Here is a 72,089-nt window from a genome sequence, read left to right as displayed (position 1 = left end):
CTAGAGTAAAATAAATATAAAGTCTCTCATTTTATTACAGAACTAAAATTACCATATTAAATACATGTTAAATGTTTTCCTTTGTTTTCAGGTAAATATAAGCCTCTTGTAAATTGGGGAAGTATGTGAAGCTTTCATCTAATTTCCCATCTTACCCTCTTCTGCACTCACCTGTGTCCCCAGCTCTGCCCATCCCCACAACATATAACATGCACAGTCAGCCAGTGTGTCCAGTGCTTTTCCAGCTTCTCCTTTTTTGACTAAATCAAAAACTGTTCTCAGAGATAAAATGTTCTTAACTCTTTTAAATCAAAATGGGATCTTGTCATTTCCATTCTTATATCCGAAATTTCTCCAAAAAGATCCATGTCTTCAAATACAAATGACCTTTCCTCAAACTTGAGGAATGCATCTACTATTATTAATTGATCTGGAAGTCTGAACGTTTTCCTTTAGCCTAGTTTGTATTGATGGTGGAGCAGTCAATAACTTCTATTATCTTTGCCTTTTCTGGAAATGGAAATTGCTGGCTTCCTCTTTCTGAAACCTCACACTTGGAGAAATTACTTATGCACCTATTGTGCTCGCTCTTAAATCAAATCCTTCTCTTAAACAAACAAACAAATAAGCAATCAGAAACAAACAAAAAAACTTTAGGATCCATCAGATATTTCAAAATTTTTTTGTTCGGGTTCTTACTCTAGGACTCTCTGCAGGTCACATTTTTAGCTGAGAGATAGATCCTACACATTCATCCTTTATACTGATGAGTGCTCTGTGAGATATTAATGAAAGTTTTTAGAAAATGATGTTTGCAGCCTCTCACACAGTGCAATGCAGGGGATAGCACTTCACTTAAAGATAGTGGCTTTTATGCCTCACACTTGTCTAACGCCTTTCTTTTGATGTACTTGTAGCAATATACAGGTTTCCATTTTAACAAGCTGAATATCTCTAGGAGCCAGGCAGGAACAGGTATTAAAGATCAATACTTCTCTGACAGAAAGAATTTCAAATTTTCAAGAAGATAGTCATTCAGTAAATCTTTACATGATTATACGTTTTTAGATGAATAGATGTGTCTAGAGAATGTGTGACAGTTGCAGAGAGTTAGCTAACTCGTTTTCTGTAGATTTTTCCCCATAAACTTTTAAAAAACATTTTTTGCCCTTAAATCTCAACTCTTTGTGTTAAGTTCATTTGAAGGCTTTTACATTTTGTGTGTTTTTTTGGTGACTCAGGACTCAAAGTGGACTTGGCAGCATAATAATAACTCGTCTGTGGGCATGAACTGTCCAGTAATAAATGGCCACTTAGTGTGTACAAGGTTACAGTCCTGTCCCTGAGACTTTGTGGAGGATGGTTCTCCATGTCAGGAATAAAGGTGGTTTGTTCTGAAAATGAATTACTGTCATGTCTGTGGACTTTAGGTGGTCTGTTATTATTAAAGACCAGATTCCTTTTTAATGTTCTGAAAGCTCAAAAGTCGATCTCTCTGGGGCTTTTGAATGCAAGGACTTTATGTTTCCAAGTGACTAGAGCCCTGATTCTGGGAAGTAGCTTTGATTAGTAAGTTTTTATGATTTTTAGCAAAACAAACAAACAATATCCTAGTTTCAGTGTGTTTTCTAATGTTGCAGTTATTTCTTTTAAAGCATTTTTCCACCTGGTAAAACTGATATATTAAATATTAAACCAGTAACTTTAGATGTATTATTGTGAAAGCATTCTGGATCATTCTAAAATCGGCGAGGCTGATTATCAAACTATCTGGCATGTAGAACTTCTTTTATCGCTGCCCCCACCAATTCATACATCTTTGCCAATTTTGGAAGCTGAAAGATTTTATAATTTTCTTCTTACCCCCAAATCCTTTTTGAACAGCATTCTAGGATGTCATAGGTTATTGATGCCATAGACATTTATTGAGCACCTGTGAGAGTTGTGTGTAAGGAGGGACTATGTCTTGTATTTAAAAGGGTAAGACTTAAAAGGTTATATTTTCTATAACATTTATACTTTAATAGAACCAGAGACCTAATTTGTTTTAAGTCAAAGCAGTGATGTTTAAATTGCTACATTTTAGGCATGGAGAAGAGTGTTTTATGTGACAAGGAGATTTTTTGCTGATGACTCAGAAATCATGCCAATGGTGGGGTAGAGGATGTTGGAAACAAGTCTATAAATGTTCTAGGGCAGCATTAGGATACACTCTTGTGAGGTCAGCCCAGGGAAGGCACAACACACATATCCACATTCTTTTTTGGCTACTCATCCTCAGAAAAATGCCTGCATTTTGGTATTGTTGATAATTATATATTCTCCTCCATATGGTTTAAGCTCCAGACCATCTTTTTAGTCATCACTGAAAGGTATTGGATAAAGAATAACAAATCTTAAATTTCATTTGAACTTTCATTAGAACAAAGGTTTTATAGAAGTTATTTTCTTACTTTCCAATTTATTCACATGTTCAGCATTCACTGAATTTGTAATATGGGTCAGGTATCAGGCAGTGCTCTATGCCTTTGGGATATAAGGTAAAGAAGGTAAGGCCCATGCCCTTTGGCACAGACTTTCTACAGGAAGAGTTAGACAATAAAGAAGTATTTAAGTATATGTAACTTTTGCAATAGAACAGGTACTACAAGGAAAATAAATCCAGTTTATTTTATAATTAAGCACATGTCTATTAAGTATACAGTATTGTAGGCTCTGTTCCATACTGAAAAGCTAATAAGCCTTTGAAAATTTTTTTGTCTAGTGTATGTACTAGAACTTAGTAGGCATCCAATTACTGTCTTACAAAATACATTTTTACTTGAGTTTGCAAGAAAGGAAGAACAATTATTTTGCCTTTTTGATTGAAGGATTGCTTCCTTCACCAAATACTAAGCAATGTGTATTCATTTATTAAGTTATTCATTTAATCAACATCAGTGACTCAATATTGAGAAGTGGTCAGCTGTCTCAAATGCTACTGAGAGAGCCAGAAATCGGAAAGTATCCAATAGGTATGATGGCTTAGGAGCTCATTGTGATCCCTGCAAGAACAAAATAGTGGTGTTTGAAGACAAGAAACCATGTTGGAATAAAACATGTTTTGAGTGATAATGAGATATCATTATACATCCATCAGACTGATAAAAGTGCAAAAGTAAGACAAAATCAAATATTGAAGAAGATGTAGAAACACTAGAGTTCTCCTACACCGATATTAGGAGTATAAATTAGTACAAAAGGTTCAGACTATCTAATATAGTTCAAGCTATGTATACATTTAAAATCCAAGTATTCCACTATAGATATGAACCCTACAAGTCTTGTAAACATGTACACAGGGAAACATTTACAAAAATATAAATTGAAGAATTATTAGTATAAAATGGTAATAAATATATCTCAAAATATTCTATTTAGCAAAAAAAGGTAAATTCTGGGATTATATAAATTATATAGAGTTTTAAAATGATACAGAAGAGATGTAGGCATAGTCAAAGGGTAAAAATAGGCATAATATTCATCTCAGGATGATTCTTACAAGAGGGAAGAAAGAGGAAAGGAACATAGGAAAACAAGAGATTTCATTGTATCTGAAATATTTCATTTCTGAAAATGGAAGGAAGGAAGAAAGGAGTTGGGGAAAGAAAGACGAGAAAAGAAAGGAAGAAGAAAAAATGAAATGTTAAGATGTGTTGAAACTAGATAGTTGGGTATGTGAGTTGTCTATATATATATCTCTATGTCATTCTATGTATTCATTATCCTCTTACATATTTTATAACAAAAAATATATGTATCTTACATATAAAGGTATGTAATATATAATAGATTTATTGTATACATATGTTTTAAAACCCAGAATATGAGAAGAAATGTAGTCTGTTCCATGAAGAAATGCCATTTTCAGGTATGGCTGTTTCAGATAATGTAAAGATGTAGATCAGACAATTAGAGGAAAGAGTTAGGGTAGGTGGCATGCAAGTGATGATGTTTTCTGAGAATTCAGTTATTGTAATCCCTTGAGACAGAGATATCCACAAAATACATTTGGTACCAAAACCACCTGAGAAAATGAGTGAAAGGCAAACCAAAGCAAAACAAAAAAACAAAATACACACGGGGTTAGGACTGTTTTGTTTTTTCCTAACATAATCTTGGATATTAGAATTAAAGGAAAGGATAGAGAGTGCTTTTAGACAATTAATAGACACAGTCACAGACAATAGAATCTGTCATCTTTAGTGCATTTCTGGTCACTATTACAGGACCATTCAGTGTAACCTTGACTATCTTTGTCCTTATTTCTCCTATCCTAAGAGGTAGACATACCAGGTAAAGTTCAATTTAAGTAAAAACTGAAAGAACCTCTGTAAATGTCATATATGTAACACTTTTTTCATGGCTAGAATTTGAACATGAAACAATACATGTACAGATACTAAGCAAGATTATGTGGTTGATAGTCTGTCGGTATTATAATTATTAAAGGTAGACTTTGAGCTATTTTGATAGGTTTTGATCAATTTATTTGATCATAATTTCTTACTTCTCTAAGCTCAATTGAATCTTCAGGAAAATCTGTTCTCAAAGTACTCATAGCAGAAAATAATGAAAATCTATTAGTCTTGAAAAGTCACTTGCCTAAAAGATAATCCACATTATTTTAGAACCCATCTCATATACTGAAATTATTAATTTCAGATTAAGTAGGGATAATGGTAACATGTAACTAGTATAATTTATTGAAAGCTATGCTAAGTGCATTGCCTATATTATCTTACCCAATTCTTATAAACCTACGAGAAATATACAATTGTTCCAGTTCACAGAGAAGACAAAAAAGATATGAGCACAATGTCATGATAGTGCAGCTAGTAAGACTCAGAGGTGGAATGTGAACATGTCTTCCTGAGGCTAAGCCCAAAGACTTGACGCTATTCTACTCTCCTTTTTATCCTTTGAAGCAAGGTGAATAAAGGATAACTATCCAAAGTCTACTTATATGACGAATTTCTAGAAACTATTTTAACTGACCACTGCAGCAATCAGAGGTGAAATTACAGATACTGCTAGAAAGTTATGCTAAAATTGTGTGATAACTTAGAGAAAATGAGATTAGTACATTATCTTTCATTAAAAATTTCTCCCTCACTCTACTTTCTTCTTTACAATTGATTTTGATGTTGTTTTCTAAGTATCCCTCATCCTGTAATCATTGACCAAAAGCAGTACTGTTCTGACTGAATTTCTGATAAGAAAATGGTAATATCCGCCAAATTAAGGAGCAGCAGCCGTGAAGACAGTTTCCCAACTGGACATGGTTAAGGGCCAGTTCTCTTAGACATGTAAAAACCGTAAACAAAACTTAGAGACAATGTCTTGTTTTTTTTTTTTTTTCTCTCCCAGTGTCTCTCTGACACTAAATTGGTGGTCCATTAAGTGATTATTTCTTTCCAACTACTATAATTTGATAATGCAGGCATAGTCATGTGTCACTAAAAGAAATCTGATGGTACATATGCTTAGCTTTCTTGTCAAACTATTGCAAGATTTCCTTAGGGCTTAATTTCTTCATAAAACTAACATGTAATGCAAGCTATGCTGTTCAGATCCTGGCATGTAGAATCTGTGTTGAGAAGACTGATGAGAAGACAGAAAAGTTAGAGAAAAGCATGACAGAAGGTCTTAGCAGCTGTATTTAGATTCATATTTTATACACAAACTACTCAGAATATCCAAAGAACAAACTTAATCTAGCAAGAAACATTATAGCTATGCCCAGATACTTCATATCCGGGAACCCGGAGAAAGAAGACAGTGTTGTTCTGTGACTGCAAAAATGAGATCAAGAGTTTGAGCTACTAATAACAAACCTCTCCTAAGTGGATTCCATATGTCAGTCATTATAACTCAGTCATGGCTGAGGGCAATTAATCTCTTAAAAAGAGTGAGTAGTGTACAGTTCTTTATACCCCAAAACAGATGTATGATCTATTCTTTATAACAGTAGTAGCAGTCAGAGTGGTCATAGTATTAGTAATAATAATAATAATAATAATAATAATAATAATAATAAATAGTATTCGCTTTTAAGTGGAAAGCAAATGTGTCAAGTACAAAAATATTATCTTTAATAACTATAATCTTCTGGGATTACACAGGAATACTCAAAATGTATGACTCTACAGCCTGGGGATTTACTATTGATTATGCTGTTTAATCTTCTGTGGCCCATTTTCTGTGGAATACTTTATCTGTGCCTAAACTTTAGGCCCCAGGGTGTTGTAAATGTTGTGAAGGGAGTACTTTATTCGATTTGGGGAAAATAGAAACCATTGCTCTTCTTGTGATTTGTAAGCATTAATTTTTACTGCTTACTTGGGAGAGTGACTTGGTTTTTGGTTTAATTATATCTATTTTATTGGCTGCCACTATGTGGAAACATGTTTTCTGGTTAAAGATATCTGTATAGTGAGTAAACCTTTTTAGAAAATGTATTCCATGGGCTCCCGGTGCATGGAGCCTGCTTCTCCCTCTGCCTGTGTCTCTGCCTCTCTCTCTCTCTGACTATCATAAAATAAAAATAAAATTAAAAAAAAAAGAAAATGTATTCCATGACACTGTTCTGAACTTGAACAAATATCTGGGTCCATAAATTGGCCCAGTAAGATAACAATAAAGGACAATGAAGTGGCAACAGTATGGGAACGAAAAAAGCCTCTGCCTAAATAAAAATAACATTTTGGTGTAAACTTCATAATTGTTTAGCAATTACATATAAAGTTCTATTTTTGCTTGATGATTTGTTTTCTAAGCAGATTATTGTTGCATTGTGAACAATGTTTGTGTTCCCTAAAATTCATACGATATGGTATTTGAAGAAAGAGTCTCTAGAAGGTAATTAGGGTTACATGAGTTGATGAGGGTAGAGATCTCAAGAAAGAATTAGTGCCCTTATAAGAAAATACACCAGAGGCTCCTGGGTGGCTTAGTCCATTAAGCATCTGCCTAGGATCATGGGAGCCAGCACCTTATGGAGCTTCCCTGCTCTGCAGGGAGCCTGCGTCTCCCTCTCCCTCTTCTTGCCACTCTCTCTGCTGATGCTCTCTCTCTCTGTGTGTCAAATAAATAAATAAAATCTTAAAAAAGAGAAACCAGAGAGTATATCTCATGGGCATGCACAAAGGGCATGTCAGCATAGGAAGAATGTGGCCATCTGTAAGGGTGAGAGGTCTCTCACCAGAACCTAACCATGCTGGCACCTGATCTAAAATGTCCAATCTCTAGAAATGAGACAAAATGAAGTTCTGTTTTTTTAAGCCACCCAGTCTATTTTGTTATGGCAGCCGAGCAGACTAAGGTATGTTCATAAGTGAATAAAATGAATTAACTAAAAATCGTATATTTAAATTTGTGGTTAGCAGATAATCAACTGAGTTCATTTACTGGTGAATGCTCAGAGTATATCTGTTGCCATTGAACCCTTCATCCTTCCGCCCATCGCACTGTTTCTGAAGTTTCTGTTTTCTGAAATACTTTTTTCCCCCCAGATCCCAGAGCTTTTAGCATAGAATAGGCTCATAAATTTAAGTACCCTTCATACTTCGGTAATTCAGATGTGCTTTCTTAGATTCAAAATTAAACGATTATGGAATCAGAGGAAATATTCACTTTGTAGCTGCCATCAGCTATTTGCCTTGGTGAGGGAATATTATATAAAGTATATCTGAGTGTTGAGTACTCACCATGAAAATAAGAACTACAGATGCATGCTTATGACTTTGAATATATGCCTCTGAGCTTCTGCTCATGGATTCTGAAAACATATTTTAATGAAATAAAGGATAACATCACAGCCCAGACTCAGTAAGAAATCTTAGCTACTGAATAAATTTGATGACTTATTTTTAAGAAGAAAAAAATGAGATGCTATTGCCAAAGTTGAAGAATGCCCATTCAAATAACCAGGCATGGGCAGAAAAATTTATAGGAATAATCATGGAAGGTGGTGATGGTTTCCTTTAAAACATTAAGAAGTTGCTTCTGAAGGTGTGTGTCTGATGTGAGTGTACCCTTATTAACAATATTCCAAAAAGCAATTATGTTGAGGTTCTTAGCCTGACCCTAGTTACTTTATCATATTAGAATTTGTAGGCATTTTAAGAAATGATTAACATAGTAATGTATTTTGGACTGTACTCAAAGTGAAGAATCAAAATTATCCACTAGCAAATATGAACCATAGTTTCTATCAAGAACCACAAAACAACTTAATGTTAATAATATTAATGGGCACTGCAACATGTATTTTAATGAGAAGTATAAATAGTACAGGTATTGGAATAAAACTGATTTTAAACCTAGTCTAATCAATGGTAAGAAAAAAGGCAACATAATTTATTTAAGCAAAGAGAAACTGATCTAACATACAATCAATATGCTGAAATTGTGAAAATTAATAGAACATGTTGAAAAGTAATACTTGGATCACTGTTAATACAGCAATAACTTTAATAAAATATCTGAAGCTAATGACATTATCAGTAGCAATTGATGTAGTTGTTGAATCATTTTATTTTTATTAAATTTTATTTTATAAAGGACAAAGAATATATCTCACTGGAGTTTTTATTTTCATCGAATCCATTTCTTTTGGCATAGAGGACTCTGTGTTGCTTTTTGAAACAATATTAACAAATGAATAAATCATTTAATAATAATTTATGGTAAGTAATCAACTGAATTTTAGATGACTCCTTAACAAATAAATGTGAAATTAAAATTGATGAATGGTCACAATGGGAAATGTTTACCTTATTTGTGAAATCTTATAAAGGACAGGACATGATGGGTATATTTGGAATTACTATGTTAATCATGCAGTGAAAGTTGACAGTAAGTCAAAAGAATAATACAGTGTATTAGCAGTGCAGCCTGCAGCCAAATCCATAAGATTTCCCCTAGAAGTAGGTAATCTATTCATGACAATTGTAAATGGATAGTAATCGTTACTAACCACATGAACATTCATCAAGGGAAAAATCAGTTCCTGTAGTTATGGCTTTTCAGTTATTTGCATACTAGACTTACAGGAAATAAAGGTTCCAGATGAAAGAAACATGTTCAGTTGGATTTAATGTATTTCCTTAAACTTGGTTATTCATAGTGAGCTATTCTTTAAGATTTTGTCCAAGCATAATTTAGGTAACTCACACAATAAATTTTGTGTCATTGCATAGAGATCAGAAACTTGGCATCATAGATTTCAATTATAGTAATTCCTTTCTCTAGTAGTCAATTCTAAAGAGTTTTATTTAATGTCATCTGTAGTTATATGTTTGGATTAAGACAAAATTGACCCTTTATTTTTTTATGCTTAATGATCGTACCTTTTTTCTGATATATATATATATATATATATATATATATATATATATATATACATATATATATATATATACACACACACACACATCAGCAATATACATCTGATATATATATATATATATTGCTATATATATAGCAATAAATTATTTTGGCTGTTCTGGGACAAGAGAGAACCTTTAATGCACAATTATTTGACCATATATTTCACTTACCAAATATATGATTTCTTCCTTTGTGGTTCCAAAGAAGTTCTTACAGGTGACATAAATAGCAATAAAATAACAAGAACTTAAAAAGGAAAAAATGGTGCCATTCCTTTATTTTATACTTTTTTTATTTATTTTTATTATTTTTATTTTTTTATACTTTAAAACCATTTAATATTAAGAAAAAAAGTGAGTATTTTTTAGTATAAAAGTTAAAAAAATTTACTTGGTCAAAATAATTTGTTGCAAGCAGCTTAAGGAGGAGATAGTACAATCTTTTGGTTTCATAAATTGGGATGCTTAGCTTCTTAATCACTGATCACCTTTTTAATATTTTGTTAGTCTTTCACATTCTGGAAAATATAAACCATACCAATCAATAGAAAAATAACTTTAAGTGATGTAAAAGCATAGAAGTACAGCCTGCACTATGACACAAAATGTTTAAGCCTTAGAATTTAAGATCTATAGCCAGAGGGAATACTTAATAAAGTTATGCAGAAAGATATCCATGTTCATCCAAAGGGAATTTTTTTTTAGTTCAAACTTAATATGGAAATTATCACAGTGTTTAATCAAACAGGAAGAAAAACTCACACAGAGTGGAATATAAATGGTATACAAATAGAAGCTACTTATGGCATAGTAAGAAATTAAGGCACATGTATACCAGAGAACATTAGGTGTATACCAAAGAACATTAATCTACTTTATATACGATGTTTTTAGAACTCTAATTATTACCTACAGGGAAATGCAAATCAAAACTACAATGAAATATCACCTCAGACCTGTCAGAATGGTTAAAATTAAACAACACAAGAAATAACAGATATTGGTCAGGATGTGGAAAAAAAAGGAACATCATGCACTGTTGGTGGAATGCAAACTGGTGCATCCATTCTGGAAAACAATACAGAGGTTCCTCAAAAAGTTAAAAATAGAACTACCTTATTGTCCAACAATAACACTACTGGGTGTTTACCCTAAGAATACAAAAAACACTAATTCAAAGGACATGCACCCACCACTGTGTTGTTAGCAGCATTATTTACAATAGCCAAGATATGAAAGCAGCTCAAGTGCCAATTGGTTAACGAATGGATAAAGATGTGATATGTGTGTGTGTATATATATAGATATATATATGAATAATATTTCATCATATATATATATATAAAAGAATGAAATCTTGCCATTTGCAGTGATATAGATGGAGCTAGACAGTGTAATGCTAAGCGAGATAAGTCAGAGGAAGATAAAAACCGTATGATTTCATTCATGTGTAGAATTTAAGACACAAGCAAAGAGAAGAAAGAAATCAAGAAACATAGTTATAGAGAACAGACTGAGGGTTACCATAGGAGGACGGGGTGAGGAGATGGTTAGACAGGTATAGGGATTAAGGAGTGTACTTGTCCTAATGAGTACTAGGTGATGTATGGAATTGTTGAATCACTGTATTATACACCTAAAATTAATATAACACTGTATGTTAACTAAAATTAGAAATTATAGTTATATAATATACATATATAGTTACATAAAATTAAAATTATAAAAAAGAAAACAGAAAAAAATGCTCCATGCAAAACCTTAAAAAAATAAAAAATTAAGAGTAAATTGTTGTGAATGGGAAAAAAATGAAAACAAATGGAAAGTTTGGGCATCAGGTTCAAGGTGGAGGACTGAGCACAATTAACTTTCCTTGCTCCCAACTGAAATCACAGCAAATACATGTTAATGACAATGTATCTAGTGTAATGCACAGAATGAAAGGTGGGGACTACTAGCAGAGAAGAGATAGAACTTCAGTAAATGACAACTTGAATAGAGAAAATTGAAGCCCAGAAAATTCTTAAAAAGTGTCTTCATTGTTCACAAAATGTCCTGCTAAGTTCCAAACCTATATTCCTATGTTGGCAGGTGTGGAAAACAGCTATATATGTAATTACATATTATTATAAGAATTATACATATTATAAGATATATCATTCATATATATGTAGATATATATAGCTGGGTCAGTTGACTATCCAAACCTTTTCCCTGCTACACTTTTAAATCTTTCCACTGCTACAGTCTTGTTTGCTCCTCGGCTAAACATGTCGAGCCATATTCTGAAGATATCGAATTGGTTAGGGCTGGAATTCCTTTTGGCTTTTTCTGAGAAAACATACCTTTATTTATATTCATGAATCTAAAAGTGATTCCTAATGAATATCCTCACAGAGATTGCAGAGTATTTTTTTTATTATTATTATTCTTGCTAAATCAGTAGCATGCTGCTATGGAAGAAGATGAAATAAAACAAAGATATGTTCTTGGAAATTAAACATATTTTTGTAAATAGGAAGAGAAACTAATTGAAGGTTAAACACAAAGTTCAGGAAAGATCCAAACTGTGTTTTACAAATTAAAGGATTTTTTTTTCCAGCCCATAATGGAATAGTAAGAATAGATTTGATGATGAACAGAAAAGACCAGAGATGTGGGAGCTAAATGATTCCTAGTTCACACAAGCTAATGAGGCTTCAATGTCTGACCAGTCAGAATGGAGAGTCCTCATTGATTACTCAGAATATTTAGTGGAGAATGGCCATGCCCTAGTAGTGGGTCTCAGCTATCCCTAGAATAAAACTATACGAAGCCTGGTTAATAAAGCTTAAAAACAGGGTTGGAGAGAACATACTGAGGACAAGATTTAGAATTCTGTAGAAATCTAATCCCAAGTGTGATGATATGTGGAGATAGAACTTTGGAGATGTGATAGGATGGAACCTTCAGGAATGAGATTAGTGCTCTAACTAGAAGAGATGAAAGATCTATTTGGTACTCCTTCCACGTGTGAGGTCACAGCAAGAAGATGACTGTCTGCAACCAGGAAGAGAGCTCTCACTAGACACCAAATCAGCTGCCACCTTGCCCCTAGACTTCCCATCTTCCAGAACTATAGGAAATAAATTTCTGTTGTCGATAAATCATAAGTTTATGCTATTTTGTTGTAACAGCCCCAGCGGACTAAGACCAAAAATAACATATCACCAAGTATGTTTTTCCAAAGAAAGACAAGAAAATTAGAATATCTAACAGCATAAAATTGACAATGTCCAGCATCAAATAAAACCAAGGGGAAAATAAATTGGTAAACCTTGTTCCAGAAATGATAGGGTGATAGAATAAATAGGCAAGATGTTAAAACAGCAGTTTTTACCATGTTCACATATTTCAAGGAAGAGATAAATAAAAGATTAAAAAAACAAACACTAATTGAAGAATAAGATTAAATGCTTCTCTTTCACAGTGATGTTGGTTTGATTCTGCCTAAAAGTTATTTTTCTAGTTATTTTGCTAGTACCCAAACCTAAAAGTCTTAGGAAGAAAAGAATTGAAATATTTTAGGAATAGTTAAAATTTTGTTGGTGTCCAGGTTAAATGATTAGGTGGGCTTCTGAAACATTTGGATTAATGTTTTTCTCTTATGTGATTCAAATGTAAGATAGCCTGAAATAGGGACAGCTCTTGAATGCAAAAGTTTAACCTGAGTGTCAGTATATTACAGTTGATACGATGTGATGCATTGGGCTTGTTTTTTATGTTTTTATTTTGTATATTAAAAAAATACTGACTTTAACCCAAGATCCTTTGACAGCTTTGTTTGTTATTCATTGATGTGAACAGATATTCTGGCATTTTTTCACTTATACCTTTCCCAGGAATTGGCTAGGGCTTGAATAGCAGAGCTTCTTTTATGGAGGGGCCAGAAGTACACTAAATCCTGGATTTGATTTAAGACCCTGGGGTTTAAAATAAAGTGTGAGACTCAGTGCTAGGGAGCTTCTCAGCATGAGCAATATTTAGTAATAATAACTTAGAATGGATGAACCACAAAGGGTTCTGAAGCTTAGTGTGTAAATAAGCATGCATGATCTTAGATACTTATTTGAACTTCTTTATTTTGGAAATGTCCCAAGAACAGTTTCTCCTGGGAGATTACTAGCATTTACTAACTCAGTCAGTAGTGGTGAGAAAAATCATGAGAATCTGATTACCATGTGGCCTTCTTAGCTGTTAGCCCAAATTGTCATCACCACAGTTTTCCAGAGTGTTCTCAGTTCACAGTAACTCAGATTTCAAGTTTGCTCATGATTCTGAAAATAATTCAAGAGTCTTCTTTGTACATTTATTTCCCACTAATATGATGTGGCTTAAACTACATTTCTTTCTACTGTACCTCGCCTTCTCAGTAGGAACTGCTCTGTCAGACATCCAAAAAAAATCATTTTTTAATCACATTTGTAATCCTTTCCTGTAGATGGGGGATAACAGATGTTGGACTGACTGACTTCAAGGTGAAGAAGAAAATCAAGGCTCTGCCTCCCTTATAGCATGCATGGGGTACATTCCTTCCATAATGATATTTTCAGATTGTTCTGCACTTGTAAATAATACTGGTTCACACCAGGCGTATGCACTGGGTAGTTTCCCTCTGACCAGTGAAGCACATTTTTCTCCACATGGCATGTGTAATAATCCAGCTTCTTAATTCTTTTATTTCTACTGGTAACCTGTAACTCAGATTTGCCAAAGTCTGTGTGGAAAAAAAAAGCTTCAATTAGTCCCTTTGTAAAGGATCTCTTTGGTAGTGTAAAGATGTGCAACATATGCACATAGATAGTAATTTAAAGAAAGGTAATTCGGATGTCTGGGTGGCTGAGAGTTTAAGCATCTGCCTTCAGCTCAGGGCGTGGTCCCTGGGTCTAGGTATCTAGCCCGCCCGCATCGGGCTCCTAGGGAGTCCACTTCTTCCTCTGCCTATGTCTCTGCCTCTCTCTGTCTCTCATGAATAAATAAATAAAATCTTTAAAATATTTATAATTTATTCAGTTAGTTTAAATTAAAAATGTGACAATGATATATATAATGTTATATATGATATATATATAATAAACATTCATACATTTTACATTAACTTCTAACACCCATGTAATTAGGAGACTTATTAGAAAATGTGATCATTTTTATAATGTAAAATGTATGAATATGTTTATTATATATTATATGACATTATACATATCATTGTCATATTTATATATGTAACTCCTATATATAGTGGTATGTATATAACTCATATATACGTGTGTATATGTATATATATATGGCATAGAGAATACAGAGAATAAAGCCTGGCAGGCTTTGGTTCTGTGAAATTTACCATATGAAAGACATGAACTAAGTAAAAAGCAAAATAAAAAGCATTGACTCTTTTCTAAAATATAATTATTATCTTAGAGACTGAGCCTTTACTGACATCACTATATTCTGATAATCTGTGAAAGAGATCTAATGACTGTGGAAGGTGACTCTTCACTGGACAAGATGAGAAAGGAAGAGGTCGAACAGACAGATCAAATCAGAGGATGAAGAGGAGAGGTTCAGGAATCATTGAGCCTTAGGAAATTTGGAAACCCAGAGAGGATACAAATTCTAAAGTCCATGGCATTGGGGAAAACTATATTCATCGTTATTATTATTTTTTTCACAGCAAAACAGTAAATTCAGTAATAACAGTAAATAACAGTAAATTCTAAAGAATATTGAGAATATTAATGGAGCAATTACTTGAAGTTTCCAACAAAGGAGAAAGGGAATGCTGTGGAACTCATACATCTGCTATTGGATATCAGAATAGGTATATCAAATTTCAGTAAAAAAGGATTTTGTATTATTTCATTTTGTTTTGTTTTTTAGAGAGAGAGTATGCAAGCAGGGAGTGGTGGGTGGGAGGGGCAGAAGCAGAGGGAGGGAGAGAGAATTTTAAGCAGGGTCCATGCCCAGCACAGAGCACTGTGTGAGGATTGAGCTCAGGAGCCTGAGATCATGACCTGAGGGGAAATCAAGAGTCAGACGCGTAACCAACTGAGACACCCAGCCACCCCAGAAAGAAAGTTTAATTCCAAATGAGTTTTACAGACACTTGATTGATTGATTGATTGATTGACATACTGTTCTAGTCATAAGCTATTAGTCTCCATTTGGAAGTCAACAATAGACTTTACAATTATATCATCATGGTTTTTTATTATTTATAATTCCTATAATAGTAGCACTAACCTTTCACAGATATATAGTTTAGAAGCAGAAAATAACATCAAGTTGTACTATTAACCCACATGTAGATTAGGATTTATAAATTAATGACTCATTTATGAAGACTTTATGATAACTAATAATTTCTTATGTAACCATACAGACACTGCAAGGTGATTGGGGCTAGTAATCATGTTTCACAGTTGTTCACTGTTTCCATGACTACATAGTGCTAGACGGAAAGTAAGGATTTACAAAATTTATATTGTATTATTTTTTGGAATGAACATCTAGTATTATATAACACATTGATAAGGAATAAAACTCTGATATGTATTAATTACTGAAGCATTCTTCAAAAATACATTTCTGATCCTAAAAACTATACATCCAACTAAGATGGAATAACAGGAATATAGATAGACAAAATCAATACTTCTGATGTTAATATTTTTTAAATGGTGTTTTAGAAGAAATAGCATAATTGCTATCATGCTATTAATAGCATAATATTATTATGCTGGGATGAAAGCATAATCTCCTTATCTCCTTTTGCACTTAAAGTCAATACTACATGGGAGAAAACTAAATGCTTGACCTTGTCTCTTCCAGATTTTATGAACTCCTTATGATCATAGACTATTCAATATTTATTTAATATTAAACTTTCACTGTGGGCCAGAAAGTTACCATCCTCTGTTTTATGGGGTTAGGGATTGTCTCTTGGGCAATGTAAGAAACTATAAACCAAATGATAAGTGATCATTCCTAACTTCGTTATGGGATTTATACAACAGTGGCAAGAAAGACATATAATTAACCAGTGCAGAACAAAATACCTGCTAATAGGTGTACTTTTTCATTTTTAAAATGTGCTAAAGCAGTGCAAATATGGTACCCATGAATTCTGAAATGAAACCAGATTTGGGGAATGAGGACAGGGCAAGTTTCACAGAAAAATGTGAGGGGACTTACATGCACACAAAGATGGGTACTGATGTACACATAGAATTAAAGGCTCAAGTAGGTCTTTGGACCCTTGTGATGACTCTTACAGCTACCTCCTCTCCTGGGCAGTTGTCAGTCTTCATTTGTCCTACCTTATGGATTTCTAAAGAGTCACTGAGTAGAAAAGTCCAATGCTTAAACTCAAGCTGGGCGTTATTAGCTGAACTTTGGAATAAGAGACAGTAAAAGAGCTAAAGTCATGTACTTCAAGCCAACTCCTTAAATCATGTGGGCACAAAATATTCCAGAGATCATAGCAGTTCAAACTACATATAGCAATAACTCAGCAAGTCAGGTTTTTAATTACCTCAAAACTTGAATCAACACCGAATGCTATCAAAAGCAAAATGAATGTACATTAATCACAGAATATTTTAGTCACATGGCATCTTTCATCCCAGAAAAGTTCACAACCCCTAGGTCTGTTTCTCATCACACTTAACCTGAGGAAACAGGATAGCAAGTAGCTTTGAAGAGATTTAATGGGAGAAGGTTGAGTGTTTAATTTAGACAGAGCTACACAATAGTGCAGAAAGCAGGCACTTTCTCTTATTGGGTCTCATACATAGTTGCTATATTGTTTTCTCCCTAGTGATAAAAAAAGTGGGCATTAGCTCATTTATATAAGCCTTTGATATCCTAGGCAAAAAATAAATCTTAAGAGGAACTTCTAACACCCATCTAACAGGAGACTTATTATTAGAAAATATGATCATTTTATAATGTAAAATGTATGAATATGTTTATTACCGAATAATTGGTTTATTAATATACCTAACAAATACAATTATGGAAAAGCAGACAAACAGACTTATGCTTTATCCTTGGTAATGATGATCTACACTAAACAGACCAGAACTGTTTGCTGCTCTCCAAACCAAGATATTGGTAGATATCCTCCAACTTCTGTCCTCATGGAAAAGTGGGCCAAAGGAAGAACTGAAGCCATAACAGAAAAATTATATTTTTCCTAGAGTATTAGTTTTTCTATCAATAACTATTATAAGATAAACTTCTTATATGAAAACAATTTTTAAACTATGTTCCCTAGACCCTGTACTCCTAAAGATTTATCCTAAGCTTTTTGTAAATAATTTATTTTCCTCCAAATAATTAAATTCTCTGGGGAGCTTCTGAAATACTTTTATCACTTTTATATAATTAGGAATAATTTTTAAGATTTCATGGTAGGAAAAAGTCATCAACTAAATAAGTTTTAAAACCATTTGGTTAAGACAAAGATGCATATAACTATAAAAAAGGTAAATTCATTTGACCTTTTTAGATTAAATAAAATTTGAAATAAATTATGTGCTTAGTAAATTATCTCCAAGATAATTTCCCTACTCTTTACCCTTTATTATTCTGAGTGAGACTTGGTTAGAAAATTATTTCTTGTCTAAAAGGAAAGTTAACTATGATTCAATAGTAAACTCAGGGATAAAACAGAAGATTGGCTGTTCATTCATTCCAAAATATTTAATGGACCCTTATTCTGATCTAGGCCCCATATTATGTTGGGATTGGCTCCATGTCTGTTTTCTAGTGAATCTCAGCTGTGGAGAAAGATAAATGTGAGTAAATGCAGCTGTGATGTTGTCCAGTCACTCAGGCATGATGAAATGAACAAATGTTTGTTCTCTTGTGGGGGTGGTGACTTCATAGTGCTCATTTGTCCTACCTCAGAAATAATCTTAACCTGGACTTCAAAATAGAAGTCAAGATATTGAGGAGGGGTTGGGTCAATCAGTTACTACATATTTCATTTTTCCCCACAGGCAGCTGAAACATCTATTCCATTCTAGTACAGAGTTGATCCACCACAAATTTTTTAAATTGTCCCTTTTTGCTGTTTTCAAGGGCCCATTTCATAAAGCAGCTTTCTTTATTTGTTATATGTCCCTGTGGGTGCACTCAGGGCTTGGTTTTTGAAAACCAGAAAGAGACTAGCTGATAATTGGGGATAAAGGTCAAGAGGGAGGGCCACAAAGTAAAAGTAACAGGTCAAGTAAACAGCAATTGGCTAGTTATTTTTGCATATGATTTCAATACAGTAAACTGCAGTCAAGTGAGGTAAGAGCTGAAAAATAAAATGGTCAGCACAAGAATGACACATGAGAAAGATGGACACATTCTTGTGGCCGTAGGAGGGAGGTAGTGCTCAAAGAAGGCTTCCTCCGGGATCCCTGGGTGGCTCAAGTGTTTAGCGCCTGCCTCCGGCCCAGGGCTTGATTGTGGAGTCCTGGGATCGAGTCCCACATCAGGCTTCTTGCATGGAGCCTGCTTCTCCCTCTGTCTGTGTCTCTGTCTCTCTCTCTCATGAATAAATAAAATCTTAAAAAAAAAAAAAAAAAGAAGACTTCCTTAACAAGATTAAATACTCATAGATGTCTACTGATCCTGTGACTTCTAGGTCTCTTTCCCTTGGTATGATATCCCTACATCATACAGCTTGCCAAAACTTTTGATCAGAAAAGTTCATCCTTAAGAGAAAGTCTTGCTACACTTATTAGCCTGTCTAATATGGAAATTCTAAGATATTATTGTATCTTTTAGAAAAATGTTCTCATGGATTATTAATGTAGCAAGATGTAGTTAGAATAATATGGACTTTGGAGTCAGGTATATATGGTGGGTTGAAGTCTTAACTAATTGTTGTTTAGTATCTGGAGAATTTAGTATAAGTTAATTAACTTCTCTGAGATTCATCTTCTCATCTATAAAATTTGGACAAAAGTTTTGAAATGTAGGGCAGTTGTTAGGATTACATATAAAAAACTTAATATGTTGCCTAACAGCACTAAAAAAATGGTAGTTTAGTATTATGGATAGTAGTAATATATGAAAAATAATGCCCACCTAATCAGAAGATGCTCTATGAATGTGAATTACTCTGAGTGTTAGGAATTTTTAAAGAAACTCCAATCAATCATATGATTTAATGGTCTCATAAAATCATAAAACTGGAAAGGATCCAAATCTCTCACCTTTAGTAGTGATTCTAATAATTAATAGACTTTTTTTTCCATACCTCAGAGTAATCCAAAACTTCAAGTGCTGAATGAATTAGCTATTTTTCACTTTTGGAAAGTTGACATTTAGCCTTTTAGCTAGAATGATCAGTAAAAATGTAATTATGTTGAATTTAGAGGAAAAAAATAACAGATTTCCCTTTTCTGGATGATATATACTTCATCAGTTCTCCTCAGAATTTTTTAATAATACATAGAATATGTAGTAACAAAATACAAACATTAATTTGTCAACATTCCATTTAAAATTTTTGTTGCTTCTACTTTCTAAGTAGAAGCCATTTCTTGGGTAAAACTTAGACACTAAGACCTTATCAAAGATGACCATAATCAATCTCAAATTAAATACTTACAGTGGATGGGGCAATTCACTAAAACCTTGGAAGAAAATGACAATAATCTAAAGAATGTTACATTATTCACATTATAGCCTTAGACTAATACGTAAAAAAGGGACCTAAAAGTCTTCTGGTTTGTATCTATTATTTTCAGGAAAATATCTCAGCCATTGGTGACAAAACAACAAAAACCAATTAGGTCTACACATCAGAAGTAGCAGATGTAAATAAATAAATGAGATAAAAAATAATTTTAGAAATAAAAAGTTCAGTCTGAAGCCCTACATTCAAGGTAGGAGATAGTCATACTCACATACTTCAATTCATTTTCTAATCATAGTCTTGTTATAGGTTAACTTTTTTGTGTGTGCTTCCTTTTATGGGTAAGCTTGTTTCCACTAGCATCCTACCAACATTATCCCTACAGAGAGAACAAAATGTAACCCTACTAAGAGGAAGTGAGTGATTACAACATATGGAAGTTTCTTTTCAGATAGAAATTATTATGTAAAGCCTGCCTTTCAGTGCCAGTGGGCTATGGGAAGGAAAGAAGATTGAGATTAGGAAAGCAACCATGAGGCTAGTTTGTCTAGATTTAACTTCTTTGGGCTCAGTCTTAAAAGGAATGTATGTGTAGATACATGAAAAGGTTTTCAACATTACTAGTCATCAGAGAAATGCAGATCAAAACTGCAATAAATATCACTTTATACCTGTTAAAATGGCTAGTGGCACAAGGACAAGAAATAAAAGTTGTTGGTGAGAATGTGGAGAAAAGGGAATCTTTGTGCACTATTGGTAGGAATGAAAATTGGGCAGCCACTGTGGAAAACAGCATGGAGATTCCTCAAAAAATTAAAAATAGGACTACCATATGATCCAGTAATTCTACTTCTGGGTATTTACCCAAAGAAAATGAAAACATTAACTCAAAAAAGATAACATGAATCTTCATGTTTGTTGCATTTTTTGACAAGAGCCAAGTAATGGGAACAATCTAAGAACATCCATTGGTAGATGAATGGATAAAGAAATGTCTCTCTCTCTCTCTCTCTCTCTCTCTCTCTCTCTCTCTCTCACACACACACACACACACAGGAATACTAAGTTATAAAATGTGGGGTAGAATTTTGAAGGCAAATCAAGTTCCTCATGCACCCAATATCAAAACAACTAAATGTATAAAACAAATACAAATCTAAAAGGAGGAATAGACAGCCATACAACAATTGTAAGGGACTTTAATACTTCATTTTCAACAACAGATTATCCAGACAGAAAATCAATATGGAAACATTGAACATAAACTAGTCATTAGACCAGATGGACCGAACAGACATATACAGGACATTCCATCCAACAGCAGCAGAATACAAATTCTTCTCACATGCACATGGAACATTCTCCAGGATAGAGCACGTATTAGGCCATGAAACTAGTCTTAATAAACTTAAGAAGATTGAAATCTTACCAAACATCTTTTATGAGCACAATGGTATGAAACTAGAAATCAATTACAGTAAGAAAACTGGAAAATTCACAAATACTTACAGATTAAACAACATTCTCCTGAACAGTCGATGGGTCAAAGAAGAAATCAAAAGAAAAAAAATATCTTGAGATAAGTGAAAATGCAAACAAAAGATATGAAAACTTATAAGATGCAGTAAAAAAACTGTAAAAAAATCTTAAAAATAAGATTTTATTTATTTATTCATGAGAGACAGAGAGAGAGAAAGAGGCAGAGACAGAGGCAGAGGCAGGAGAAGCAGGCTCCATGCAGAGAACTCGATGCAGGACTCAATCCCGGGATTCTGGGATCACGCCCTGAGCCAAAGGCAGACGCTCAACCACTGAGCCACCCAGGTGTCCAGTAAAAGCAGTTGTAAAAGGGAAGTTTATAGTGATAAATACCTATATAAGAGAAAAGGAATTCAAATAAATAATTCTGTATTACACCTAAAGCAACCAGAGAAAAGAACAGACTAAGCCCCAAGTTAGTAGAAGGAGGAAAATAACAAAAATTAGAGCAGAAATAAGTGAAATAGAGACTAGAAGACAATAGTTTTAAAAGATCAATGAAATTAAGACTGGATTTTTGAAAAGATGAACAAAATTCATAAACCTTTGGCTAGACTAAGGAAAAAAGAGTACTCAAATAAAATCAGAAATAAAAGAGGAAGGGCATCTGTGTGGCTCAGTTGGTTAAGCATCTGATTCTTGAATTTGGCTCAGGTCATGATCTCAGGCTTGTGAGACTGAGCCCTGTATCATGCTCTATACTTGGTCTGGGGCTTGCTTGGGATTCTCTCTCTTCATCTCCCTCTGCTTCTCCCCACTGCTGGTGCATGTGTAGTTTCTCTCTCTCTCTCTAAAAAAAAAAAAAAAAAAAAAAAGAGGGAATGAAAGAGGAGGCATTTACATCAGATAATAAAGAGGTATTAAAGATTATACTGACTCTTAGTGAGAATTATGTACAAACAAATTTGATAACCCAGAGGAAATTCATAAATTCCCAGAAACATATAACCAGCATTTAAAAAAATTTCCTCAGCAAGGCACAGAGCTACCCAGTGTCTATCTGGCTTTCATTCTCCCTGGCAGTCCGTCTCTGGAGCTCAATGTACTGCAATGGCTTGTGAGAGTGCAATTGTAAATAGGATTATTTTCTTAATTTCATTTCTTAGAAGATCTCATATAGTTAAAATGTCATACTATCCAAAACAATTTACAGCTTCAGTGTAATCCCTATCAAAATTATAATGACATTTTTCACAGAAATAGAAAAAAATCTTAAAATTCATATGGAACCACACAAAATCCTGAATATTGAAGCAGTCTTAAGGAGGAAGAGCAAAGCATAACATGTTCTGATTTCAAACTATTATTACAAAGCTATCATAATCAAAACAGCATGGTATGGACATAAAAACAAAGAGCAGAATAGAGAGTTCAGAAATAAATTCATACATACATTGTTAATTTTTGACAGAGGCACCAAGAAAATACAATGGAAAGAGGATTATCTCTTCAATGAATAATATGGGGTAAAATGGATAGCCACATGCAAAAGAATGATCCTGGACCCCTGTGTTACATCACACCAAAATCAACTCGAAATGGACTAAACACTTGAATGTAAGGCCTTAAAACCATGAAACCCTTAAAAAAAGAAAGAAGAAAGAAAGAAAGAGAAAGAAAGAGAAGAGAAAGAAAAGAAAGAAAGAAAGAAAAGAAAAGAAGAAAAGAAAAGAAAGAAAAGAAAAGAAAAGAAAAGAAAAAAGAAAAGGAAAGAAAAAAAGAAAAGAAAAGAAAAGAAAAAAAGAAAAGAAAACATAGGGGGTATGCCCCTGAACATTGATCTTGGCAGTGATTTTTGGAATTTGATACCAAAACCAAAGGCAACCAAAGCAAAAGTAAACACATGGGACAACATCAAACTAAACAGCTTCTGCACAGCCACGAAATAGAATGAAAAGTCAACTATGGAATGTGAGAAAATATTGTAAATATCCAATAAGGGGTTAATACTCAGAATATCAAGGAATTCCTACAATTCAAGTGAAAAACAAAAATCAAACACTCTAAGAAATGGAGAAAGAATCTGAATAGACTTTTTTCCCACCATTGATGGGAATGTAAACTGGTACACCCACTAGCAAAACAGTTTTGATGTTCCTCAGATATTAAAAATAAAGTGATAATATGATCCAGTGATCTCTTTATGAATATCCTAAGGAAATGAGATGAGAATCTTAAAGAGGTACCTGTACTCATGTTCACTGCAGCATTATTCACAGTAGCAGGATAGGGAAGCAACTTAAGTGTTCTTCAATGGATCAATGGATAAAGAAAAAAAAAATATATATATGCCTCCTCTTGCGTATTCACTGGAGTATACTTCATTGTATGTTATCAAACTCAGTGAGAAAAGAACATTAGTGGGCGCCTGGGTGGCTCAGTTGGTTAAGCAATTGACTTTATTTCAGCTCACGTCATGATCTCAGGGTTGTGAGATGAAGCCCCACATTGGACTCCATGCTGAGTGTAGACTTTGCTTAAGGTTCTCTCTCTCCATCTTCTTTAGCTCCTCCCCCTTCTGCTTGCTCATACAGATGCTCTCTCTCTCTCTCTCTCAAAAAAAGAACGTTGGAATACTGAACTTCATATAATCAGCATACATAGATTCTCCTGTCCCTCTCCCTTATTCCAGTCTTAATAATTACACACAATTATATTACTGACCATGATAAACTGAAACTAGGCAAGGAAAAAAAAATCTGTAAAAAATATACATATATTTTAAATGAAGAGACTTTTATATATTTTTATATGTATATTATGTATTATTTATCCTTAAAGAAAATCTGCTATTTGCAACAACATGGATGAACATGGAGGGCATTATGCTAAGTGAAATAAGCCAGAAAGGGAAAGACAGTTACAGAATTATAGCATGGTATCACTTATATGTGGAATTTAAAAAAAAAATCATAAAGTAGAATTGTAGATTTTTTTTTCTATTTTCTATTTTTTTAAATTATAACACTTTATACATGTTTTGGTCCCCCCTTATTTAGCTTCTTTATTCTTCCTTTTAAATCTTTCAAATAAAGGAGCACCGGCACACACTAGATAGAGCACGTGTATGAGGAAGACCAGCGCTAGGAGCCCAGGCCTCCCACAGCATGTCCGAGCTCCTCCCCTGCCCACCTGCCCAGGGCACTGAGGGGCATCCCTGCCAGGACTGGAAAGGGGAAGGAGGATATGGTTCCAGCTTCAGGGGCTCTCCCAATGCCTGCTGGTGCCTGGTTGTCACCATGTGTCTTGTCCTGCACCTGTGGCATTGAGGCTTACCCTGTGTCCTCTGTCCAGTGGAAGCACTGGTCACTTTCCCTTGCTATGAGGCGAGTGACTGAGGACTTCCCTTGGAGATGCCACCTCACGCCAGGTCAGCCAGGTCCACTTTGGGGATCGGATCTTACCAGGAGCAGAAGGAGCTGAACTCTGGACAGGGAGAAGCAGAATTCTGTTCCTTATTGAGAAGTGGGGACACATGCCAGGGGCTGGGAGGGGGGGTAGTCTGATTAAAGATAATCAAGTCTTGGTTAAAAGATGAATAAAGTTTGAAGATCTGTTGTATAACATGGTGACTGTTGTTGATAATACTGTGTTGTGTAGTTGAAATTTGCTAAGACAATAATAGAACTCGAGTGTTTCATATATATATATATATGAAGTGATGGATTAGTTAATTCAGTTAGTGGAATCTTTTCACAATGTATACACACATATCAAAGTCATTATGTTATACACTTTAAACATATTACAATATTATTTATCAATCATACCTCAATAAGCTGGAAAAATATGTTTCTCATGAAAATCAGGGTAAGAGACACATCCCAAGGATCTAGTTTGAAGAAAGAGTAGATGAATTTCGAGAATATATGTTTTTAAAATTTTTATTTATTTATTCATGAGAGACACAGAGAGAGGCAGAGACACAGGCAGAGGAAGAAGCAGGCTCCATGCAGGGAGCCCGACGTGGGGCTCGATCCAGGGACTCCATGATCATGTCCTGGGCCAAAGGCAGCGCTAAACCGCTGAGCCACCCAGGCTGCCTGAATATTTTAAAATTTCTCTTTGATTTGGCCATGAAAGAAACCCGTTACAATCCTAAGTAATTTCAAATACCAATGTTTTCTTTATATTCTAACCCCAAGAAACATTCTATTGAACTTGTACAGACAGCACTTTTGAAGGCAGTAAAGACATTATTGAAATAGGAATTTGACTTTTCCTATAGTTCATCCCTTAAAGGATCCAGTCACTAATGATATATAATACAGTTTTCAAAACATTCTTAAATTAAACTTTCATCTTTGTGTTTTCTTTTTCTATGGCTGATAAATTGAATTTGACATTCCTTAAATCAATTACAATTTCATATAAGTTTAGTTTTCATGGCCAAAGACATCATAATCTATTTACTTTAATGATTGATTTTCTGGTTGATTAAAAAAATACAAACTATTTTGTCCAATAGTAAGGCCAGATTTTTTAACGAGACTATGCTATTTGCAGTTGTTTTTCAGTTATACCTTGAGTAGTCCTCAAATGTTTTTTGATGTCTCCATCAGTCTGATTTTCTTCCCAATAAACTCCAAAATGTCTCCTTTAGAGAAAATGAGTGGGAAATATCAGAGTGGGAGACAGAACATGAGAGACTCCTAACTCTGGGACACGAACAAGGGGTGGCGGAAAGGGAGATGGGGGGGGGAGTGACTGGGTGATGGGCACTGAGGAGGGCACTTGATGGGATGAGCACTGGGTGTTATGTTATATGTTGGCAAATTGAACTCCAATAAAAATTTAAAAAATAAAGACAATTACTTGCAGAATGAAAAAAGAATTTGGGTATAAAATTTACAATCTAACATTATTCTATGGTTTGTGAGTTATGTTTTTCCTGATTGTTAATAAAAATTATCTTCAGGGATCCCTGGGTGGCGCAGTGGTTTGGCGCCTGCCTTTGGCCCAGGGCGCGATTTTGGAGACCCGGGATCGAATCCCACATCGGGCTCCTGGTGCATGGAGCCTGCTTCTCCCTCTGCCTGTGTCTCTGCCTCTCTCTCTCTCTCTCTGTGTGTGACTATCATAAATAAATAAATAAATAAATAAATAAATAAATAAATAAATAAATAAAATTATCTTCAAACTAAAAATTTTTTTTCAGAAATAAAAAAAGTCTCCTTTATTAATATTTGTGGTGCCTACATGTTGTCAGGCCCAGTGACCAATTCTCAATCATCTTACTTAGTGCTTCTGCAACAGTTGATCAGCCTTCTTTCTTTAAATACTTTCATTAAAAAAAAAAAATTGGATTTTAGATCACCCCAGTCTTGTAACTTTCTTCCTGTCTGAGAGACCATTCTGTATTAGTCTTCTTTGCAGGAATCCTTCCTTTTGCAGTCTTTAAATATTGTAGTGCTTCAGGGCTTAGAATTTGGACATCCTTTTGTCCTTTTATGCCTTTTTTTTTCCTGGAGTGTGTAGCCTTCAAAGCATGAAGACTTCTCAGTTTTAAACTCCTGCTTGGACTTCTGTATTCACCTATCTACCTGCTTGACATTCGTATTTAGACCTAGGGAGTATCTTAATCTTAACATGGCTTTAAGCTAACATGTGATATGTGGGCTCATACCTGTTCTTTTCCAATTATTTTCAGTTTCAGAAAATGACACTGCTTTGAAATATACTCCAAATATATTTTTATCACTTTCTCTGCCACTACCCCAGCCAAGCTGCCAACCATCTCTTGCTTTGATTATTTAGTTGTCTCCTAATTTGTCTCACTTTTGCCATTTTGTTTCTTTGCATAGTCTGTTCTTTCCTACAATGTAGTGTAACTCTTAATATAAAAGCTTTGTTTCTATATATCCTAAATCATTTCAGTTCCTTCCAATGAACCAATCCTCTGTACGATTCAGTCTTCACTCAATCTCCAATCTCCATCCCTTGTTTTTTGTTCCCCTTTGTCCACTATATTTCAACCAGTTGGCCTCTTTTCTGTTCCTCAAACATGCATAGTATGTTTCCCTCTCCTTAAAAAATCTCTTTCTCTAGAAGAATGCAAGCCTCACCCTCTTACCTCAGGCATGTCACTGTTCCATTAGTGACTTCTTCACTTACCCACCTAGTCCAAAATAGTCACTTCTATTTATCTTGTTACATAAGGGTACTACTTATCACTACTTGACATTATCTTATTTATATATTTGTTTTTTTATTTTTTTTTATCATCTGCCTTCCTAAAAACTAAAGTGCAAGAAGGAAAAAGACTGTGCCACATTCTCTTAGAAGAATAATGACTGAATGACAGACTGATTAAATGCATATTGCTTATCTCTCTTAAATCTTTTCTCTAACTAGCTTCCTTTCTGCAACTCATCTTTTGAAGCCCAGTCTTAATGAGTCTAATCTTATACCTTGAGAATCCAGGCAACTTAAAAGAAAGATGGGCACAACCATTTTTTAAAATATTTTATTTATTTATTCATAAAGACACACACACACAGAGAGAGAGAGAGAGAGAGAGAGGCAGAGGGAGAGGCAGGCTCCATGCAGGGAGCCCAACGTGGGACTCGATCCGGGGTCTCCAGGATCACACCCTGGGCAAAAGGCGGTGCCAAACCACTGTGCCACCAGGGCTGCCCTTTAATTTGTATTAATAGAACTGCTATTGCTACTATACAAATAGCAATCTGGCTACTGTGTGTTTAAAATAACTATTAAAATATTGCCCACTTTAACAAGAAATATTGCTAGAAAATGTATTGCCCCAAGATAGGATGATGATTTTGTAAGGAAAACTTTAATGAGATAAAATGGGCTGATATAACTTGGAAGTTTTTAAGATTTTTTAGAAAAATTATTTTTCTAGAGCACTGAGGAGTACTTTCTCAATGTAAGCTAAAAAATGATAAGTACAAGTATCTGAAGAAAACAGTTTCTATATCCAGGTAGCTTTCAGGGACTTTTATGCTATAGAATAAAATATTACCTGGGAAGAATTACTGAAAATTAAATATCTAGTGGGCGTTAAGTCTCTCACAAATAGAATTTATCTAGAGAAATACGATAATATTTGGTTAGCACTGTCTGTGAAATTGACATTGGAGAGATTAACATGAGTTTTTCAACATTACCAACAAGAATGAGGAATAAGGCAAATTAAATGAAATCTCTTGTGTTTTAAAGTTTTAGGAAGCAGAAACAAACACAAAGATTTTCTGTGCAATCTTACTTAAATATCCAATAATAACCAGGTTTCCTTTACTGTAATATCCTAAAAAGAATATCTGCAGATTTCATCTATTCTGTAAAAGTTAGCACTATTGATTCTCTATAAATGACACTATTTGAAACTCTGGACTTCACATTTCTTTCATTTGCTGCTAGACCATAGGGTCACAACTCTTATCATGTAAAGCCCCTGAAAAAGTTACTGTGCAATTCGATCCCTTGACTTCATATAATAAAATGCAAAAAAAAGAGGAACATATTTCAAAGCTTAAATGTGCACATGAGGCCATGTGTAACCACCACTCATTTTTTTTGTAACCAATTACAAGCTTATTGTATTCATAAAGACTTTAAGCTTTAAGTGAATTAGCTCACAAAAATAGACTTGACATGCCAGAAACCATATTGTGGTCACAATGATTTTCTTGAGTAAATCTGAATTTTTTTTCTTATTTTTTTCTCATATATGTTTTATTTTTCCTAGATATGTCAAAACAAAATAAAGTCTATCCTTTAATCTAATATATCATGGGGGTAAAGTGGGCATAATTATCAGATGTTTGGTTAAGAAAGACTGAATTTCTGAAACATATGACAATCTTGTAAAAATATGGAATTTGCATAAAGCTAATAATGGAATAATTTAACCTCCTTCTGCTAAGTGATGTAAAATACAGATATCCTGGCATCTGCATGTTACCAAGGACCTTAGGGGATTACTCTTGGCTAAAATCATGAGAGTGCTGTGCAAGAGTATATGCCTTTTATAACATCTGCCTTTTATCAGTAGTAGCTAAGGGGATCCCTGGGTGGTGCAGTGGTTTAGTGCCTGCCTTTGGCCCAGGGCGTGATCCTGAAGACCCAGGATCAAATCCCACGTCGGGCTCCCGGTGCATGGAGCCTGCTTCTCCCTCTCTCTGTGACTATCATAAATAAATAAAAAAAATTAATATCAGTAGTAGCTGATAAGCTATATGCCTGTATTTAATTTTTAAGTGTTTCGAAGTTTTTAAAAATAAAATATTTATTCTACATGTAATATACAATTATAAATATATTCAAATATAAAACATTTTCATTTAATGAAGAATTCATTTCTGAGCAAGCTAGTGTGCCTTTTATTTGTGGAAGTTCATCAAGGAATTGTTTCTTTCCTTGTGTAATGCAGTTTACTTTGCACAACTAGGCAGCGTTCCCTGGCTGATTACACTAATTTATTTTTCCTAGCTACCCTTGGAAGTCTTTGATATTATAGAACCACACTGACTGGTGCCAAAGGGGAAACTTTGGTGAATCTCTGATATAAAATATTCTGCTTTTGATGAAAGGGATTCCCTAGAAGTGGATTTTAAATCCTTTTTACACATTTTTCTGCTGGCTGTTAACTCTACATTCATCATTTTGTCCATGACTGTTAACATGTGACGTACTTCAATGGAAGCTGTTAAGGATAATTTTTAATACCTGCATCCTCATAAATTGACACACTTTCCTGATTATTAGGGTCTGCATTTTAATTGCTCACTAGTTTTAGAGGGGTTTTGTACTGATTCACTTACATTTTTGCCCCAGTTTACTCTTTTTTAAAAATTATGAATTGTGGGATCCCTGGGTGGCGCAGCGGTTTAGCGCCTGCCTTTGGCCCAGGGCACGATCCTGGAGACCCGGGATCGAATCCCACGTCAGGCTCCCGGTGCATGGAGCCTGCTTCTCCCTCTGCCTGTGTCTCTGCCTCTCTCTCTCTCTCTCTGTGACTATCATAAATAAATAAAAATTTAAAAAAAAAATTATGAATTGTTACCTGTCATGCAAAACTTGCCAAGTTTGTTGCCTGGGCATATGACAATGGATAAAGCAAGTATAACCTTATACCTTCCATTTCTACTGTAGATGAGAAAAAGACTAAACATAACTAATTTAAATACAACTATTAGAAAAATGATAAAAGGAATTCCATTTTACAATTTTTATTGTAAAATCATGTTGCTTGTCATGGTCAAAGCAGACAGCTATAACTCACTGGGCAAAGCAGAATAATTTACTAATCTCCTTACAATTTAGGGCTTTGCTTAAAATAAGTGAGCTGATTTCCAAAGGCAAAGAAAAAAAATATCTATGCTATGTAAACAGGATGGAGAACATTTGTGCGGTGATTTTTTATTTCAGTGGACTTTCTGGATCAATTAAAGATAACATAATAAATTTCATGGTGCTTAGCTATTTAGGAATGAAACTGCAACAAAATGGTTGACATAGATTTTAACAGTTACGGCTTTTGGCTTTAGGTTGAAGCAAATGGATCTTGAATGCACATTGAACCAATTCAAGTTTTTGTTTGTTTGATTGTTTTTGTTTTGGGTGCTTTTACTTTTCTCCAGTGCAACTGTAATCTCTGTAGGCACTCTTTAAAAAAAAAAATGTTTAAAGATCTTATTTATTTGACAGAGAGAGAGAGAGAGCACAAGCAGGGGGAGTGACAGAGGAAGAGGGGAGAAGCAGTTCCTTGTGGAGCAGGGAGCCTAATGTGATGTGGCTGTATCCCAGAGCCCTGGAATCATGACTGGAGCTGAAGGCAGACACTTAACTGACTGAGCCACCCAAGAACCCCTCTGTAGGCATTCAAAGTGAATATTGGCTTATCTTAATTTATGGTGTGCATGACATGTCAAAACACATGTTCTGTGCTCTATCAAAAAGTTCAATCAATGAAGAAATTTTTAATAACTGTGGTCATATTAAATCCTTGATACTCAAAGATATACCTAGCTGCTTAGCTAGAAAATAGATTTTAAATTGTTAAAAAATTAAATGGAAAATGACATTTTAATGGCATGCATCATTTTTTAGAAAACAAAAACTGTGTTCCAGTTTGAACCTGTGTAAACACAAGAGTAATCTCTTAACAGAATTATTTTTAAAGAAGTTAAATTGTGCTGATTATTTAACACAAATGAATAAGTAGGGAAAAGCCAGCAGATACCATGGACCCATGTATTTTCCAACTTACAGTTCTGTTATGAATATACATGGTAGGTAACTGCCTTCAGTGGTTGTGGGTTGTGGTGGCTTCTATCACTGAACATTCTTCATTCAAACTTGTTGGGGCTATTGTGGGTAAAGAATAATTTGCCATCCCTTTTTGTGCATGCATTTTTAACCTTGAACTAGAACAGTGATTGTAATATCTCAACTGATTTATTAAAATTAGTTTTATTAAAATGAGAACTGCTCCATTTAACAATAAAAAGGGTTGAGGTAGGAGATAAGTGAATTTCATATGTAAATGACTTTAACCAGCTGAATTGAAATATGTTTAAATTATCTTTCACTTGTAGTTATTGTATTACCAATAAATTGAATTCATAAACTTTAATACAGTATGAGATTTTACAAGAAATAGTGCTTCATAAGTATAAGTATTATATTATTTATTTATATAATTATAAGCATAAATCACCAACACCAATGTTTGTTCAATGGTAGAAAACAAAGTTCAGCAGAATTGTATAAATATAAACACAATTTTTAAAGAAGTTATTATTATTTAGGCAATTATTAAAGATGACATATTTTAGAAGAAGGTATGAGATATCTGCTAACTCTGTGATCTCTGGCAAGTTACTAGATCCCAGTAAGCCTTAACTTCTTATTTGTAAATAGAAATAGTAACATTGACCCTGGTGTTTCTTCAGGATTAAGTGAAATAATATAGAGATAACAGTAAATAGGATGTCTCACTTTCAGTGAGGCCTCATTAAATAGATGTTATTATTTGAAATAACCTGAAAGAATTGTTTAGATGAGAAGTGGCCCTATTCAATGAGCATAAATAAGGCAAATGGGCTATGATTTCATAATTCTTCAGTGCTCTTATTTTTTAAGCTCAAACATTGTATTATCCTCAGGATTGAAAAGATAGGAAGTGAAAGATATGAAGTATAGTTACAGCACATATATAACTTTGTGAGATAATTAGGAAAGGATGAAACAATGAAAAGTAAACTTTGACTTCTCTTTTTGGTAATGTAGTATAACTAGTTATTCAGCAAAAACATTTCTTATGTAGAAAACCAAAGATATGAGTGAAACTACAAAAAAAAAAACAACAACAGCAAAAACCTTTACAAATATGTGTTTGGCCTCATGGGAACCAAAAGAAATAAATATTAGAGGTCATAAAGAACAAAGACAGATAAACTACCCATGGAACACAGACAAGGCTTTCTCATGTTATTTACCAATCTTTGGCAGAGTAGTTCTTGTTTTTAATGAGTTAATAATGAATATAAGAGATAAAGAACTTTTAAAAACTTGTTATTGCAGTGGGTATTGTAGGAAAAATATATGCTCTGAAAATTTTATCAGCTGAGAATCATTATCAAACAAGCCTGCTATAATGGGCCTTTGGAACCTATATTCATACCACTTTTAAGGCTAAAAAACATCCAAGCAAAATGTCTTATTTATGGTGATCCTATGTGTTAGTACCAGAAGATACATAGCAGAAAAATCATAGATAACTCTTTGCAGCCCATGAGATATTTAACCCTGTAAATTTTTAAGAAATAGAAGCTTACAAAGAAAAATCAGAAAACATGCAAAGAAACAAGCCACATAAAGCCAGAGTAAGCAGAAACAAGCAAGAGAACCAGACCTGCATCAACTGCAGATATTTGAATAGTCAAATACAAAGTATTAAAGGAATTTAATATGCTTAAAGAAGATGTCAAAAATAATATTAAATATACAAGGAATACCAAATTGTTATGAGCTAATTTGTGCTCTTCAAAAATTCATGGTTGGAAGTCCTAACCCCCAGTATCTCAGAATGTAATTCTGGAAATATGACCTGTAAAGGAGTAATTAGGTTAAAATGAGATTCTTACCATGGATTCCGATTTAATCTAAATGTGTCCTTGTTAAAAGAAGAAATTTGGACATACAAAGAGACCTCAGGGATGCATAGCTACAGAGAAAATACCTTGTGATGACACGGCAAGAAGGCAACCATCTGCAAGCCAGGAACAGAGGCTTCAGAAGGAGCCGTATCTGTCCACACTTCGGTCTTGGACTTCCAGCCTTCAGAACTACAAGAGCAGAAATTTTCTGTTTTTAATACATCCAGTTTATGGTATTTTCTTACGACAGCCTTAGCAAAATAATACAGTATAAAAATGAGCAAACATTAAAAGCAAACTTCCAGTATGAAAAACAAATTGCTTGAAATCAGATAATTAATTGACATTAGCACTTGAATTACCCCAGGACACTCTTGAAGAGGAAGAATGAAGAGCAAAAATTTGCCCAATAAGATACTAAGATTTATCCAACAGCCTTACTATTTCAATGTGGTATTGCTTCAAACATGGACAAATAGACTCGAGTAGTAGTATATGTGGTATATGACCCAGAAGTAGTGTTACCATTTATCCCAGTTTTCTTGGGGCAGCTTAGTTTACACCAGTTGTCTTGATGTCTCACTTAGCTTAATAATTAGTACTTTCAAAGCTGTCAGTTTGAGTCATAAATTATATCACCTGATCGCCACATTTTGGAACTTTGAGGAAAGGATGCAAAGTTAAGGAATGTTACTAGCAAAAATGATCCAACCTAAAGAAAAAATTATATTAAATGTCTCTTTACACCAAATTCCAAATTCAGTTGGTGCAAATATTGTGAAAACAATTTAGTGTTACATAAGGAGGATTGAAATGGAGCAAATGATCATGTACCCAAGCCACATGTCTTGGATGTCAACAAAGAGGAAGGGTATCTTTTTCTAATTGGTCTGCTGTAAGGGACAGTGTACTCTAATTGGTCTGTTCAGTGGGGGACATCGTTTGCTGTTCTACTTTCCTGGAGCTGCGCTTTTCTTTTTCATTTGTTTATTTGAATGCCCACAAAAGGTCCTAATGTGCTAACAATGGCCTTGATTGGACTTTAGTGCTAAGTACTTGTTACCTGAGATAACTTTAATTTTTGATGATACCATTCTCATTATTGACTCAATTTTATTTATGATTCTCTGAAGTCCTAAATCTTTTTCATATGTGCTGTTACCTAGTCATTATCTCCATCTATCTTAGTCTGGCTACACATGCCAAAGGGAAAACTCGCAGGAGGGTTCTATTGTACAAAAGATAAAATGGAAAGGGAAAGTCTGAAATCCTAACTGCATTCAAGGCCTAGATTTGGGACTTTGAGAGAGGTACTGGGTATTTTGTAACTGTGACTTCCAAGTCTATAAAACATGAATAATAATCTCAGTCCACAGGGTTGTGGTGTGAATTGAATGTGGTAAAAGCTCCCAGTACAGTGTCTCACATGTAACAGTATTAACTGAATGCTAGCTCTTACATTTTTATATTACATCTATTTTTACGAAATTATATTTATTATATTAATTTCTTCACTTCCCCCAGCAAATATAGTGTCATTTTGTGATTTCACCATTTATGATAGTTGTATTATTCAATGCAATCATCCAAATGTTTGCATCAAATTATGAAATAGTAAGAGGTACAGACCCAGAGCTCATGGTACCCCACAGCATACCTCACCCTTGGTCAATATTCATCAGCTCACACCGGACATGGCTATTTGATAAATAATCAGTATATTTATTTTACTTGAATTCAGTGCATATTTGATCATTATATCCAGTGATTATTGAATAGTTATTACCCCTATCCAAAAAAAGTTCAGATTATGGAAAAAAAGGTTTAAAAATTTTTCATATTGAGTTTTTTAATAAATCAAACACAGAAAATTTAAAAAAATATATAAGTACCTTAGTAGAAAACAAAATCAAATATAATATAAAATGTCATGTGACATTCAGACTAAAAAACATTCTTAAATCATCAATAGTGTTAAATCTCCATTAATCTATTTAGTAATTGAAGACATTATTTCTCATCATGCAGAAATTTCTCATTAGATTCATTTGAATATCTGACAAAACCTGAGTTTTCTCTCCTGTTGGCAACTAGACAATATCAAAGGTATTAGGTTAATAAAACATTCTTTATTTTTAAAATATTCAATTATAAATCGGAGTACTTGTATAAGAACAGTGTTTCTGGAGAGTTTGCCTCTAGGACTAATTTACTTCTTCAAAGATCCCCTGAGATCTGAGCAATGGACTAAACCTTTGTGAACTACCTCTGAATGCTATAATTATATTGAACTTTTTTTCAAAGTATAAATTCATAGAGAAAACAAAGTTATAGAACACACAGAGTAAGTGAATTTGTTAACTCTAATGACTGAACTTGAATCTTGTCAATCCTTCCAAAATTAGAGAAATGTAAAACTCTGATGTTATACTGGGTTATAGGAACATATTAAAAGTTTGTAAGCAAAATGAACTACTTCAAAATACAGCTCCAAAGTTGTTAATGCAGATGGACCAACAAATTCCCTAAGAAGAATTTAGCAAAAATATTTGTCTTATAGGATGTGGTTTCTCTTTAGGTAAGCAAGGTTAAGGAAAGCCAAGCTTGGCTGGTTTCAAGATTGGTAGCTTCTGCTGAGTTTTAGTGTGGCAGAGATCCAACGCATGGAAGCAAGAGCGTAGGTCCAAGCCAAGAGCCATATTCTGTGGAAAGCAGGCTTGTTTTAAGTTGATCTTCCAAACCACCAGCTCATGGTAGTTTCTCCTTCTTTTCGGTATTCTTTTTTTCCTTATATAGGAAGAATGGTATACCACCTATTTTAAAAAGAGTTTGAGAAATAGACAAGGAAATCATCTAATCTTTGCTGCCACATCTTATTTTGTCACATATTATTGCATATTATTGTATATATGATAAATCATCTGTAGCAACAAAAAATAATTGTAAAAGACATTCCCTCATTTTTAGATGTTTAACATGGCAAAATCTTGTTTTACAGGTTTAGGCACTGGTGTAGTAAATATACAGAAAAAATATTTTTCTACTATTACATTTTCCCTTAGGATTATTAGTATAATATAATAATTTGTATAAATTAATAATTTAATAAATAATAATAAGTTAATAATTAGTATAAATATAATAACCTTTAGGGCTTTTTGTTTTTTTCCTCCAAAAAAACTATGCCGAAGTTAAAAACTACTGGAAATATCAGCCAACATCTGTCATTAACTGAACACATTATAATGTGCTGACCACTGTGCATGGAGCTGGGGATATAACACTAGTAATTTAGATGAGTTTCTTGCTTTTATGATCTTTATGATCTTTACATACTAGTGTTGGAGATAGACCATAAACTATACATTAAAATGTACTTATCATTGTTCCAGATAACCAAAAAGCCTATGAAGGCAGTTAAACAAACTAGTGGAATAAAGGGGTAAGAATAGGAAATTTAGTTGGGGAAGCCATGGAGGGCCTTTCTGAGTGAGATGTGACTAATGGGAAGGAGACAGTAGGTCCCAGAGAGAAAGAGGAGAGCAAGAATCAGATATGACAGAGACAGATTTCTCTAGTTTAAGGAATAGAAAAGCCAGTGAGAGTGAAATTAGGTAAACTCACTCCTTTTGTTCTATACCTTAACATAGAAAATGGAGAGCATTTCTGTCACATAAAAGTCATTAACATGATTTAAGCAGGGAAGGCACGTAATTTGCATTCTATAAAGCTCGTCTGGCTGTGGTGTGGGCAGTGGGTATTTGTAGGCAAGAAGGAAACAGGGAACCCAGATTGGAGCCATCACCTTATTTGTGTGAGAGAGAATGGTAACTTGAATTGGATGTGAAGAGATAAGAAGAAGCGGATGGATCAGGGTTATACTTTGCAGATAAATTCAAGTGGACTTGGGGATAAACTAGAAAGAAAGGGAAATGTGTGAAAGAAAGAGAAAATGCTAAAGTAACAGAAATCAGCCTGCTTACTCCCAGGAACTCAAAGATATTTCACCCATCAATAAGAAATTTTCCTTGTTAATTAAAAAAGAGAGAAAAAAAAACAAAGGAAAACAAAAACTTCATCTTGCTAGTCACTCTTAATAGTCTTCACATTCCATGCTTATTTAAAGGAAAAAAAAAAAAGAAAAGAAAGACCAGAGATACCAGGCATGTATTTTTAAGAATCATCTGCTCCCTGTACGAAAAAATAAAGACAAACTTTTATTGTTTTGCTGTATGGTGGAAAACAACATTGAAAGCTGCCTAAAGCCTCTCTGGTACAGTGAACACCTGTTGAAGACCTGATTATAATTCAGATTGGCCAAGGAATGGAGCAGTGCCACTCAATACCTCTTCTGTACTCCACCCACAATTTGAAATGTTATCACTCATTAAGAAAGGTAAGAATTTGGAGCTTCTTTTAAGCTTCCTCAGAAAAAAAATATACTTAACACCGTGTGCGTGTGTGTGTATGCACATGTATGTATATATTTGCATAACATCAGCATATGTACGTATATCATGTGAACTTTTTCAGCTGTAATTGCTATTTACAGTTCACTGCATCATTTGGAGATGAAGAATTACAGAGGATGGAGCTATTACTACAAGAGTTAAGAATTTACTGTCAATCATTCTCAGAGGAAATCCATTAAAATGGACTTACTGAGTTTTGTTGAGTTTTGTTACCTAGCTATTCATCCCCCTAATAACTCCTGCCCATTATACCAGGTCCCAAGGAAGAAATGCAAGAAGCAAGGCCCAGAAAATATATATGCTCTTTATTAGTGTAGTGTACTTTGTTTACCAAACTGAGTTTGATCTTCTGTTGACTAAACTGATAATTTGGTATATAAAGGAGCTTCTTCTATGACTATAGGTAGAACTACCTACTATACGGAAAACAGCCTTGACATTTTCCTCTTAAGCCTGTACTCTGATCTTGGATCTTTAACTCTAATTGTCTTTCACACCAAAGAAATCCCTCCTACTTCTCCTGTACTGCTATAACTGATATCATCATTAAAGCAGGAACCATTAGAGACATTCTGAGTGTCTTTTTTTTTTAGAAGAAAAGAAATAATAGAAATTATTGCAATTATATTATCCCATTAATATCAGTGTTAGAGCAGTGAGCAGACTAATGGGAACTTCAATTAAAGAAAAAATCTCTTGATAAGAGGCCAGATCTTTACAATCCATCAGAAATCAATAATTGAAATTACCCACTTATAAATATAAGTTACCCTCAAAGTACTGACTTTTTGTTTAGAAAGATCATCTCCTTATTCAAAAAAAATGACTTTTTTTTAATGTTCTGCTTCATTACCCCCCCCCCTTCCATAAGAAGGCACAATAATATGATGCTTATGTTGATGTCCAAAGCACTTACTCAGTTTTTCTGGAATGCTTTGATGTTCCAGATAAATCTCATTATACTGTAGATCAAAGAAGACAATGCCTTTCACCAAAGAAGTACAATATACCAATTAGCATTTCATCTATGAGGAGGGATATATGGTTTTTCCTTCAATAAGTCCCGTCAGTGCCTGCAGTGTGCACAGAATATGTGATAGGACTAAGTGGGCGTGTTTCCAGTGACAGGTGAATAGACCTAAGAAAGGTACAATGTGCTGAGAACAAAAGGTGTTAAAGTTCTATCATTATCATAAAAATTCTTTGTATCATTAATAATACTAATACTAATAACTATTATTAAACAGCTATTTTATTGCATAGTTTATTCTTCTTGAAAATATATCATAAGCTAAGGTAAAATGTTAAAATGGTTAAGCAAATTATAGAGGGAACTATACTGTTTCTTCCATAAAGGGGGCTGGAAATCTCAGTCTAAAAGATTAGATTCCATTTTGGAAAAGGAGCAGAGATGCTGTGGGTGACTTGAGGTTGTCTACAGATGATGGCGGTGGGATGCTTCCCCCGGTGCATGGCCATTTCCCTCTGAAGGAAGATTCTGACTGTGTTTGTTCATAGGGACTCGACTATGATCTATAAAGCTGAGTTGCACCCCCCAAACCCTTGGAGTTGGCTTAAGCATCCCACTATTTTTGAGTTCTTTTTTTTTTTTTGTAAGATTTTGTTTATTTATTCATGAAAGACACAGAGAGAGAAAGAGAGAGAGGCAGAGACATAGGCAGAGAGAGAAGCAGGCTCCATGTAGGGAGCCTGATGTGGACTCAATCCTGGGACTCCAGGATCACTCCCTGGGCTGAAGGCAGACGTTCAACCACTGAACCACCCAGGCATCCCTATTTTTGAGTTCTAAAGGAAATTTTCTTTTGTGATTTTATGATCAACATCAATTTTCAAGTCATAATTATGAGTCTTACTTTAGGTCTGCTATTGTTTGGGGGACATAATTCCCTTGGGAGAACAGAAGACTATTTAAAATAAAATTTACCATTGCCTGTATTTTCCTGTTTTATCTCTGAAAAGTGCTACAGTGCTTCCCCAGAACCATCATCTGATACTCAAAGGAGGAGTATCACATGGTACATTTCCCCCACTTCTTTTCCTGAATAAATTCCTCTTTTTTTTTTCTTTTCTTTTCTTGGATAAATTCTATCTTCAAATTCTATTTGAAAACCCCCTACTGCATTCATGTAAATTGTTTTGTTTGTTTTAATATGTACCTGAAAAGGATTTTAGAATGATTTCTTCTTATAGAGACAGGACTTAGGTGACATCTTTCTGCATGCATCTTTTAGAGTTATCTGTTGCCAGAAAACAAATAACATTAACAGTTGCTTTTAAAATAATAAATGTATTGCCTCACATTTTCTGTGGGTTAGAAATTCCAGGGTAGGTTTGTTGGGTGATTCTGGTTCAGGTTCTATTGCGTGTCACAGTCAAGTTGTTAGCCTGGCATGCCATCATCCGGAAGCTTGACAAAGATAGGATTATTCAGTCCCCAAGTAGCCCTCTCACAGGGCTGTTGTCAGGGGGCTCAGTTCTTTGCCAAGTAGACTTCTCCTTATGGCTGCTTGAGGATCCTCGTGGCAGGGAGCTGAGTTCCCCCAGAGCGAGTGATTTAAGAGAGAGAACAGGAAAAGGCAGGTTCTTTCATGATCTAGTCTCAGAAGTCTCACACAATTACCTCCACCATTTTCTCTTCATTAGAAGCAAGCTATTAAGCATATGCCTTGTTCAAGGTGAGGGGAAGAGGGTCCACCTTTAGAAGAGAGGAGTATCAAATAATTTGTGGACCTCTTTTAAAACCACTGAATGATAGACCTGACTTTTAGAACTGACTTGCTTAATATTCTTGTAGCCTGAAAGAGTTCCTTCTCTCTCTGAGTATTCAAAATAGAGCATTTACACACCATGACAGAAAATTTTAATGCATGACTTACAAATGTATGAAACTAATAGAAGCAGCGCACAAGATTTTGTACAGAAATAAGGTTGAGGACATAACATTTTATCGTATACTATTTCAAGCATCAATAAGATGTAGTTCGAAAGACACTTCTCTTATTATCAAAGGCAGTTTAAATATACCCAACATCTTTCCTAGCTGGGAGACCTTAGGCAGGCAAGCTACGTAATCACTTTGCCTGTCAGTTGCTTCATTTACTTAAGTGAATTCTCACAATAACTCTGCGAAGTGTGTAATATTAGCCCCATTTTTTTGAAAACAAAATTGAAGCTCAGCATCATTGCACCTAGAAAGTGGAAGAGTCACTGTCACAAAGCAAGTTTTGTCAATTAATGCCAAAACTGCTTTGCTTTCTCCTGTTCTTTCTGGGAAAGAGAGAAAATTTTATAAACTACCCAAAGATGAAGCATATATGAAACTGTTTAGTGTTTTATTTTTAATGAAGTTAGCATCATACAAAAAACAAAGTTTCATAAACACAAGTTATTCCTACTGAGAAACAGTAAATATGTGCTTATATTAATCAACAGATTTTTTAAAATTGGCAGTTTCTAAAGGTGTTCTTTAACTTTAAACTTTGAGTTAGGGTAAGCAACCAAAACAATACACTGCACTGCAGTTATCTAACCCTGTGTCTTGCCTTGCTTTATTATTTCTTATCCAAGGCTGAAGCCGTATTGAGGATTGTGATACACGGCTTAGTTCTAGTGACACACTGCAAGCAAATGTCAGATTAGTGACACACTGCAAGCTAATGTCAGATCCATAGTGTTCTTGGGTAGAATATGCCTGTCTTCATTCTTCAAAACTCAGATTCATCCAGTATCTTGATTGTGCTATCTAGTTAGAAAAAGACATATAATATTCAGGTTATCTATATATACGGTTACCCTATAATTATTCACCATTTTCTTCTCTGGACTCAATATTAAATATTATTGTTAAATAGCCTTAAATGAAACTATTCAAATCAAGACATACTCTTAAAGCTTAGACAGATATTTGATAATTCAAAATCATTTTTTTCTTTTTTGAACATGGCAGGTTTACCTGAAAAGTTATTAACTGAATATATAAGCTATTAAATTTTATTAAATTCTTATTCATCCAGATTGGAAATCACAGTTACAGAAGCAGATGCTGTCATTGGAAGGGGGGCATTGGCCAAATAAAGCATATAGATGGATGTCATTCCTACGAGTGCTGGTCTGTTTCCTTCAGGCTGCTGCTAGCTTGTATTGGAGTACAACAAGTTATAGAACTATTGAGTATTTAATATGACCATAATTTATTATGTGACAACATATTGAGGCTGAAAAAGTGGTCAATTTCAAAGTTCTCCCTTAATATGTAAGAAGGAGGTTGTACACCGGGCAAGTATGAATCACAAGGTAATAAATGTCCTAGAAGATTTTAACAAATGTAAATTGCTATATAAATATTAAATAAATTACACAATATTTTTAGGCTCTGAAACATCGAATCAATTTGCAAAGGACTAAATGTCAAACTAAATAATGCATGTTTATACATATTTCTTCTATGGACCATTATTACAACTTTAGCAACAGTGTTTGCTTTAAAATTTTTATATCTAGCACATATTCATGTTTGGCATTTACCCTATATGGCCTATTTTCTTTGTTTCAAGCACCAGCCTTCACTTCCCCAGGGAACAATTTGAAGCCTGAAGCTTCTATAGCAACTGGTCACTTGCCCTGCTTCGAGAAATTGCTAGAAGAATTAAAGGAATGAGAAGGACCTTACCAGAAATAAGGGTCCTGGGGAAATAGTGCCTCTTAACGTTTGTGTGTAGAAGGAATTTGATTGAACTAATGTTCAAAGGCGATAACCTTAGAGATTAAAAATCCATTTATTGGCAATCAATGTCCTGCAGGGGGAATGTGAAAGGATGAAGACTGTCTAGTGAAAAAGGAATTTTTGACTAATAACAATAAAGGATTATGCCAGTAGTAATAATTATTTTTGTTGTCATTATCACTGTTGTTTTGTGCATTTAACATTATGGCATGTCCTTCACCTCAAGTTTTTCATTTTTAATCCTCACTCCCAGTGAGATAGGTTTCTACCTTCATTTTCATAGATGAGGAATTTGTCACTCAGAGCAGTGACAGATCACTGACTGAGAACACACAGCAAGTGAATAGCAGTGACTTTGCATAAACCCAGGGTAATCCTGCACTAGACAATGTTGTTACCAGCCTCTCTCCTGACTGCACAGTTTGCCATTCTGAGTCATTTTCAGCATCATCTCCTTTGAATGTCTTTCCCTCGTACGCCCCCTGAAGTACGTAGTATTAGCACACCGGCCCAGTCGCTGATGGACCTAGTGCCCTAGCTCGGCTATTGGTCATCCAGACTCTGGGATTTCCGGCCCTTGCACCACTTTGACTGAGCCAGCATGTTGCTTGTGCAGTGCTATGATGGAGCCTAGTGTTTGTTTCATCTGAGTAAACCGTCAGAATAGGACTAGTCTCAACTGGTGTTGAGCATGAGCAGACCTCAGAGAGCAGAGGCTTCAGAATGAGACAGGTCTTGAGAGGATGGCTTGTTATCAGGGATGTGATTTTCAGTAGGCAAGAGAGAAGAATTCACATGGGAAGGTAATATAAGCATCATGAGGGACGATTTCTGCAAATTTTCAAAAGTTGATGAAGGAAAATCATCCAAGAAGTTCATGGGGATTCACTGAAGGACTGACTGGGGTTAATATTAACATTCCAGAACATTATCTCAGTGCCCAAGAGGATTAGTAGAACAAGACAGGTCTGAGCAGGAAATGAAGTCAAGGACTGGTTCATTATTAAAGCCTTAGTCTGCAGAGGAAATTCCTTATAAATAGAAATTATTTGAAGAGATAAATAAGGAATAATTGAAGAGGCCGATTCCTAGAATCAGAGAAAAGAGTCAAAGAAATTGACTTGATTACCAGCTGTCCACATACTGTCTTTGGCTTACTTGTTATAGAGTTGAGCAGAGGGATGTTCTTCCACAGGTGGAGACTAGAAGGGGACTGAATGATTTAGCTTTAGTGTAATAGACATAAGAGAAAGGCAGTTGTACTATTAAACATCTTGATGATAAATGAACTCAGTTTCTTATTTTGACATTCAATAATCTGCAGATGCAAGCTCTTTGTCAATAATGTATCTGAAATTTATGAACATTTCACTTTTTATTCCTAAATGGTAAATGTTTGAATTTTAAAAACCTACTTGTAAATTTCACATTGCAAAATCCAAAATAAAAAGATTATTTCTATTAATCTTTTCATGTTAGGTTTTTGTCTTTGGCCCTAAACCCAAATGCTATTATTTATTTATTATTTATTTATTTATTTATTTATTTATTTATTTATTTTGAGTGGGGGTGGTGGGAGGGGCAAAAAGGAGAGGCAGAGGCAGAGAATCCCAAGCAGTCTCCACACTGAGCAGGGAGCCCAACATGACCCTTGATCCAATGACCCAGGATCGCAGCATGACCTGAAACCAAGAGTTGGACACTTGACCGATTGAGCCACTCATGGGCATTTTTTTTTGGTTGTTGTTTTATCTTTGCCTATTCTATTTCTATCACTAAACAACTAATGTGAGTTAGTAAAAGTCGGCATATGATAATGTTGGTAAAATGACAATAGCTATCGTCCGAGGATTTTGAGACTGAATGTGTAGGGTTTGGGTTTTTTTGTGTGTGTGTGTGTGTGCGTTTTTTTGACATTTTGAATGAAAACGTGTTTTTAAAATTTCAATGTTTTTGTTCTTTTTACTTTTTAAAAACATACCAGAAACATTTGAAGTTGAAAATCTTACTACAAGATAGCTAAAAGGTACAAGTTACTGTATCTAAGAAAGGAAATCTTAGAACTTCAGCCTAAGAAGACTAACATAACACGGAAGAATAAGATAAACCTACTTAAGTAGGTAATACTTGACGTAATAATTAACTTTGCCTTTTTAAAAGATTTTATTTGTTTATTCATGAGAGACACACAGAGAGAGGCAGAGACACAGGCAGAGGGAGAGGCCAGCTCCATGCAAGGAGCCCAATGTGGGACTCGATCCCGGATCTCCAGGATCACACCCTGAGCCAAAGGCAGACACTCAACCGCTGAGCCACCCAGGCATCCCTGACTTTGCCTTTTGAAAAACATTTGTATATATTATACTGGTGAGCTGGGCTTAATCTATACTTCTTTATTAAATGTTTAATTTAATAATAATATATCCTATCCATCACCCCACTTCTCATACTTCATAATGGCAGTTTCTTTTTCACAGAAAACATTGTATGACTATTGGGATATAGCAACTGTACAAGCAACCCTAGTAAAGCTTATCCTGGGGATCAGTTCTTTGGTACAATTTGTTCTGGGATTGTCAGAGAGCCTACTTGCCTTATCTTTTGAGCCCTATTTCATGACTGTTCCTAGAATTAAAAACAAAAATATTCACATTCCCTTTATTCCATAATATTCTTTAGAGATGAGAGATGCCTTTGTTGCAATCAACTCTTGTTATTTTATTTAAAAAATTAGGATACTGGGAAATAAGATTTGCCGATTGAAGCTAGAACCCACATTTTCTGACTTCCGGGTGAAAGTCAAATTCTGTTTCCAAAGTCCTTCTTTCTGAATTTGATAATCAAAGTTCAAAATTATCTTGTGAATTTTTGCATCTGTATTCTAAATATTAAATGGCACTAATTTTATGATGACCTTTTATCTTAAATAGAAGACATAACTATAACAAAATTTTTAGGGTTTCTGACCTACAGATAGATTAGATTGATTCTTTAGAATTAAATAGAAATGGACAGAAGATTTTGGAAGAATATCAAATGGCATTACATCCCCCCCCCCCAGCTCTGTGTAAATGTCAGACTTCGTGGAAATATGTAATATATGCCATCCTCTTTTTTTCCATAAATTTCCTCAAAAAGAAAAGAGAATGTCAGTAAGTTCATCTGGGGTTCTTTTGGGCTCTCTCCTACGCCCAAAAAAGATCTACATTTATATAATAGTTTACTATTAATGCTATTGCTGCTATAACAGCTTACTGCAAGTATAGCAGCATGAAACAATAAAAATTTGTTCCTTTGAGCTCTGGAGGCCAGAAGTCTGCAATTAGGGCATTGGTAGTTCTAGTTTTGTCTGGAGACTCCAGGGGAGAATCCACTCCTTATCCTTTCTACCTGCCCATATTTTTTAGCTTTGCCCCCTTCCCCACATCACTCCAACCTCTCCCTTCCTTTCCTTTCATTGCATCTCCTACAACTATTCTGATCTCTCTGCCTCTCTCTTACAGGAGACTTTGCAGTTACACTGGGTCTACCCATTGGGTCTGTCAGGATAATCTCCCCATGTCAAGATCCTTAACTTAATTACTGCCAAGCCCTTTTACCATATAAGGCAATATATTCACAGGTTCTGGGGATTAGGATGTGTTCCTTTTGGAGAGAGAGGGTGGGGATGGAAGCATTATCTAGTTTACCATGATCTGCTATGAACTTGATACTTAATCTGATTTTAGCTACGCTTCATGGGTTTCACAAGTATTGATGTTTAAAGCTTTTTCATTTTCCAGAAGTAGCCCCTGTTGGCCCTTCTAACTGCAGCACTGCTGTGAATGAGAGATAGGATTTGTTGTTACAGGAATCCATTGGTAAAAGGTCAGCATTAATCCTGTAAACCAATGTATTATCTCTGTTCATTGTTAAAATCAAAATATGCCCATGAACTGAGACATACGAGCCTGTATGCATTCACCCATTAGAAGTTGGTCTTTTCAGTAGCTTAACTCCTCTACATTTCACAAATTCTTACAAAAATGTATGCTAACTATGGGAGGTAGTGAATATGTAAATGGTGGTGATAATTAACCTTAATGAAAGGGACAAGCATTAAATATCATTACCAAAAACCTTTGAAAGCCCTGATTTCATTTATGTGTCGATTTCATTCCTAAAGCACTAGTAGAGTTTGTCTTTCATTGCTTTCTCTGTTCTTCATTGACTGTACTCACGTTTATATATATGAGAAGTATAGACAGTTGTACTCATTTTTTGCGGTTGTTTAAAACATAGCTATCTTAACATAGAGAACATTTATTGATTATGATTAGAGCTATTTTATTTCTTGATACAAAATTATATATTCAGGAGTATGCTCTGTGGGGATTTATTCCAGACTGCATACATGCCTAAAGTCATATGATAGACACTGGGAGAAGAATGTCTTCAGAAATAAGTTGAAGCCTTGTCCCACACATCCTTCTCACCTAGAAATAAGTGCCTCATAACAACAAGTGTATACGAATTATGTAGGATCATGAATCATGAGTGAGAAGATAAGAGATAGAGGGAGAGAAATTGAGAAACTGAGAGGATAGCACAAGATTGGAATTAGATACAGACTCTGTTTGTATTGGCCCATTGCAATAACATAAAAATTCCTAAAGTCTTGTTAAGTGTTTTAAGTACGTGTCATCAATAGAGATCTCTCTCTACCTGAGAACATCATTGTAGGATGACAAGAAGGTCAAGGGTCCTTAAACCCCATCCAACCAGAAAATTTGGTACTAGAATATCTTTTGCCTAGAAAAGAGTCGTTCGGTTTGAATTATTTTTGAGGCACTAAAAACTAAAGGAAGAACAGAATGCAGAATGAAAAAGTTTGTTTCATCAAAAAAAATAAATTTAAATAAAATAAAAATGGAGGAAGAAGAAGAAGAAAAAGAAAAGAAAAAAGAATTTTATGTCAAAGTAAGGAGTATCAAAATACAGATAATTAAAGACATTATCGAAGCTATCTTTAAGAGTAGTTTTTCCTATTAAAGAGGTTCACACAATTGTCAAGTTCAAGAATCACTGGTCTGTGCAGTCTGTCAGAAGATCAAAGAGAGCTCTGGGGATGGTGGGTGGTTCTATAATCCTTACAGACTGGTAGACCTAAATTCCATGGCTTCTCTATGTTTTAAGACAATATGAGCTATTGTAACTGTGTAAACCAAGGAATGCCCTGCCCAATCTGTAATAACCATTCCAACACTGTATATGGCCCAGTTTAGCTGTGCCTCACTTAGTCCATTATCTTGCTACATTTAGACATGAACTGTGTGAAATGGGTAATTGCTGCAATTCTTCACACAACACAGGAGGAAAGCTCCTCTGAAGAAACACTTTAGCAACAAAGAAGAGATTTTTGTAAAGTCAGAGTTGACTGCCTAAGCTGACTAACCACTAAGGAGGTTGTAGGAAATTTCGAATTTCCTTCAAGATTGTATTCAGTAGTTCAAAGGATTTATGGTATGAGATCTACTTGTTAGGTCCTGTGATCTGGTGATACCAAGTTGAAAGTAATAACACTGTCTTTACACATGGTAAGTTTCAGGTTGGGATAATTAAAGCTTTTAGTAAAGGTGAGTTGCTCATTGTGTAACAATAGTTTAATTTTAGAAGATTGTAAACTTTTTCTTATAATGATTGCATATGAAAAAAATTGTCCAACCATTGTCCAGTTTTTGTTCAAAAAATAATTTTACCATTTAACCTTAAAATAGATACTACTGGGAAATAAAATCAGTACACTTAAGTGTCAGTTTCTTCATTTCCCAGCATAAAATTTCTTTGGAATTTTTTGTTTGTTTGTTTTCAAATGAATGTAATTGACTTTTGAATACTCCCATGGTCCCTCTACTACCATTAACACCATCTTCAGTTCCAGATACTAATCTTACAGAGGGAATTAAAAAAAAAAAAAAAAAATAAGCACAGATTATACAGTGGACTTTGGAAAAGAATATGTAATAATCCAAATTACAGATAATTGCCCCCCCCCCCCGAAATCTGCATTTCATTCTGTCTGTGTTGATTCAGCTTCAAACCCTGGAAAGAAACCAAGTTTTGGCCTAGTCTAAATAAAGTTTTGCCAGACTCTCACCAGTTTAGAAAGCCAAACTTCCACATTTGTTTTTCTTGAGTCATGTATAAAAGCTTTTAAATTTTGTTATTACTTGTTACTAATGAGCTAATTTTTTATTAGCATAGCTCCCTTTCTTAATCTAACACCTACTCAGATATTATCCTGCTCCATTTTGTTTTTCAATGTCCGCTACTAACATACCATGTAATTAAATAGATCCTAGTTTATTATTTTTAATAGGTTCACTTGTACAGCCTTTTAACTGCTGAGTTCTCGACTACTTCTAGGGAATTTAACAGAAAGTTAAAAGTTTGACCATTATAGTCATTTTTCAGCATTGGCACAAAGAGACTATTTTGGAAATGGTTTGAGATTTTATTGAGATTTTGGCAGAAGGTGATTAATGAGATCATATGACTTCAATAGAAGTTTTTTTTCCTAAATTATAAGAATGATTCTTCCCAATCAAGCTCTATTAACTTAAATTCAAATTTATTATAGATTTTCAAATTACTTGTTTTGCCTTCTCTCTCAGTCTCTCTTTCTGGCAGGAACATAATGAACATATTTAGATAAACTTTGTTTTCCAAATTTGGGGATTAGTTATAGAGTTTGTAACCAGTTGCCTTTAAAACGGTTTCTTGCTAAAGAATTTTGAAAACATGGATTTCTTGATGTGAGATTTTTTTACTCACACCCAACTTTAACTTGAATTGCTATGATACATGGTTGTTACAGAAATAACTCAGTTTGCTAGCTGACATTATGAAAGTCATTTAAGCTCCTAAAGAAATCAAAATACTCTGTAGATTAAAAGTATGATTTAAGTTTAAAATATCCAAAATTATTTCAAAAATTAATCTGTTTTTAGGGTCTGGTATATAATAGTATCCAATAAACAATTATTTTATGAATTAGTATACATGGAAGAACCATTGAGTGTAAAAGGTAAAGATACTAATATTAATACTAATGAAATTCAGACAGTGAATGCATAAAGCAGCTTCCCATCCTTTGTACGCATATTCCCATATGTCTGCTTAAAATGAACTATTTGACGGTAATTTCTTTCCATGCATGCAAAGTGGGAGAGTGTTAAATTCTCAAGACAGATTACTAGTATTACTTGCTCTACCATATTGAAAATATAATTGTAAATGATTCAGTCACCATCACTTCCTAACTCTGATTCCTTTGAACACTTGGTAGGGTGGATTTATAAGAGATCTACAGCTAGGGAAAAGATACAGTAGTGAATGGTATTCATAACATGTAAGTGACAGTCTCTCTCTGACTTTTCCAGACTGTCTACTTTTAAAAAGTTTCCAGATAGTAGAGATTAATATAACAGAAGGAGGAGAAAGGTGCTATCCAAAGAAGAGGCTGGAAGGAGGTAGGCAGGGAAGGAAGATTCTGGGAGAATGACCATACTTAAAGACCAGTTAAAGAGGACACTGAAAGTTAAATATACAATATAACCAGGAAAACAAGGGAGTGATGATGGCTGGTATCCCTCGGGCTAAAAGTGCTGCTTCGTGAAGGCCATATAGGGTCACAGGATTCATTCATGGCATAGAGGACACTGTGTTTTGTTGTCAGAATATTTCTTTTCCTTTGTCCTCATCATCTTCATTGTCATTGTCCTAGGAGCTACAATTCATTGAATTACTGTAAATGGCTGCTGAGCTTAATTAATTTAATATTGTCATCTTCAAAATAACTCTCCATGGTATATTATTATATGATCTATACATATATGTATGCATATATTCACAAATATTACATATGCATACATAGAATATGTAGATAATATATATGCATACGTATATTTTAATGGCTTAATTACGTAGCGTAGCCATAGTGATAACAGACCCTAGATCTATCCAAATCTCAATCCTGATCTTGTTTCTACTAACACAAAAATTCGAAGCAAACCAGATATTCAGTCAGAACCTATTATTAGATCAATAATTCCAAGTTATATTCCCTTGAAAAATTTGTTCCAAAATACTGTCTGTAATGAAGGAAAAGGAGGCAAAATGATTATTCAATCAAATAAGCTTAGAAGAGCCTGAATAAATACACATCTTTTGGAGATTTATAATGCATATTTATATTAATGGTCCTGAGAAATCCTACAATAAGCAAACTTGTATCACATTCTTCAATTCCTTTGCTCAGGTGATTGTCCTTCCCACCTCTTGTGCCAAGTTCTGTAGTAAACAAACTTATTCAGTCTTCTTCAATCCCTTAGATAGCCTTGAAACCTTTAGGGCAGGTAATGTCACAGAGAAATTTCTTGAGAAACCCTTTGGGAATTTTACAGTACTACTACACAGTTCCCAGACATGTAGCAATTTTTAAAACATGTATATGGACTCAATGAATGAATGGGTGGATGGATGGATGAATGAGTTCAATTTTAGGTAATTATGAAAAAGAAAGAACTTTCCAAGAGAGAGCAAAAATAAAGCCATACTCTCTCTCCTGCTGGCTTCCTTTCTTCTCCATGTTTCTCATAACTCCCTTCAGATCTGAATCCTGAACTGTCAGAGCCTCACTCTATAGACCCTCACTGGTATGCCTATAAAAATGGACTCAAATGAGGATTTTAATTTGACACTTAGTAGAATAGGAAATGAAAGATTTAAGAAGAGATAAAGCCTAATAATAAACTTGAGACTGTCCTAGCAAAATAGATCAGATGAGTAGTCAGTCTCCTCTCTTTGATGAACCATATGGAATGGAGAATCTCATCATCACCTAAGTGCATTGTCAGGGCACAGGAGCCTGGCTTTGGGCCAGCCTACCATAAACTCCTTACAAATGGTGTAATTAAATTCCCGAATGAAATGTTGAACTGCCTCCATATCCTAAAGCCATCAAAACTAAAATTTACTTTCTCATCGTACTTTCTAGTAAAACTGATTATAAGGAAACATTCCATTGAGAATTATAGAGAGTGATTATTAAAGAGATGGATTTGAGTTGATTTATGTTAGAATCATTTTTCTTCTGATGGGATTTATTTATTGAGATGTTTATCCTGATAATATGGTAAATATGCCATCCATATGAATTTATAAATTAATAAGGTCATATCTTTAGGACACCCAACCCAAAAGCTATTGTCCATTTTGATTCATCAGGAGAGCAACAAAAGAAAAGTTTTCACCTCTCCACCCTCAGCTGGTTGCTATTTAGAAACAAAACAAACAAAACCCTGTGGTTTAGGAATAGAGAAAGGTATAGAAATGTAACTGATTTCTATGTAATGATTTTATATCCTGCCCCTTGCTGAATTCTGGTATGAGTTCTAGAAATTTTTGGGTCGAGTCTTTTGGATTTTCCATATAGAGTATCATGTCATCTGCAGAGTGAGTGTTTGACTTCTTTGCCGATTCAGATGCCATTGTCTTGATTGCTGAGGCTAGGACTTACACTACTACTTTTTTTTAAAAGATTTTATTTATTTATTCATGAGAGACAGAGAGAGAGAGAGAGAGAGAGAGAGGCAGAGACACAGGCAGAGGGAGAAGCAGGCTCCATGCGGGGAGCCTGATGTGGGACTCGATCCCGGGTCCCCAGGATCAGCCCCTGGGCTGAAGGTGGTGCTAAACTGCTGAGCCACCCGGGCTGCCCCTATTTTAAAAAATTTTATTTATTTATTTATTTATTTATTTATTTATTTATTTATTTGACAATGACAGGGGGAGAGCACAAGTAGGGAGAGTGACAGGCAGAGGGAAGGGGAGAAGCAGGCTCTCTGTAAAGCAGGGACCCTCAGGGGGAGCTGGATCCCAGGACCTTGAGATGCTTAGCCAACAGAGCCAACCAGGCACCCTCTACTACTGTTTTGAACAGGAGTGGTGATAGTGAACATCCCTGCCGTATTCCTGACCTTAGGGGAAAAGCTCTCAGTTTTTCCCCATTGAGAATATTTACTTTGAGCTTTTCATATATGGCTTTTATGATATCAAGCTATGTTCCCTCTAGTCCTACACTGTGAGGAGATTTAATCAAGAAAGGATGCTTTGTTTTGTCAAATACTTTTTTTTTAAATATCTATTGAGAGGATCATATGGTTCTTGTCCTTTCTTTTATTAATGTAGTGTATCACACTGATTGATTTCCAGATGTTGAACCACGCTTGCAGCCCAGGAATAAATCCCACTTGGTTGTGGTAAGTAATCCTTTTAATGTACTTATGGAGTTTATTGGCTGGTATTTTGGTGAGGATTTTGGAATCCATGTTCATTAGATATACTGTTCTGTAATTCTCCTTTTCGGTAGGGTCTTTGTCTGGTTTGGGAATCAAGGTAATGCTGGCCTCATAGAGCTTGGAAGTTTTCCTTCCATTTCTGTTTTTTTGAAACAGCATCAGAAGAATAGGTATTAATTCTTCTTTAAATGTTTGATAAAATTCCTCCGGGAAGCCCTCGAGTCATGGAATTTTGTTTATTGGGAGTTTTTTGATTACTGCTTCAATGCCCTTGCTGATTATGGGTGTGTTCAGATTTTCTATTTCTTCTTGTTTCTTCTGGTTTGGTAGTTTATACATCTCTAGGAATGCATCCATTTTTCTAGATTGCCTAATTTTTTGGCATATAGTTGCTCATAATATTTTCTTTTCATTGTTTGTATTTCTTTGGTGTTAGTTGTGCTCACTCCCTTTTCATTCGTGATTTTATTTATTTGGGTCCTTTTTCTTTTCTTTTTGATAAGTCTGCCTGGGATTTATTAATCTTATTAATTCTTTCAGAGAACCAGCTCTTAGTTTCATTAATCTGTTCTACTATTCTTTTGGTTTCTATTTCATTGGTTTCTGCTCTGATCTTTATTATTTCTCTTTTCCTGCTGGGTTTAGGCTTTATTTGTTGTTCTTTCTCCAGGTTCTTTAGGTGTAAGTTTAGGTTGTGTATATGAGAACTTTCTTTTTTTTTTTGAGAAAGCCTTGTACTGCTATGTACTTCTGTCTTAGGACCATCTTTGCTGCATTCCAAAGGTTTTGAACAGTTGTGCTTTCATTTTCATCTGTTTCCATGAATTTTTTAGATTTGTCTTTAATTTCCTGGTTGACCCATTCATTAATTAGTAGGATGCTCTTTTAGCCTCCATGTATTCGAGTTCTTTCCAATTTCCTCCTGTGACTGAGTTCTAGTTTCAAAACATTGTGGTCTGGAAATATGCAAGGAATGATCCCAATATTTTCATACTGGTTGACACCTGATTTATGATCCAGGATGTGATCTATTCTGGAGAATGTTCCATGTGCACTCAAGAAGAATGTATGTTCTGTTGCCTTAGGATAGAATGTTCTGAATGTATCTGTAAAGTCTATCTGGTCCGGTGTGTCATTCAAAGCCTTTGTATCATTGTTGATCTTCTGCTTAGATTATCTGTCCATTGCAGTGAGTGGTGTGTTAAGGTCCCTTCCTATTTTGTGTTATTATCAATGTGTAAATTTTGTTATTAATTGGCTTTTATAACTGGATGCTCCCATGTTAGAGACATAAATATTTATAATTTTTAGATATTCTTGTTGGACAGACCCTTTAATTATTATATATTACTATCTTTGGTCTAAAATCTAATTTGTCTGAAATAAGGATTTCCACCCCAGCTTTAGCATGATAAATGGTTTTCCACCCCTTCACTTTAAATCTGGAGGTGTCTTTGGGTCTGAAATGAGTCTCTTGCAGACAGCATATTGATGGGTCTTGCTTTTCTATCCAATCTGATATTCTGTGTCTTTTCATTAGGGCATTTAGCTCATTTACATTCAGAGTAACCATTGAAAGATACAAATTTAGTCCATTGTATTATCTGTAGAGTCACTGTTTCTGTATATTGTCTCTGTTCCTTTTGGTTTATGTTACTTTGGGGCATTCTCTTTACTTAAAGGATCCCTTTTAATAGTTCTTGTAGGGCTGGTTTTGTGATCACTGATTCCTTTAGTTTCTCTTTGTCTTTGAAGCATTTTATCTCTTCTTCTATTTTGAATGAGGTCCTCGCTGGTAAAGTGTTCTTGGCTACATATTTTTCTCATTTAACATTCTGAATATACAATGCGACAGAAAACAGAGAAATTATGGAGTCAATCCCATCTACAGTTGCACCCAAGACCATAAGATAACTAGGAGTAAACCTAACCAAAAAGGCAAAAGATCTATACTTAGAAAACTATAGAACACTCATTAAAGAAATTGAGGAAGACACAAAGAAATGGAAAAAAATGTTTCATTCTCATGGATTGGAAGAACAAATATTGTTAAAATGTCTATGCTACCTAGAACAATTTATACGTTCAATGCAATTCCTATCAAAATACCATCAACTTATTTCACAGAGTTGTAATAAATAATCCTAAAATTTCTATGGGACCAGTAAAAACCCAAAATAGCCAAATGAAGTTGAAAAAGAAAACTGAAACAGTGGCATCACAATTCCAGACTTCAAGCTATATTACAAAGCTGTAAACATCAAGACAGGATGGTATTGGTACAAAAACAGACACATAGATCAATGGAATGTAATAGAGAACCCAGAAATGGACCCTAAACTCTATAGCCAATTAATCTTCAACAAAGCAGGAAAGAATATCCAATGGAAAAAGGACAATTTCTTCAACAAATGGTGTTGTAAAAATTGGACTGCCACATGCAGAAGAATGAAACTGGACCATTCCTCACACCATACACAAGAATAAACTCAAAATGGATGAAAGACTTAACTGTGAGATAGGAATCCATCAAAATCCTAGAGGAGAACATAGGCAGAAACTTCTTTGACCTTGGCCATGGCAACTTCTTGCAGACACATGTCCAAAGGCAAAAATGACTATTGGGACTTCATCAAGATAAGAAGCTTTTGCATAGCAAAGGAAAACAATTGACAAAACCAAAAGGCAGCCTACAGAATGGGAGAAGATATTTGTAAATGGTATATCAGATAGAGGGCTAGTATCCAAAATGTACAAAGAATTTATCAAGTCAACACCCAAAGAACAAATAGTCCAATCAAGAAAAAAGCAGAAGACATGAACAGACATTTCTCCAAAGAAGACGTACAAATGGCCAACAGAAACATGAAAAAATGCTCAACATCACTCGACATCAGGTAAATAAAATCAAATCCACAATGAGATACCACTTCACACCAGTCAGGATGCCTAAAATTAACAGATCAGGGAAGGACAGATGTTGGTGAGTATGTGGAGAAAGGGGAACCATCTTACACTGTTGGTGGGAATGCAAGCTGGTACAGCTACCCTGGAAAACTGTATTGAAGTTCCTCAGAAAGTTGAAAATAGAGCTACCCTAAGACCTAGCAATTCCACTACTGGGTAGTTTTCCCCAACGGTACAAATGTAGTGATCTGAAGGAGTACCTGTACACCAATGTTTAGAGCAGCAACATCCACAATAGCCAAACAATGTCAAGAGCCCAGATGTCCAACAACAGATGAATGAATAAAGAAGATATGCTATAAAATGGAATACTACAGCTATCAAAAAAAAGAAGAAGAAGAAAAGAAGAAGAAGAAGAAGAAGAAGCAGAAGAAAGGAAAAGAAAAAGAAAATGAAGTCTTGTCATTTGCAATAACATGGATGGAACTAGAGGATATTATGCTAAGCAAAATAAGTCAGAGAAAGACAATTATATGATCTCACTCATGTGGAATTTAAGAAATAAAATAGAGGTACATAGAGGAAGAGAGGAAAAAATAAAATAAGACAAAAGCAGAGAGGAAAACCATAAGAAACTCTTTAGGAAACAAACTAGGTGTCACTAGAGGGGAGAGGGTGTGGGGGGCCAAGGTAATTAGGTGATGAACATTAAGGAAGGCACAGGATATACTGAGTGCTGGGTATTATGTAAGACTAATGAATCACTGACCTCTACCTCTGAAACTAATAATACAGTATATGTTAGCTAATTGAATTTATATAATTATTTTTAAAGGAACAGATAAAGGATAGTTTCATGATCTGTTTTAAGGAATAAAGGATTCTCCCTCAGTTTGTAAACTATTAAAATTTTGCATTCTAAATTGCTCTTTACTAATAAACATTGAAATTTTAATAGCCCTTTATATAATATTTAGATAAGATCTAATATCCATTTAATATTTGATATAATAGCTTGACTAATTACAAAGATGAGTAAATAGGTTAAGTGGAATTTCTGAGTTTCCAAAAATAACTTCTAAAAAAATTACCTCACTTCACCATCCAACTAAAATTTATATCAAAAAATGTTTTCATTTAATTTTTTTCATAGTAATTATGCATTGAAACATTATGTGAACTACTATTCTTCTAAAAATCATTTTTAAAAAGGGGCACCCGGGTGGCTCAGTGGTTGAGCGTCTGCCTTTGGCTTAGGTTGTGATCCCCGGGTCCTGGGATCAAGTCCTGCATCGGGCTCCCTATGGGGATCCTGCTTCTCCCTCTGTCTATGTATGTGCCTCTCTGTGTCTCTCATGAATAAATAAATAAATTCTTAAAAAAATTTTTTTAAAATAATGAAGCAAAAATATGTATACTTTATAATATAGCTTTACCAGAAACTTCCAGGATTCAAGTATACCTGACTTTAATCTCATGACTTTACTGCCATCGCACATTTTTGTATATCATTTAGTTGGTATATTTTCAGCCTTTACAGGTCAGAATTCCGCTTACTGTATTATTCTAAGACTATCTCTTTTATTTCAATATCACATTTGCACACTCACACATCTCCATGCAGTCCTCCAGTGCTCATCCAGTGATTTTCTGTATTTATCATTATTACAAATAATAGTAGCATACAAGTTTTTTTAAACGTGTATTCATGTACAAGAGTTTCCCTAGGGAACACATCTGGAGGTAGAATTTCTGGGGCATAAGTTATGGATATCTTCAAATGTGCTAGACAATTCCAGTCTCCTTTAAAGTGTGTATAACAGTTTATATGCACACAATGCTTTCAGTTTTGTCTATAATATTTACTTATTTACTCAGTTTCTTCTGGAATTAGTTATTTTTTGAGTGTAAGGTAAAAATCCAATTTCATATGTTTCCATATGAATAACATATTATGCCCAAATCATTTTCCGGTAATTCTCTATTCTTGCCACTGGTTTGAAATTTCAATGGTATAATTTATCATGTTCAGTTCAGATACTATTAATTAGTTGTTGAGATGTAATCTGCATATCATTCAATTCATTCAAGGTATAAAATCCAGTGATTTTTAGTTTATTTACAGAAGTGTGTAGTTATCACCATGATCTAATTTAGAACATTTTTATCTATCCTAAAAGAAATGCCCTATGCTTTAGCACTCACTCTCCAACTCTTTCTACCTATGACCATCTCTTCCCCCTGGTTTAAGAAATCACTAATGTACTTTCTCTATATATAAATTTCCCTGTTCCATTCATTTCATATAAATGGAAACAAACAGGTTTTGTGTGCACATTTCTCTATATATAAATTTCCCTGTTCCATTCATTTCATATAAATGGAAACAAAATATGTGGTCTTTTAGGAAGGCTTCTTTATCCTGAATACTTAGGATAATGTATTCAAAGTTGACCCATGTTTTAATATGCAGCAGTTCTTCATTTATTTTTGAAAAATAATTATTCAGACATGTTGCCTTTTATTTATTCATTCATCAATTGGTATACATTTGGGTTCTTTTGCTTTTTGCCTATTATGAATAATGGTGTGATGAGCATTCATTTACAGGTTTTTGTGTGCACATTTCTCTTGGATACGTATGTAGGTATTGTATGTATGGAGGTATTCATAAGTCATATGATAATTCTGTTTAACTTTTTAAAGAACTACCAAATTGTATTTCCAAAGTGACTATACCATTTTACATACCCACCAGCAATGCATAATGGTTCTGATTTCTCTACTTACTATAGATTTATAACACACTTTTTATCTGGCAGTGAAGTTCTCCCAGATTGTTTTTCTCTAGGATTACCTTTGCTATGCTTGAAATTTTGCTGTTCAATCTAAATTTTAGAATTAGCTCTACAGACCCTCAGGAATTCCCATAGAAATTTAGACTAGACTTGGGTTATAGATTATTTTGGTAGGAGGGAACACCATTATCATATTATATTTTCAAATTCTTAAAGATATCTACATCTCAGTGTATTTAGTTTTTCTGTGGTTACTATAAATAAAGTTTTACTACTGTTTGAATGGTTACTTTGCTTCTTGTAGAATTTATTCCTAATTCATTTTATTATATTTTTTATTTAAGTGTTACAGTTCAAAAGAAGTTGTTTAATTATTTGACAAATGTACAAATAACATTTAATATGTGCTAAGCACTATCCTAAGTAGGAAACCAATATATGAATATTGGGGGCAGTGTGTGTGAGAGAAAAAGATATAGCTTTCCACCTATGGATTTTAACTAGGATCAACTTCAATTTATCCAATGGTGCTATTTTCCACATTTAATCCTTATTATGATTTTAAAATAGGTATTGAGAAAACAGTGGCTCAGAAAGGGGAAAATACTTGACCAAAACAAGCAAGTGGGAGAAATGACCCCCCAAATGGGTCAAACTAAAGAGTTACTTCTTGTTGTTTCAGTCTAAAGTAGTCATATTTGTACTTGGGATATTAGACATTTGGTTAATTCTAAGCTAAAATAAACTTCCTCATAGGCTTTGCTTTATATAAGTTTTGATAATTAAGAACATTTTCTTTAGGAAGTGTATTTTAACTCATTTTTACCCAAAGGCATTTAGACTCCTATTTACTACAATTAAAAGCCCTTATAAAATAGCAGTGGTTAATGTAATGGGACAGAAATTTATAGGGACTGGAATATTAAGTACCCCGGGGTATTTTACATCACATACTTAGAGATTTATATAGTGGGTTTTAATTTTTAAAATATGCCTGGTTCAAGTGCCTAGGTGGTTCAGTCGGTAAAGTGTCTGCCTTTGGTTCTGATCATGATCCCAGAGTCTTGGGATTGAGCCCTGCATCTGGCTCCCTACTCAGCGGGGAGCCTGCTTTTCCCTCTCCCACTGCTCTTCCCTCTGGCTCATGCTCTCTCTCTCTCCTATAAAATCTTAAAATAAAATATGCCTGGTTTAGGAAAAAGAAAACACACATACACACAAATAAAGAAAAAATCAAACTACTAGAAAATATAAAACACATCTCCATTTGTTTCCTGAGGTTACCATAGCAAATTGCCACAAATTTGGTGGTTTAAAAACAAAAGAACCTTATTTTTTCACAGTCTAGAGGTCAAATCCAGTATACAGCAGGGTCATGCTCTTATCAGGTGCTCTAGGAGAGAATCTGTTCCTTACCTCTTTTAGCTTCTAGTGGTTGCTGAGTGTAATGAGTTAATTTTGTATGTCGACTTGGCTAAGTCACAGTGCCCAGTTTTGATCAAATGTTATTCTGGATGTTTCAATGAGGGTGTTTCGGGTTGAGATTTACATTGCTCTCCATAATGTGAATGGGCCTCATCCAATTAAGTTGAAGGTCTAAACAGAATGTCACCTGAGGAAGAGGAAATTCTGACTTCAGATTTTATCTGCAATAAGGGTTCTTCCTGGTTCTCTAGCCTCATTCACTTTGGACTCAAACTGCAACTCTTTTCTGAGTCTCCAGCCTGCCAGCCTCCCTTAGAAAATATTGGACTCACCAACTCTCCGCAATCACATGGGTCAGTTCCTTAATATAAGTCTTATTCTCTGTGTATGCACATCTTTTGGTTTTGTTTCTCTGGAGGATTCTGATTAATACAATAGGCTTGTGGCCACAAGCCTCCAATCTCTGCCTCCATCTTCATTTTACTTTCTCCTCTGTGTCTGATTTCCCTCAGTCTCTCTCTTATAATGATATTTGTGATGGTCTTTACAGTCCTCCCAGATTTCAGAGTAATCCCTTCATCTCAAAAATCTTTGTTCAATTACATTTGCAAAGATTCTTGTTCTCAATAAGGCAATATTTTTTTAATTTATTTTTTTCAATAAGGCAATATTTAAAAATTCCTGGCATTAAGCCTTCTTATCTTTATGTGGCCACTATTCAACACACTGCAACTTTTAAGCATCAAAAGCCTATACTGCAAAAAACAAAAACAAAAACAAAAAGCAAGGTTTTTTTAAAGGCCAGACTCTGTCATTGGGACTAATAACTACAATTTTGGAGTTAACTTTGTTGGATTTTTATTTTATTTTTTTTCATGGAGTTAATATCTCATAGGAACAGTATATGTGTTTTGTTGTTTGTTTTGCTCAGAGCAAGTAAAGTCATACTAGAAGGACCATATGTTTTGTTTTTTCCTAAAACATATATATATATATATATATATATATGTATATAATATATAAACATATATATATCATACATCATATCTCATGTATTTATCCAGATGGCAAGGTGGAATAGAAGATGCTTTGGATGGAAAAACATGGACTTGGATTCTGGGTGGAGTACACACTAACTTAGGTGTGTGACTTTGGAGAAGTCATTTTATTGACTCCACTTTTCTCAATTATAAAATATATAGTTTTGTGGTACTTAGTATTCTAAAATTTTATGAACTTGCATCTATAAACCTCTCTCTTTTATGATGGTATCCCCTGATAGCAGAATAGCTGATCCAGCTGTTTCTTATTATCCAACTCACCTACAACCCAAGTTGTCTGAGTGAATTACTGAAATATTCTAAAAATGACTCAACAGTTTGACATTTTAAAGGGGCAAGATCATTTTGAAATACAACCAACATATGTTAAACTATGGTAACCCATTTAACATAACAATTTTGTGTCAAATTAAAACAATATATTTAACATCAATTTTAAGATAGCAAATCACAGATGATGAATTATTAACACTGAGCACATTATATACTGCAAATAAAGTAATCAGACTGTATACTAACAATATGATAAAAACTTAGTCTTTTTTTCTTGTCAGCACACCAATGTCAAAAATCAGTTTTCAAAAACATGCTCATAAACATCATGAATCTTTTCAAAATTTCTACAGATAACAATATCTGTTGTGTAATTTGTGGGTTAGAATTTAGAAGTTAGGGTCTATTCATCTGTATTTTATACAAGTATCAGCTGTAAAAAGACAGTCATTAAATGAATTTTATGATGATAATAATGATGATGATGATCACAGTGCTGAAAAACTAGAAAGTTAACATTATTTTTCAGTGATGCCAATTATCCAGATTTTAATAGTCTTAATAATGTGTCTCTTTGATGCTCTGATAAGAGACAATTCCACAGGGCTAGAATTTTTTTTTGATGTTTGTGTTTGGCAAATGTTGCGCTGAGGCCACCCAAAATTAATTCCGAAGATTTGACTAAATATTTGATGCCTTCATGAGCAGTGCTTCAAGAAGAAATTGAGGCTATTTCAATTTTATCTCAATCAAATTTCCTCTGACTGTTCCCTTAGCATATACTGTTATTTTCATATAGGTGATGGTCAGGTTACAAAGAAAATAGTTTTTTTTTTAATATTCTATTTATTCAGTCATGAGAGACAGAGAGAGAGAGAGAGAGAGAGAGAGAGGCAGAGACACAGGCAGAGGAAGAAGTAGGCTCCATCCAGGGAGCCTGATATGGGACTCGATCCTGGGACTCCAGGATCACGCCCTGGGCCAAAGGCAGGCACTAAACCACAGAGTCACCCAGGGATCCTGAAAATAGTTTAAATCAATAGTGAAAAAACAAATTTTGTTTTAGAAAAACATTTCAACTGTATCTTATACTCCATCTGCACATCTTACACTTTTATTTGCTCTTATTTTGAGTGTATGTTTGCTGCTAATGCTTCCTGAGGAATAGTAGTTTCTGCCAAAATAAATGAAATTCAGCTGCTTAATGGGGTTTTTCTTTGTAGATATCTACATTGTCAGTAAACTAAAACGAGCTTCTAAAGTCTAGAACATGTGAATAGCAAGAATGTGTATGTGAGGAAAGATCAAACTGTCAAAACAGTCTGTAGAGTCAGAAAAACCTATTTTTCCCCATGATTTGTCTTAAAAAGTCAGTTAAGTATAGTATCTAAGAGTGGAAGTGGATTATTTGGGCTTGACTGCCAACTCCATCGTTTGACAAGCTGTGCAACACTGGGCAAGTTACTGCACTTCTCTATGCTTTCATTTCTGCAACTGTGAAATGGAGATGATGACTGGATATTTTTTACAGGTTTGGTATAAGAATTAAGTGAGTACCAGCACTAAGTGAGTAATAAGCATAAATTACCAGTATTCTCAGTACTAACAAAGAATTCCTCTTTTCCTTAAATATAAAGAATCCTAAATCCACTTTCTAAAGGAATTTCTCAATCGTACTGCCATTGGTGGGGCAGATTGTATTCTTAAAAGTATCCACAGTAATATTTCTGATCCTGCATGCCTTTCTAAAACCCTGAAACTTCTCAGTCAAAAGATGGAAGCTAATACCTGCCTTGAGCATTGGGCTGGTTGTAATGGTCATTTTAATGAATAGAATATAGAATGTGGCGAGAAGGACACTGTATGACTTCTGAGGCTGGTCACAGAAGGTGATATGTTTCTCTTTCTCTCCCTATTCTCTCTGTGTCTCCAGATGTTTACCCTGGGAACCCAGCCCCCATGCTATGAGGAAACCCAGGCCACCCAGAGAGATCATACGTAGTTGTCCCAGCTTGGGACTCAGTGCCAGCCAGACATATGAATAAGGCTTCAGATAATCTCAGCATTACAGCTGATGCCAAAAGGAGCTGAGAGGAGCTTTCCTTGCTAAAGCCTGCCCAACTTGCAGATTAATGAATAAAATAAATGTTATCATTTTAACCTACACATTTTGTGATGATGTGCTATACAGCATTAGTAACTAGAAAAGTAGGCAATGCAGATGCATGGTAAATTAGAAAGTGCCTACAAAAATATAAGAGGGTGTGATGTTAATTTTATGTGTCATAAAATTTGACTGGTCTCAAGGATGCCCAGATAGCTGGTAAAATGCTGTTTTTTAATGTGTCTGTGACAGTGTTTCTGGAAGAGATTAGCATTTAAATCAGTAGACAGAGTCACGAAGATTCACTTCACAATGCAGGTGGACATGATCCAGTCCTGAATAGAACAAAAAGGCAGAGGAAGAGCATATCTACTCTCTTGGCTTGAGCTGGGGCATCCATCTTCTGTCCTTGAACATCAGTGTTCCTTGCTCCTTCAGATTGGACTTGCATCATTCATTTCCCTGGTTCTCTGGCCTTCAGTCTCAGATTGGAACTACACCACTGCCTTTCTTGTTTCTCCAGCGTGTGGACAGCAGAATTTAGGACTTCACAGCCACCATAACTGTGTAATCCCATTCCTATAATAAATCTCCTCTTACATGTCTCTGTGTATCCTATTGGTTCTGTTTCTCTAGAGAACCCTAATACACTCAGTAATGCTTAAACCTATCCAGGGATAAGTAGTGATAAAGTTTAAATAAATATAGGAAAATAAATATATGGTGGGCATCCATACTTAAATCAGTAGGATAGAGCTCAAGTTTGGGATTCTGACATCTCTGGTTTGAAATCCCAGCTCCAATCTTACCCTGCTGGGGAAATTTGTGCATATTTTTCTTCCTTTTTTCCTTTGAGTTTCTTTGGGCAAGGGGTTGTGGGTAGAAATAGAAAATGATAAAAACCGATAAGAAATAGAACAGAGTAAAACCTTGATACATGTCAGCTATTGTTTTTATTCGTTCATCTGACAGTGTTTTTAGCAAGTGTCCTCTATGTTTCAGGCACTTCTGTAGCCCTTGGGAATATACTAGCAGACACATTTACTCCTAGTGGGAGCTTAGAATCCCTACACAAAGACCCTTTGTTTTGCTTGTTCCTATCAATGTTAGTCTGTTATTACCTTGTACTGTTTGAGCTCTTTCTAGTGTGTGAACTAATTCCCTAATTCTTGTTTAATGTTCCTATCACCTCCTTCCCCTTATGGAGCCCCTTAATAATGATCTGTTTAGAAAGCAAATCCTTAGCCACTCCTTTATCACCTTCAATAAAAGTCTATGTATAACTTTTTGATCTTGTTTCTACAAGACCTGTTCATTCTGTTTTCCATTGATGGATTTGAGAAATATTATTGAACTCCTATCAGACACTGTGGACATACTGGGAATCATCGGTGAGCAAGACAGCATAGCCCCTGCTCTCATGGCATTTACACTCTCTCGAGGACAATTAAAGAAGTCATAATAATTCTGTTATGATTAAAGATGACCTGGAAGAAGAATATATGGGGAACTTAAATTGAGAGGTCAATGTTTCTGGGGGAAAATGTGTTCACTTTGAGAGTTGGAGAATTAGTAGAAGTGAGCTAACTTCATCTGCTGATGCCTTAGTCCCTTCAGGCAGCTATAACAAAATAAGTCAGATTGGATGGCATACGTACAACAGGAATTTATTTTTCCCAGCTTTGAAAGCTGGAAGTCCAAGATCAGTGTACCAGCATGATTGGGTGATGGCCTTCTTTCTGGTTCATAGCCAGCACCTACCTGCTCATTGTGTCTTCACATGATGGAAAGGGCTACTGCTCTCTCCGTAGCCTCATTCATAAGGCACTAATTTTATTCATGAGTCTTCTACCTTCTGAATTTAAGCATCTTCCAAAGTCCCATCAACTAATACCAGTTAGGATTTCAAAATAGGAATTTTGGGAGAACACAAACATTCAGATCATAGCATAATCATTTTATACATTGTTCTTGAGTAAAGCCAAAGAGCCTGTAGCATTGAGTTATCTCAGGTTTCCAAATTGCTGTATGGCTCACTCTTCTCTGTACAATTTATCCTATTTCCATTTTATCATGACCATGTCTCCCTTTCAATTTCCCATTCACCTCTGGTAGCTAAATTCAGATGTCTTCTAGTTGTTCTTGTACACATTGCATTAATAAGGATATTGTATATTGCCACATGGGCTGGGATGAGTTATATTAATCCCTCTATTACTCTGTTGTGTGTTCCTAAAGGGTAGGCTTTTTTTTTTTTTTTTAAGTTTTCTTTGTGCTTTTGGTATTGTCTCTGGAACAGAGTATGCTCTCATTTGTAGTTTTTAAATGAGAGGAACCTAGGTGGCTGAGTCATTTAGGCATCCAGCTCTTGATTTTGGCTCAGGTCATGCTCTCAGAGTCATGAAATTGAGCCCCAATTAGGGCTCTGCACTGGGTGTGGAGCCTGCTTAAAATTCTCTGTCCTTCTCCCTTTGTCCCTCTACCTCCCCCCTCCCCACTCACATGCATGTGTCTTCTCTCTCTCTCTCTTAAAAAAAAGTTTTTAAATGAATAACTGCTTAATTCTCTAAAATTAAATTTAATGCTGAATAGCCAAATTGTGTTTGTCTTTCTCATAAGTGATTCACTTACTCAAATTCCTTATAGAATGGAACAATAACAAAAGAAACACTTGACAACACCCTTTTATAACATAGAAGTACATTAACTCATACACTCAGAGGTAGTAATTTATAATCTATTTTCTTTTCCTAGCAATGATGCTTAGAAATAAAAGATGTGAAAATAACCATCTAAGCAAAATAATGCCAAACGTTTGGTTTTGGAATGAAACATGTATAAGGGAAATTGACTAGCTGGAAAAACTAATATTTCATTGATTGTGTTATTGTGTATATTGTGTTTGTTTTTTTTTTTTTTTTTAAGGGACTAGGAGGGAAGGAAATCACTTCCTTTAATGTGGTCTTGTCAGGATTTTCTATAAGTGTTAGGCATGTTTTACCAGTTTAAGGTGGCAGGGGAGTAGGGAAGGAAAGGTCAAAATCACAAAATCTGCTGCAATTTGATTTGCAACTTTTTTTTTTTTTAATTTGCCAACTGTTCACATTTTTCTGTGAACTTTTTTATAAAAGAAAAATATAATTTTTCACAGCTGTCATTGGATAATTTGATTTATTAGTGCCACTGAATAATAAGCAACTAGTTCACACTGAGCATTCTCTTACAATTAGTATTTTAGTGAAAATGGCCTGTGTCTGGGTCTTGGACACCCCATTGCCTGCTGACATGGCCACTTCAAGGTTTTCAGCGTTGATTATTGTTTGCTCTCTGCCACAGATATATTTTTTAAGACTGTATTTTTTAAGAGTAGTTTTAGATTCATAGCAAAATTGATAGGAAGATACAGATATTTCTCATATACTTTCTGCTGCCTCCTCCTTCCTCAGTATACACCACCAGAGTGGTACATTTGTTATAACTGATGAACCCACATCAACACATCATGATCACTCAAAATTCATAGTTCACATTAGGATTCACTCTTTGTGTTGTATATTCTGTGGCTTTGCTCAAATTCATATTGCCATTATTATGCTATCATACAGAGTAATTTCACTCCCTTAAATATCCTCTGTGCTTCACCTGTTCATCCCTTACCTTCTTCCACTACCACTGGCAACCACTGATTTTTTTTTTTTATCATCTCTATGATTTTGCCTTTTCCAGAATGTCATATAGTTGGAATTGTTGTCAGATTGGCTTCTTTCACTTGGTAATACGTACTTAGGTTTCCTCCATGTCTTTCCATGACTTGATAGCTCACTATTTTTTAGGACTGAATAACATTTCATTTTCTGGATGTACCAGAATTTCACCTACTGAAAGATATCTTGGTTGCTTCCAGGTTTTAAGAGTTATGAATAAATCTTCTATAGATATTCATGTGGAGGTTTTGTGTGGTCCTAAGTTTTCACCTCCTTTAGATAAACACCAAGGAGTGTGATTGCTGGTGTATATGATAAGAGTATGCTTGGTTCTCTAAGAAACCATCAAACTGTCTTCCAAATTGTCTTCTATTTTGTGCCCCCCCTCCAACTCTCCCTGGCCCCAATAATGAATGAACATTCTTGTTACTTCTTATCCTTACCATTATTTGGTGTTTTCAGTGTTCTGGATTTTGACCACTCTAATCGATGTATAGTGGTATTTCATTGCCGTTTTAACTTGCATTTCTCTAATAAAGTGAAAATGAAATTGTACACTGGCTTTAAAATTTGTGTTGGAAATAGTATAATATATACAAAAGAAAATTGTATAAATATAGCAGGGGTTGGAGATTTGAATTAATGTTAGTAATTTAAACAATAAGATTGACAAAAATGTGTTCATGAATCATCCTTATTCTCATTTTAACCTAAGGAAACTGAGACTTGAAGAAGTTATTTAACTTAATCAATGAGCTCAGTTACTAAGGGGACAAAACTAAGATTGGGAACTCCTTCTGACTCTAGATCTTAATCCCTGAAACCTTTAATCCCCACACCATATGGAATCTTAGAGGATAGTACTTGTTTACATTTTTTCTTTCTCCGTTTGGGATCTAGTTTAGAATTTGGCATACCTTACATAGAGAAAAGCTCAGTAAACTCTTACTTGGCTGAATTACATGAAAAGAACCTAAACTCTTCACACCTGTGAAAAATTTCAGTGCCCAACCTGTATTAATCTAAACAAATAAACAAACAAACCAAAACAAACAAAAAACAAGAAAATACAAAAAAAACAAGAAAATACCAAAAAAATGGATTTTTTCCTTTACGATTCTTACATTTATTGTTCTTATTGGTCTTTCTTTTCTTATCACATATTTTGAACTTCAGTAAAATTTTGAATAACATTAAGGTTTGAGAGTGAATCCTTATTTTGTGGATTACTTTTTTTAAAAGATTTTATTTATTAGAGAGAGAGAGAGAGAGAGAGCATGAGCAGTGGGGGAGAAGTAGAGGTAGAGGGAGAAGCAGATTCCCCCACTGATCAGGGAGCCCGATGCGAGACTTGATCCCAGAACTCTGGGGTCATGACCTGAGTCAAAGGCAAATGCTTAACCAACTGAGCCACCCAGATAGCCCTTTGTGGATTACTCTTAAGGCAACACTTCTAATATTCCACCTCTAAGTAGGGTGTTTACTATATAGAGAGTTTTGTTGGATATCTTTTATTGGTATAAGTCATTTACCTTCAAAAAATGATTTATAAGGATTTTGTTGTTTTAATCATAAAGGAGTGTTAATTCATAGAACAAGTCTGTAGTTACTGAAATGACATAATTTTCTCTTTTGATGTATTACTACCATTAAGTACATTGACATATTACCTAATATTTAACAATCTTTGCATCATTGGGATAAATTCTAAGTGCAATGGTTACAAATTCTGCTCTTTGGCAACCTCAGTTGTGTAACTATAGGGAATTAATCTCCATTCACCTCCTGTTCAAATTTTCTTTCTCCTTGTGGCACCCCTGAAGAAACTGTTGGGGGTCTATGAAAGATGTGCTAACACCTGGGGCCTTTACCTGTGCTTACACCATTGTGCTCCTTCAGGATGCAGATCCTAATACTGAAATGTTTTGTGAGATTTCAGATCCATTTCAGCCCCTGTGGACTGCCTGTACTATCTCAGCTTCCTACTGTGCCTGCTGCCTTCACACTCATGGCCTCCTCTTCCTTTTCCTTGTTCTTAGACCCTTGATAACTTTTCATTTACCACTGTCACTTCACTGTACCATCAGGCCCTTTCCTTCCTCTTCACTCCTTGTGAGCCATCAGTATGCCCACAGCCACCAAATGGTGCTTCCTAATCCTCTCAAACAAGGTCTTAACTATTTTCTGTTGGTAAATAGATTTTCCTTCTTTGTACTGTGGTCTTTGGATGGAATTCCACCCAAGAAACATCTTGGGTTCCCAAGAATCAAAGGTATTTTAGTGCTTATATACTTCCCTCTCCCCAGAGACATGTAGAAACCTCCAGGGTCTCTGGGTCATGGGTGGGTTCAGGTAGTTTCCTCAGAGCGCCAGGTGCTACTGTTTAGTCTTATTTGTGGATATTTTCTTTACCCTACCTACACTCTAGTTATGTACAGTAGAGTATGTATGTGTGTATATATATAATATATGTTAAATATATATGTTTTATAATGTTAAATATATGTCTTAGAATGTTAATTCTTTTTTTTTAAGATTTTATTTATTTATTCATGAGAGACAGACAGAGAGAGAGAGGCAGAGACACAGGCAGAGGGAGAAGCAGGCTCCATGCAGGGAGCCTGACATGGGACTCAATCCCAGGTCTCCAGGATCAGGCCCTGGGCTGAAGGCAGGCGCTAAACCACTGAGCCACCTGGGCTGCCCCTAGAATGTTAATTCTTTAAGTCAGAAGCTCTCAGCTGGGGATGATTTTATTTGCCTCCAGCCTCACTGTTCCTCACTAGCCCCCAGGATGTTTAGCAATAACTAGAGACTTTTTTTTTTTTTTTTTTTTTTTTTTTTTAGTTTGTGACCAGAAGAGGGTGATACCTGCATCAAGTAAGTAGAGCTTTGGCATACCGCTAAGCAACCTGTGAAGCACAGGACAGCCCTCAATTCAAACAATTATCCAGTTCAAGATGCCCACAGGACCACGGTTGAACAGAGTTACTCTGAGTGGATTGTGGACATTTGAACACATCCTTAGAGTTTTGTACTCTTTAAATATATATTGAATATTAAGGACATACTAAGATGTGTGTATGGTTCGACTCTGAGAGAGTTTATTATCTGGAATAAGACAGACTTCTCAGTAATTCAGTGCGATTTAAGTAATGGGAGCTCCAAGCAGTAGGAGACAGTATTCACTAGAAAAATAAAGGAGAAAATATTCAAGAGTCCTAAACAAGAGTGAAGTAGTTCTTTTTTTATTCATTCTTTAAATCATCATTTTTACAGCAACACCTCATTAAGGCCATGGTGTTTTATTCTAACTAATATGATTCAAAGAAAATTGTACTCCTTAGAGAACTAAATGTAACATCACTAGCTAATAAATAGATACAATAATCCAAACCACTTCCCCTCCCTGTTCATCCTTCCCCCTTCACACCATCCCATGTCTTTGTCCTTCAAGTTTGGAATGAGATTTTAGTCTTAATGCAACGAAAATAAACAAATTTTGGTTTTAGAAAAGCATGCTCTTAAAAAAAAAAAAGAAAAGAAAAGTATGCTCTTTGTGAATGTAAGTTATACAATTTTCTGTTGCTTGTTTTTCTCCTTTATCTTCAGAGAAAGTCTCTCTCTTGGTCTCTCTCTCACTCTCTAGTTCTCTCCAGATCTTACAATGTCATTAACATCTGTTTACATTGACAATAAATAAAAGGCATCCACAGAGATAAAGATACCCTGATGTTTTCAAACTTTATGACTTTTCCCTTAGTATTTGATCTTCAAAATGTGCACTTTCTGCTATGATCCAATTAATCTTAAACACGATACCAGGCATGTAGACTGTTTGGTTTTAATTTACTAGGTTATAACTAGTGGTATTTTCTCCTTGGGTATTGCTCTTCACCCATAAATTATTTGGTAGCAATTATCTCTTAAAATGCATTCAAATGCATTTTTTTTACTTGCTTCTTGAATTCCAAGTAAGCCCTCAGTTAAGATGTTCTTAAGAACTTATCCTAATGTTCTTTTTTGTTCCTTTCTCTAACAGAGAGATATATGATGATTTTTTTTTTTTTTGGCTTGCAGTACATGTAATTTGAGGAGTGTTAAAAGCTATTCTCACCAAAAATAACTCCATCTATATGCAATTCTATACTTCATTCCTTTGCATTAAAAAATGAGTTTAAACTCCAAAACTCGCTGATAACATTTATATTTTATCAGGTAAACTATTAAAATCAGAATTTAAATGAATCAATTGTTGATGGTTGTTGGAAAACTGGTTAGGTACTTTAAATCTTTGATGTGTGGGCCCTACACATTACTTACATAAATGGATGAATCTATAAAAGAGTCAGTGAGCTGAAATAGGAAGAACAAAAGGGAGTTTTATCATCAGACAATCTTGTCTTTGAATCTTTAATGGGCTCTTACAAACCACATTACCATAGCTCCCCCCCTTCTCTCATCGTGAGGTGCCTCCTTCAAATGGTTTGA

Source organism: Nyctereutes procyonoides, unplaced genomic scaffold (genome assembly GCF_905146905.1).
Source record: "Nyctereutes procyonoides isolate TBG_1078 unplaced genomic scaffold, NYPRO_anot_genome, whole genome shotgun sequence".
In the NCBI taxonomy this organism is placed as follows: domain Eukaryota; kingdom Metazoa; phylum Chordata; class Mammalia; order Carnivora; family Canidae; genus Nyctereutes; species Nyctereutes procyonoides.
The sequence above is the reverse complement of the archived record's forward strand: the minus strand, read 5'-3'. Positions refer to the sequence as shown.